This window comes from Chenopodium album, chromosome 15 (genome assembly GCF_948465745.1).
Source record: "Chenopodium album chromosome 15, dcCheAlbu1.1, whole genome shotgun sequence".
Taxonomy (NCBI): Eukaryota; Viridiplantae; Streptophyta; class Magnoliopsida; order Caryophyllales; family Amaranthaceae; genus Chenopodium; species Chenopodium album.
Genome location: NC_137848.1, coordinates 38,468,186 through 38,540,274, shown reverse-complemented (window position 1 = coordinate 38,540,274; position 72,089 = coordinate 38,468,186). Strand labels below are relative to the sequence as shown.

General features: G+C 34.1%; 2 protein-coding genes, 1 long non-coding RNA gene and 1 other non-coding gene across 4 annotated transcripts; 3 read left to right on the top strand and 1 right to left on the bottom strand.

Moving 5' to 3' along the window:
- The first annotated feature begins 20,648 nt into the window (after nt 1-20,648).
- On the top strand, nt 20,649-24,485 carry LOC145582193 (uncharacterized). Its single transcript, XR_014099827.1, has 2 exons — nt 20,649-21,947; nt 24,217-24,485. It is a non-coding gene; the product is annotated as an uncharacterized LOC145582193 (long non-coding RNA).
- Nucleotides 24,486-31,845: 7,360 nt separating this feature from the next.
- On the top strand, nt 31,846-33,427 carry LOC145583406 (protein DETOXIFICATION 55-like). Its single transcript, XM_081640650.1, has 2 exons — nt 31,846-31,890; nt 31,982-33,427. Exons 1-2 carry the CDS (start codon nt 31,846-31,848, stop codon nt 33,425-33,427), a joined length of 1,491 nt encoding a protein of 496 aa, XP_081496776.1.
- Nucleotides 33,428-35,554: 2,127 nt separating this feature from the next.
- Nucleotides 35,555-57,057, bottom strand: LOC145583132 (glutathione reductase, chloroplastic-like). The gene is made up of 16 exons (XM_081640286.1): nt 56,799-57,057; nt 56,468-56,532; nt 55,441-55,510; nt 54,907-54,978; nt 53,901-54,104; nt 51,977-52,050; nt 51,759-51,842; nt 48,777-48,864; nt 48,520-48,601; nt 46,289-46,362; nt 42,403-42,510; nt 42,218-42,282; nt 40,494-40,607; nt 38,676-38,775; nt 37,520-37,573; nt 35,555-35,953 (listed from the first exon to the last, which is right to left on the bottom strand). The coding sequence occupies exons 1-16, from the start codon at nt 56,943-56,945 to the stop codon at nt 35,858-35,860; spliced, it is 1,497 nt and encodes a 498-aa protein (XP_081496412.1). The 5' UTR covers nt 56,946-57,057; the 3' UTR covers nt 35,555-35,857.
- A 14,907-nt stretch (nt 57,058-71,964) lies between these two features.
- Nucleotides 71,965-72,070, top strand: LOC145583540 (small nucleolar RNA R71). Its single transcript, XR_014100180.1, has one exon. It is a non-coding gene; the product is annotated as a small nucleolar RNA R71 (small nucleolar RNA).
- Nucleotides 72,071-72,089: the final 19 nt, after the last annotated feature.

The following is a 72,089-nucleotide window of genomic DNA, read 5'->3' as shown; positions in this document are numbered from 1 at the left end:
CATGATTAATAACAAATTCTAGCATGTCACTAAACAATAAAGATCAAAGATTTAATCCTAACATGATACTAGTACGATAGAAGAAATAGGAAGCAACCTAAATATGATACTAGAAAACAATAACATCCTAACATGATACTAGGAATTAAAATAATCTAAGCATGCTTTCTAAAGAAATATAGCAATGAAATTACTCACTTGTTGCCTCGTATCTCTTTCTATCAAAACAGTACACACGTTAGTAACTTCAATAAAAGTATTAAATCGAACGATTAATTTAATAAATTGAAATAGGGATTTGGGACCAAACCCTCAGAAATTATCAAATTTTCATGTCTAGGGTGAAGGCAACTTCGAACTTGGCTAGGTGTGTCTAAGTCTCGTGATGGAGGAATATTGTATTAAAAAAGGCAAGACTTAGAAAGAGGGAGAAAAAACAAGCTTCTAGCTTTGAGAGAGAGAATATAATAGATGATTGTTGATGATTGAAAACGGGGAATATCGACCCTATTTATAGAGAAAAACGACCGGAAACGAACAGAATAGATCGAATTTCAATCGGAGTAAAACTACTCCCATCACGACGCGACAGGGCCATCGTGACGCGATGGCTCTGTTGCGATGCGATAGGCCTATCGCAACGCGATGGACCTGTCGCAGCGCAATGGACGTGCATGATATAAATTTTTGTAGGGAATCCTTTTTCCAACATAATTTGGTAATTAGAGTCTGTATTTATGTTTACTAAAATTCTTTATCTAATCTAAATCAAATAAAAATAAAAATATAATTATTAATCCTAATCTCTTTAGAACTTAAAATAACCTTCTAGATTATTCTAGAAAATTAAAGTAATTCCTAATGACTGTAGGAATAATAATTAACGGACCCTCCAAATGATCATTGGGTCGCCCATAAAACTCATTTAAGATCCATTTAGTATTTTGGCCATAACTTCTTCATTATTCATCGGAATTGGGCTTATAATATAACGTTGAAAAACTCTTTTCAAGCCCCATCCAACTACACAATTATTGGACCCATATCATGGACCAAACTGAACTAAACTGGACATTTTTTATAAATAAAGTACGAAAAGAAAGATTTTCGAAAACAAAAAGAAGTATTTTATTACTAAAAACATAGGGATCACGAGACTCTTTCACATTTCACCTCGTTCGATAATCAATGGCGTGTAAAGTACTCATCACTAGATTTGGTTTTTAGGGAGACATAATCAGGTGTCTACAAGTTGAGAGACAGAAAGTAAATTGCAACTCAAATTTGGAAAATTAAGTACTCTGATGAAAGTAATTTTGTCCGATAAATAGACGGATCCTACCAAAGTAGCCACCCCTTTTGCACCATTTGGCAAACCAATAGGGCATTTAAGTTATTAAGTGTCAAATAGCCAAGATCATTCTCCTATAAAATGATGAGTGGCGGCAGTATCAATAATCCAAGATGAAACATTGAACTTACCGGTCAATCTATTATCATGAATTTTAGCGTTACCAATAATCCCCTGCAATGACTTTCCACTATTCAGGCGTGAATAATTGCCCCAAGGCCGAAATAGAAGAATTTGGCATTAAAGGAGATGAAGTACCACCTGTAGCCACGTTAGCATAAACCTGTCCTCTTCCTTGCCCTGTTGTAGGTGACTTCCTATCATCAGGCCAACCCATGAGCTCATAGCAATGGCTCTCATGATGACCTTTCTTTTTACAATAATCGCACACCAAATCTGCCTAGCAAGACGAAGCCTCATGGCCTGTTTTGTGACACTTGGAGCTCACGAGCCTATCGTGAACCCTACCACGGGTTAGCCTTGTACAATCAGCCCCTACTCGAACAACAAATCCAACCGCCTTAGACGGCTTAGATTCAACCTTCTACCTCGATGTGGAAACATGTTTTTCTTGAGTTACCAACTAGTAAGCTCTATCAAGACTCGAAAGGTGGTCTTGTGATAAAATATTTGTGCGTAGAGAAGAGTAAAAATCAGAGTATAATCCCATCGGAAAGTCATGTAATCTTGATTATGCTCGACGTTCTTCATACAATCTCCCGACCAAACACGAAAGGCAGCAAGAATAAGAAATCAAGGTCTCGTAGCAATCCAACTCCTTCCATAGAGTTTTTAGCTTGTCGTAGTACACAGAAACCGACATCAATATTGTCTGCTCGCACTTAGCGATTGAAGAACACAATTGTTGAATGAGAGGACCATTCGTTTGGGCAAAGTGTTGCTTAAGGTCATCCCAAAAGAGTTTAGCCTCCCTAAAATTTGAAAGAGACAACTTTAAATTAGGGTCTATGGTATTCGTAATCTACGATATGAGTATCGCATTGATCGCTGTCCAATCAGACTTTGTACTATGCAGGGGGTGATAGTTCTGTGATTGAGCCATCTGAAAATTCAAAGTTTCTTCGAGCTTCTAATGTCGTTTGTATGTCGGACGCCCAAAATTCATAATTATCATCCGTTAGTCGTGTAGGTGTGATGAAATTTCTCGGTCAATCTTGTGAACCGAGATAGTAAGGTGAGTTGGGTTCAATTTTATTTGTAGTGGTGCTAGTGGTGGTGGTGGTGGATTATCACCGCCTTCCATGGAAAAAGTTTATTTGAAAAAAATGTTCTTTGGCCTAATACCATGTAGAATTGGTGAATATCTGCTTAGCTTCATTATCACAATCAAACAACATTTATAGTACAAGCTCTCAAATTCCTCACCCTAAATAAACATGGAAAGCTGGAGATTAGGAAACAAGATGATATATTTATCGTAATAATCAAATATAACCACTCATATTTTTCGTTTATTTTATTTAGTCATCCACAAAAATACAAAATATTAGATTTCACCATCGCTTAACAGTAAGTTCCAAATAAAATATCAATTTTTGTGTAAAAGCTTTTAATTTAGTGTCCGATTTGAGGTCAAAATTGATAAATAGTTTATGTACTTAAATTACCTCGGTGTACATGACACACACAAAATGGAGCATTTCCAATACCGCTTTAGGTGTTTTGACCTCAAATCCGATTCATGGGGTCAAAACAGTTAAGAGGTGGTTAAATCTAATTATTTATGTTTTTGTAAGTGGGTAATAAAAATAAACGGAAAAAACGGGTAGATTGTTGGATTAAAGAGAGTAAAAACCATGTTTTTTAAAGGTTGATTAGTTTACTCCACAAGAAGGTTGTGGCCTACAATATTTTCCCACAAGTGGGTTGTGGAGTAGACTTTTTATGTCTACTAAGTTAGGTCTCATGCCATGCACGGTGATTTATCGTTATATATAGTTTATAGATTATTGATAGATAAGTATTATAATCATAAATTAGTCGAGAAATAATAAAAGTATGTGATATGTTAATTTTTATTTTAGTTGTACGTAGCTTCTAATACACAACTAAAAAAAAGTAGGCAAATAAATGTGAGCAATCTTTTTTCTTGGTGTAAAACAGGTCATATATTATTATACATATATAATCTTTGGTTTATAGTTGCCAAATTTTTTTGTGAAATCTTTTTATTTTAAATATTGTATAATATTACTATATATATATTATACATATGTGTGGTGTGTGTGTGTGTATAAATGAATTGTTTCCTCAATTAATAGATTTTTTTTTTTAATAAATAATAATAAAAAATAATAAAATAATAAAAAAAAAAAACTAAAGACACACCAAGAGATGACTCGTATCATTGCTAGTGTGTCTTTTAGTATATACTAGGTTAGCCTCGAACATAAAAAATGTTATACGGAGTACACTAAAGGGAAAATGATGATGATGATAATAATAATAATAATAATAATAATAATAATAATAAAGAAAATAAAAATAAGAATTGAGTAAATGAAGCATATTGAATTGAGTAAAAATTTAAGGAAATGCGATAATGGAATTCTTTGCTATCCAAGGGAAGATGGAACGATAGTGAGAAAGATGGGATTGTATGAGGTAATTTATTATTGTGACACTTGAAATTGTTTCAATTTTGTAGGATAAGATGATAATAAAGTGGTATTCGTATTGTGCAAGCTTTATAATTTTAAGGCAATGTTAAATAGGGTAACTCAAAAAAAGAAAAAAAACATATATAAATAATCCTTGCATTTAGGTGGGAAAAAAGTTAATATGAGAGTGACACATAAATAATGATGACATCAGTAGTTATTTTTTTAGTAATACTTATAGAAGAATATTGATTTTATAAGAAAAATCAGCCTACTCTACAAGTAGGTTGTGGCCAACAACGATTGCCCACAACTGAGTTGTGGAGTAGACTTTTTTCATGTTTACATACATTCATCTTTTGGCATTCTTCCTTCATCTCTTGGATTCTCTTGTAACCCCTCATTAAAGTGGATGTTTATGGTGATTTAATCAACATATTTATTATGATTTAACCACCCTTTGATGTCTAGATTCATCCTCTTGAAACTCCATCCTTGCTTATAAAATTAGATTGGTTATTCTTCATGTTTTATGTACATCCTACACAAAATTATATAAACACATTTGTTCTTTGGGCATAAGTTTACTTTGACTCCCCCTCTTACTCTAAAGTTCCTTTGGGTGAGAGTGGTGTGTAATCTTAGGGAACGTACTAGCGATACAATGTGCACCCCGATTGCGCCAGAATTCGTTTTCAAGGTCAGTGCCAAAGTCACGCCACACCATCTTCCTTTTAATCTAACAATTTCATTATTCATTATATTATTTATAGCCTTTGAAAAACTTATTTTTACAACAGTTAAATCATAATGTGGTGCTTTAAGGTCGGGGTGGTACAATACAAAATTTCCTAACCTCTTTTACTCGCGTAAAGTAGGGGAAATAATTTAGGCACATGCTAAGCCATTGCGAGGCTACATCTTGGGGTTTTAGCCTGCGATGTTTTTTTTTAACTTATTTTCTTGTCTCGTCAATTCCTAAAATTGACTTGACGTGTTTCGATGCTCCGAGCTTGAAAATCGACGTTTGAGTTTGAAATATTTCTATTAATGTATCAGCACCTTTCGTCTAAATTTGTCGCCTTATTTTGTTTACGCAATTGGGTGTAATCCGTTGGGTTCAGTCAAGTGCAAGTTGTGAGATTAATTTTATTAATTCCACTGATCGGAAGCGACCTCCAAGCAGGCATTTCAATCAATTGACTTCACTGAATAATTAGTTTCATAAATAATTTTGAACCCTTTATCGGAATAATACGCTTGTTTGAAAGACATCATTCCATTTAATCTCCCACTAGTCCTTCTGGACAAGTGTATGATATGTGTATTGCCCTTTCCTATGTCACTTAATGCCTCTTCATGAACTATAAGGTAAAATTCATCGTCATCCTTATTATGTCTCGAAATGTTTCTCAAATTTCCGAGTTTGACTGTCAAGTACAGATGATTATCTAAAATCTATCTGAGCATGGACATGCATTTTCACAGTCTCGATCTTCGAAAGGCCTTGTAAACAACAAAAACGTATTTCCCATTGTTAATAGGAGGACGTTTTCAATCTTATATTATCAAGCTTCACTTACTATGAGACAAAGTTGCCGGAGTGTTTCCTTTATAATCCCCTTTTACGACCAAAGTTTGACAACATCAAAACCGACTAGTACTCAAACAAGCGAACAAATACTCACGATTAAGGAAAAGGTACCGAAAGCCTTAATAAGGTATATACTAGCTTATGACAATTTTAAATCTCTTAAAGCATTCTCAAAGGTCGATCTGATATAGTTCCAAACTAATACCCCGTGCAAATGATTCATGACATTCATGTCCTCGTAACAAAAGAAACGGTGCTTTAAATCATATTACACACTAATCTCTAACACTTATTAATTGTCCATCCTTTAAATGACCTCATTTAGTAATATTTTGGATATGGCATTCAACGTTCACTTAATAGGTGTTTCCATCCAAGACATTGTCTTGATACCATATTATGAATATTGTCAAATTGAATGGACTTACCATTTAATTCTAACAGCAATTAAATGATCATGAAATAATAAGCATAATTCATTCCACTACGAATTTTTCAATGTTTTATCTTATGATAAATTATTATCCCAAATGTTTAAGAGTAATACTCAGCAAAACATTTAGGGAATTTACCATTGAATTGGTACACTCTAGAGTTTAACTTTTATCTTTGATACACTTTATTAAGTTTTGATTATTAGTGGTACACCCAAACTTAATCCTAACTAACTACAATAACTACAATGATATATGTTGGGGCACCGCGTAGAAAAGTGAAATTAACAGGGTTACTATATAGAAAAACCCTATTATATATAGAAACCAACAACTAAAACCTAACAATTTGCGAAAAATTCCCAAATTAAAATCACAAATCAGCACTAACCTTTCACAATCAACAAAGTATCACTAAATCTCCAGGTTTTTTGCTTCACTCGCACGTTAGTTACGGTTTCATGAAGGAATAAGAATAGGGGATAGAGTTAATGACTGGGGGGCAATTAGTCCAGTCATGTTAAGTCAAAATTGTTGTCATTATCCCTTACTAAATGTTTGCTACATTTTAGTTACTATAGTTAATTTGCATTAAGTTAGGGTGTACCGGTAATAATCAAAACTTAATGAAGTGTATCAAAATAAAAGTCAAAACATGGAGTGTACCAACGATAAATTTCAAAACATTTATAGAAATCACACCTATATCTAATATGTTTGATTTCTTTTATGCAACTGTGAATGTCGTGTTTCACTTATTCCATAAATTTAGAAACCTTTGCTTTGCAAAGCTTAACATCTTCATTAACGAATACCTTTCATAACAAGATGATAAATTTTTTGAGTATGTTTTGGATTACATGTGATTTGGGTTTTATTGCTCAAGTGATGGCTCCCACTCATTTTCATGATTTGGGACCTTCGACTTAGCAACCTCCAATCATCAAACTTCAACAACGAACTATTCAACAAACCACTTCCCTTTATTGTTAATTAGGCAATAATGCTCTTGTTGACATATACTTGAGTAGACTTTCTAATGATGCTATGTTTGGATTTTACTCCAACAAGTTTACAATGATTTTGGAAGACCCCTTATCATTTGTGAACATAGAAATTAACCTTAATTTTTGCACATTACACATGGATGCAAGTCTATGTTACCATCCTCAAGCCACGACACATCTAAGTTGGTGCTTTTATAGGGTTTCCTTATTAAGAATCTAATCCTTGCTAAGGTTGTGCTTTCAAGATCATTACTTAAATTTTATTTGTTTCCAGGCATCAAGAACTCATCCTCTTACTTAAACAAGAATGTTCTTGTTCATAATCTAACATTCATTACTTAGATTTTAAGTCGATTGGTATATATATTATACTGGTCACGCTCTAATCATGCAAGTTATGTGACAACTCTATATTATAGCAGACATGCCAGATTTAGTTGTAGAATTGTTCCAAATTTGATCCCATTATTGTAACTTTTAGCTCATCCAATTTCAATGGATATTTCTAAACAATTCGCTATATGATATGGTCGAAAGACTCTAAGAAAGTCTCTATTAGAGTCTTTCATGTTTGAATTAGTATGTGCCTAACTTCATACTTAGTTTAAACAAATACTTAGATTCATACATATAGGTTGAAAACATTTACAAGTACTTTACATTTAACATGGTAAATCCCTTTACTCGGTCAAACATATTATTAAGTCTACCCAATAGATCTTAATTCCCACTATGTACTAAGTATCGTCTTAGTTTGGTCCATTATTGAAAAATACTTTCAAATCTAAGCATTTAGCATTTGATACTCATTTTACTATACTATTAAGAAAATGTACAACCTTCTCCGCTCCTTGGTGATTTTGAAAAAGTGAGTTGGAAAAGAGTTGTTTGTTATAATAATAAAGTAAGTCCTAAGAATATATTTATTCTATGGCTTGCAATTCAAAACAGGCTCTACACTAGAGATAAATTGGCTGCCTAGGGTATCATCACTCGTAATAGCTTTTGTTCTCTATGTAATAAGACCACAGAAACATTTCAGCATCTTTTTTTTCTTGTGAGAAAACTTCTATGATTTGGGAAGAAGTCTAAAGAGAAAGTTATTAATTTGAGAAGACCAGCAAAGTCTTGCAATGAGGAACTAGAGACTATTATCAGAAAGAGTAGGAAATCTAGTCACATGACCTAGCTATATGTTCAATGTTTCACTGAAACCCTTTATCAAGTCTAGCTATATAGGAATGCTCATGTGCATGGGAATGAGATTAAGCAACTTAGCAAAATTGTGAAAGACATGATCTTTCTTGTTCCTTGTTGTAAGGAAGCTGATACACATACAACTGTTGTATGTGGTCCCATCATACATCACCAATAAAAATTCGCCACATCAGCATTAACCAAAAAAAGAAGTGGGAAAAATAGGGGGGAAATAATTCACCCATAATGGCGCCATAAAATAAACTGAGCGGGATTCTTGTTGGGTGAAATTATTGGCGCCAGACTGAGCATTAATTACAATGTTATTTATTTTCTACAAATTTTACCCATAAATATATTGATATTCCTTCAATGTTACAGTAAGAAAAAATAAAGGTCAGAGATGATGAACAAACCGACGGAGAAGATGACAAAATTTACTAACGCTGGCAAATTTTTCAGTTCAATCCACCATGATTGATTCATTTTTAATTTTTATTTAAATTTTTCTTTCATCTGCCATATTTTTGGGGTTTTCATATTAAGATCAACTTTCCTGTACATGTCCTTAATTTTGTGAAAAAGTACTCATGTGAAAAGGGGGGTGGGTTAAAATTTCTCTCTCCTCTCCTTTCTTTGTTTCAAACTTGGATTACTACGTTGAATTCCTTTTTTGAAAAGCTTATAATTTAAGACCTAGATCTTTTTCTTTGAGTACATACTAGGTAGTTTGTATGGATTTAGTGTTAATCTTCGATATTTTTTAATCAATTTAATGGTAATTACAGAGTAGTGATACTAATGGGGATAATTTTACACTAGTGTTGCAAGCGGCGACGGTAATGTGATGCGGTGTTGAATTGGGGTGGTGGCCGATAATGAGGTATTTGGCAGTGAATAGTGACTGCTAATCTTCATGTCACAATAAACCACATGAGATTGGACATAGGCTAAATTATATACGTAAGGAAAGGATCGAACTTGAAATAATATACAATTATTATATTTTTCTGTTTATCATTGTTAACCAAATTTGCAGAATTATTAACGAATATTACAAAATTTTCCTTATAACATTTTGCAAACTTATTGTATCGGCCTTTTGTGATATATTAATAAGAGTAGTTACAAATCAATATGGTTATGTTACTAGAAAAAAATGCAAACATACTAAAATGTCTAATTTGTAGTATTAAGTACATTGTTACCAAATACTGATTTAAAATTAAATTAAAATGTGTTGGATACAAAATATGAAAAGAACTTGATGTATTATATTAATAAACAAAAGGTGTATTGTAGAAATAAAAGGTGTAATATACATATGATGACCTTATGATATATAATTAATTTAAACTCTAAAATCCCACTCGCGAATTTGAGTATTTATAATCCTACTTGAATTGGCGTCATCTACTCTCTATCATGTGTGGATCCCACGTTGTGCTTTAAAATTTTTAGATAATTATAATCCTACATGGCGTTATATCATCTCGTGAAGAAACTATCCTTCTTTTTTTTTTTTAAACCGGAAGAAACTATCCTTTATATATTTTAAATAATTCTAATCCTACATGATGCTCTATAATCTTGGGAACACACTCCCTTTCATATATCACATCATCCATTACATAATTATTTCAAGTGCAAACATTAAAACTCCCTTGTGTTTAACAATTTTGTGTTTTGCGACGTCCTTGACTCATCTAAAGTTTGATAATTTTTTTAGTAACAATCACACTTTTTTTTAGTAATGAGTGGTTAGTAAAAGCAATAAATAAATAACCCCAATTATATCGTTTTTTATTTATATTTATAATTATATATAATAACTATTTTTTTATATATTAATAGCTTATATTTGTGTAAATGTTTTGTTAGAGTGAATATCCCCTTTATATATCTAAATGGTTACTAATAAATGTTCGTTTATATAAATGGTTAATAATAAATGAACTAAGAAGAAGAACCAAATTGGGAAAGGAACAGATTATTTGATTAAGGGGGGATCTAAGTCATTTAACAGATACAAATACACTAATATAAGCTACTACTTTTATACATTGCAAAACAAGTATAAGTGTCAAACTATATTATTCGAATTACCTTACAAAATAATAACACCATTTACTTACTTAAAAAAGCCTATTCATTGATTGAACAGTGACAAGTGAATCACAAATTGATGAACAACTATTATCAGAGTCCAAACGAAATGGATTTTTTATTTTGAGTTTAAACAAAATATAATGCCACACAATTCGGTATTAAATGATGTAATTGTTATTATACAATTATTGAACAATTTCAATGTTTATATATTTTTTTTTAAATGGAAAGTAATATTTATTAATAGTATAATAATTACGTATATAAAATAAAATAATTTATCAAACAGTTTAACAATACAATATTTAGGAGTAAGCGATGCCCTAGCTCATCATAAGTTTACAAGTTTGATCTTAATTGATAATTTTGCTCATGTATGACAACTTTCTCTAAATGATTATTTCGATTGCTAATAACTTATTATTGCTACATTATCCATTTTGTTTATAATTTATGTACTAACTTCATTAACCAAGTTTGGGGAGAATGGTCATAATGATAATAATAATAGTAGTAGTAGCAGTAGTAGTAGGATTAGTAGCGGTAGCAGTAGGTAGTAGCAGTAGCAGCAGTAGTAGTAGTAGTAGTGCAGTAGCAGTAGGAGTAGGAGTAGCAGTAGCAGTAGCAGTAGTAGTAGTAGCAGCAGTAGCAGCAATAGCAGTAGAAGCAGCTGTAGCAGTAGCAGTAGCAGTAGGAGCAGCAGTACCAGCAGCAGCAGCAGCAGCAGCAGTAGCAGTAGCAGCAGCAACAGCAGTAGTAATAATAATAATAATAATAATAATAATAATAATAATAATAATAATAATAATTTTTTAGAGTGATAAAATAAGACAAGAAGAAGAAGAAGCTGAAGAATGATAAAAATAAGGCAAAATTGGCCGCTACACCCTAAAGTATGGCTTAGGTGCACTAAGTACCTTGAACTTAGCGTTGTAGCCAAAACACCACCAACTATGGTGTTGGGTGAAATGCGTGCCATAAATGAAAATTTCTGACAACTTATTTCACCGGGAGGAGGTAAATCTTCACTTTCTAGAATAGTTATGTAGTCTTCCATCCACTTAGCACACATGGATTCACCTCCTCCGATGAAATAAGTGGTCGGAAATTTTCATTTAAGGTACGGGTCGCACCTAACACCGTAGTTGGTGGTGTTTTGGCTACTACACATAGTTGAGGGTGCTGAGTGCACCTAATCCATATTTCAAGGTGTTGCGGCTAATTTTGCCTAAAAATAATAGTGACAATAACGTAATCATGATATTTCATCTTGCAATAAGCAAAACTTTTTTTTTTCAATATACTAGTTCATTATAATATTAAAACAAAAGGAATGATTATTTGTGACATTTTTCCAAAACTATCTACATGAAATTTTTATTATCTATTCATTACAAAAAAAATTCAATTTATAAGTCTATATTGTTATTTACTTGATTACCTTTACTAATTCAATTTACAAGTTTATTATATATTCAATTATTGTTATTTACTTATTGATTACCTTTACTAATTCTCCTTCTTACTTGTGAGATTATTCAATGCTTATACACATTATCTAAATTTCTAAGGACTTGATAGGGGCGACCTTTTTTTTTTTTCCTCATAACATGAAATTATTTGAAACAAATACATTTAAACAAGACCAATGTTGATTTAAAATTACAAATTCCACTTTTGTAACTATAATTAAAAAATACAATTACACAAGATCATTGTAAGGGTTACAACAAAAAGTATAAAATAGAAAAATATGCGCTAGTGAAGAATCAAAATCGGAATCATGTAACAACATGTCAATGTTTGCATATATATCAATTAATCAAAGCTAGCTTTCATCACATAGCTTCTTGTGTTACTAAAAAAAAATTTAAACATTATATTAAGAACTGTTGTGTCATTTTCAGATATGAGCTTACTAAACATAATAGCTTGTGTTACTAAAATATTATCAAACAACAATGTTTAAAATTATTGGGGGTTTTCCGCCATTGTCCACGACCTTACACCATTTTCAACCATTATAGTTGTCGGCCTTCAAATGTCTTATTTATTAATCAATAGGTTAATTATGTGCCTTTAACAATTATTGTAATTTTAACACAAAATCCAAAATCATTTGAAACCGAGAGGAAGAACAAAAAGACTCATTTAAGCAGTTCAATAGAAAAAGGGTATATTTTGCAAGTAGACCCATTTTCTTAATTGGTATATATATATATATATATATATATATATATATATATATATATATATATATATATATATATATATATATATATATATATATATATATATATATATATATTGAGATCATGTGAGAACCAAAGTGAATAATAAGAACTAGGAACCAATCTCAGCCTTTAATCCCGCTACATCCGACGGCTCACATCTCACCCGCATTCATTATTGGCATTTTCGTAATTTCGCGAATTTTTTAACTTTTTTTCTGTTTTGTAACTTTTAAGGCAATTTTATTTACTTTATGATTGATTTCATTTACTTTTACTAACTTTTCATTTACTTTTTAGAAATGAAACTAGAAATCACTTTGTAAAGTTAAAATATTACAAAAATGTCATTAATGACACGGGAAGCATGTTGACCGTCCGATTAACATGATCTAAGGGCCTAAATTAGTTTCGATATCTTATTATAGCCTTGGTTCTCATTCTAACTTGGTTTCATAAATATATATATATATATATATATATATATATATATATATATATATATGTGAGAACACATCCCTTATGTGAGAACCCAATTTATGTGAGAAAAAATCTAGACCATGGATCAAAATTGATCCAACATACAAAAAAACAGCATTAGTAATGGCATTTTTGTAAATTTCACAAAAATACACCTCTTTTTTCTTCTTCTTTCCCATATATCTTCCTCTGTGAAAATTTCTCACGTTTCACTCATTATCTCTCTAAAATTTCAACTAAGAGGCTCCACTTAAGCCTCGTTCTTTCACCTTATTTTTGCTAAACTGAAATTATTTTTACTGAAACAAAATCATATTTGCTGAACTTAAATTATTTTTACTGAACTTAAATTAATTTTACTAAACATAAATTATTTTTGCCAAACTGAAATTATTTTTACTGATTTTCTATTATAATTCTTCTTTAAGAAAACTAAATTTTACTGAACTGAACTTATTTTTACTGAACTGAAATTATTTTTACTTAATATTATTTTTTTAAGGTGAAGAGAACATGGCCTTAGAGGAAGATCAAATCAGCAATATTCATCATCAAATTAGTAAGTTCGTCAATTTCGATTTTGTAATTTTTTTTTTTGTGAAAATTTCTCAGGTTTCAGTCATTTTTTTAAATTTCGATTTTGTATTTTGAATTACGATTTTGTTTATAATCCGAATTTTGTTCGATTTCCTATGTGTTTCCTGTTCAATTTTTGTTCGACTTCCTATTCGATTTCATGATCTGAATTGTTGTTCATTTTTTGAGGGATTTTTATGCCAATTTCATCGATTTTATTTTTATTGATTTTTTTTCTGATTTTTGCGATTTCTTTGTGTTTTTTTTTTATTATTTTTGCAGATTTCTTCGTTTGATTTCATCAATTCATTTTTTCGTGATTTATCAATTTGTCATGCATGAGATTTATGTCAAATTGTTGGTTGATACTAATGATTTAGTGTCAAATACTGATCTTTCATTATAAGTGGTTAATTCCACCCTCATTTACCTATATTTGGATGGTGGCAGGGCTACAATCATAGACGATGAATTTCTTTTGTATATGAGGTTATTGGAGTTTGATAGAGGGAATTATTTGATTTCTCAAATATCTTAGAAAAACAATTTGATAGGAATACTCCATCTGTCTTAAAGTATCTTAGAAATTCTTCTTGTTCTTCTTTGACTTGATGAGGCTCTATTTGCCTTATTATGGTATTGGTGATTTATGACAAGGAGAATGGTAGGTTGTTCTCTTCAACAAGAAAACAATGTCTCTCAAATACTAGTAGATAATTATGAGGTTGTGTGGTGCAACTTGGTTCCTAACATTTTAGAGAAATGTTTACTCATTTGACAAATGAGCAACTAACTATTTGCTCATTTGACAAATGAACATCTAAGTTTTTGCTCATTTGTTAAATTAGCAACTAAGTATTTTCTCATTTGACAAATGAGCAACTAACTATTTGCTCATTTGCTAAATGAGCAAAAAATTGATAGTATTGATTTGATCTTGGTGGTGTTGATTTAGATACTTGGTGGTGTTGATTTGGCTTTCTTGGTTCAGGGAAGTAGAGAAAGAATGATTTTATCAACTTGTAAGTAGTTTAGTAGTGTTGATTTGAATCGAAATTAGATACTTAGTTTGAAACGAAATTAGATCTTTGTTAGTCTTTAAGTGATGTTAAAATGGTGGTTATATTTGAATCGAAATTGGATCTTTTGTAGTGACTTTTGATTATGGTGACTTTTGTGGTGGTTATATTATGGTGACTTTTTTTTATTATGGTGACTTTTATACCTTGCATTTTTTTGAAATATTTGCTCATTTTACAAATGAGCAACGAACTATTTGCTCATTTGACAAACGAGTAAAGAAATATTTGCTCATTTGTCAACTGGACATATAATTGATTGCTCATTTCAAAAATGAGCAAAGAAATATTTAATTATTTGCTCATTTGAAAAAGGAAAAATTGTCAAAAATAATACAAACTTTGAGCAATCCGCCAAAAATAAGTCAAACTTTTAATTATTTTTTAATAATACAAACTTTGAGGGTTATCCGCTTTAAACAAGTTAAAACTGATTAGTTACCTCATGAATAGGTTATGTGGAACACGTAACATTGTACTATTTTTTAAAAACTATTGAACAACTTTATAAGATAAATAAAAAAATTAACCAGCTAAATAAGTTGTAGGTAAAATAACTTGTTTAAAGCATATATCCCTTAAAGTTTATATTATTTAGAAATAATTAAAAGTTTGACTTGTTTTTAGCGGATCGCTCAAAGTTTGTATTATTTTTGACAATTTTTTCTTTGAAAAATGAGAACTATTTGTTGATTTAGTTAATGATTAAAGAAATGTTTTCTCATTTGAAAAATGAGCAACTAAGTATTTGCTTATTTGACAAATGAGCAACTAAGTATTTGCTCATTTGACAAATAATGAGCAATTAATTGTTTGTTCATTTGCTAAATGAGTAAAAAAATTGATTGCTCATTTACCAAATGATCAAAGAAATATTAGCTTATTTTACAAATGAGCAAAGAAATGCTTGTGGATATAATGAATGATTAAAGACATATTTGTTCATTTGACAAATGAGCAACTAACAATTTGCTCATTTGACAAATAAGCAAAAAAAATCAATGCTCCTTTGTCAAATGAGAAAACTATTTAATGCTCATTATTTGTCAAATGAACAAATGATTCTTGCTCATTTTGTCAAAAATTAAATGCTCATTTGTGAGTGTATTTGAATTCTTTAAATACATTAGCCTACTATCTCAAGGGTAGAGCATTGTGCAAATGCACAAAAGATGTAGGTTAGAATTCCACATAGGTTCATTTATGTAATGTGGAGACACAAGTTTGTATGAAAGTTTAATTGTAACAAAGTTTATATAGTTATAAATCATTTCAAACCATTTTTTTGCTCATATAATTTAGTACGAATTTGAATTATTATTTTTTAATTAATTTTGTTTATAGAGATAACCTATGTAGGAATTGAACCTACATTCCTTATGCATTTGCATAGTGCTCTACCAATTGAGCTAATAGGTTTTATCATATGCTTTAAATCATTTTCTATGTTTTAAATTTTTAATCATCTTATTTGATAAATCAACAAAGAATTGTTTGCTCATTTGATAAAATGAACAAAGAATTGTTACTCATTTGATAAATGAGTAAAGAGTTGTTTGCTCGTCTGATAAATGAGCAAAGAGTTGTTTGCTCATTTTGTATATGGACAATTAATTTTTACTCATTTGAAATAATAAACAAAGAATTGTGCTTATTTATCAAATGAGTAAAGAATTATTTGCTCGTTTGATAAATGAACAAAGAATTGTTTGCTCATTTGATAAATGAAAAAAGAATCGTTTGCTCGTTTGATAAATGAACAAAGAATTATTTGCTCATTTTGACAAAATGAACAAAGAATTATTTCTCATTTGATAAATGAACAAAGAATTGTTTGCTCATATGGTAAATGAGCAATGAATTATTTGCTCATTTAATAAATGAGTAAAGAATTGTTTGGCTCATTTGATATATGACCTAGGAATTGGTTCTTGAAGAGCTTACACCTGAAAACTACACTTAATTAGCATGTAAATAACAAAACTACAGCTAATTATTAAGGAAAACCTTAATGTACCCCTGAAAATGGAATATATCCTAGCTATCAATTAGCATGTTAGTGAGGCCAATTTATAGGAAACTCTCATATTTGCAATTGCAGAAATCAAAACCATCTTTCTTTGCTTAAATGCAAATCACACCCCAAATATGTTGAGCAACTGTTAATAAGGCCAGTTTATAAGAAACTCTCATATTCACAATTGCATAAATCAAAACCATCTTCTTAGCTTAATTGCATATCACAACCCAAATATCCTAAATCTCTGCCATTAACTTATAGTCACGACACTAGGATAGTGGTATTGAAGTATTGTATATATGGCTTCAAGAAGTTTAGTGTCATACCAAACAATAAAAAGTGTAAAATATTGAAGGTAAAATTCTTCCTACAAAGGAAGGATAGCTTTGAAGAATACACAACCAACAATTAGAAACAAAGGAAATAAAGCAAAACAGAAGCTTACATGAGCCAATGACAACAGACACAAAGAAACCCAACAAAATAGGCCCAACGAGATAGTCAGAACCCTTCTTGACAGTAGTCTCAGGAACAAAGCCTTTCTTTGTGACATTCTTCTGAAACTTTTCGTTCTTCCTGTCAGCAACACATCTTGAGGTCGTCTACATAAAAGACACACATCACACAATGAGTTAATATGTAACAGTCATACATTGCAAAAGAGTCATTAAGATGCCAAATCCTCTTAGGGTGTTCTACAATCTATACATACATATATTCCACCAACAATTCAATAACCAATATGAAATCCATTATGCTAATCTCAATGAATGCACATTCATTACAAAGCATACGATAAATGTTCAATCATAACTTTACAACTTCACATAAAACTTGATGAATGAATAGAATTGAACCTTATATACACCATAAACTAACTTTGCATAAAATGCACAATCACCAAACACTTATAAACTCATCCTCCCTAGCCATAGATAGCCAACACCATTCACACAACGCCCAAGGCCACAACAAATAAGTCTTGCTGCTTCTACCAAATATAACCCCCCACACAGTAACTCTCCACATAACCAAATAATACTCAACCTCTTCCATCAACTCAAAAGTAAATGACATAAACTCAAAAGTAAATTACATAAGCAAAAAAATATTGACATGGTTCATATTTAGTTATCACATAAGCTTAAATAACCAACATAAACATATGACTGAAGTTGTGAAATTCTTAATTTTATTTTTACTATATTACTTTGCACATTTAGATTTGCTCATTTTAATTTTTTTTTTTTTTTTGCTCATTTACATATCTTCAATTGTAAATATCAAATTTATAACATTAATTTTCGAATGACTTGACAAAAAATTACCAAAACATGAACATTCAATAGGAAATTTAACGAAAATTAACAAAGATTAACATGCAATATGAAAATGTTAACGAAAACCCTAAATCGAGAACACTCAAAGTCAAAAATCAAGGAAAAATTAGAATATTAAACTCGAATAACCAAAATTAAGAGCATTCATATTCGAAATTTCAGAACACTAAAATCGAATGTTAGAACATCAAATTCAAAACTTCACTAAATTAAATTAAGATCACTCTATTTGAAAATTTTAACGAAAATCTAAAAATAAAGAGCATGAAATTTGAAAATTATTAGCCAAAATTAAGAACAAAACTTACTTATTTATTGTTCAATGAAGCTTGTTGATTCTTGTTGTTGCTGAAATCTAACATAAATTGAACGGATTTGTGCTCAAAATCCTTGAATCTCATTAAAATTGTGATTGTAGCTCATTAGTTCTTCCGCCTAAGTTCTTCTGACGAGAAGTAAGTAGTTTTTCAATAAAGGGGGAAAAGTTTGGTTTTATTACTACTTTGCCATTATAAAGGCGCGTTTGATGTGAGTCGTTGATGATTTTTGATCCTAAGGCCTAAATTTGTTCTCATATATTAGTAGTGTTCTCTTATAAGGACCTGTTCTCACATAATTACACCAGTTTACATTGTTAATTAAAAATTCAAATTCTTAATAATCTCATGAGGTTTAATTTGTCCAATTAAATTCGATTAATTTGTCCAATTACATCGATAATCTGACTGGAGGATGTATGTTCAAGATTCTATAACGATAATGAAGCAGCTTCAAAGTTTTTTTCCCATCTTCCATGGTCACCCTTTCGCTATTTCTCTAGAACGTTGTTCATAAAGAAATGAATAATTTTTTAAAAAAATAAAAATAAAAATATATTATTTTAGTAGCTTTGGAAAGGACAAAATATATGAATTTTAAACATTAGGTTAAATCCGAAATTTCAATTCAAATTTGAATGAAAATTCATAATTAGTGGAGTTTGGGGTCCATATTAACTACCAATAAAATGCTGCCATGCAATAATGTATGTGGCTCCCACATACATTGGTTGTATGTGTAGTTTTTTCTCTTGTTGTAAAGATGTTGTTAGGGTATATTTGTTGAAGTAACTCTACTCTCTAGGCCTTGTTGTTTTTGAGGATTGTGTTGTACTGCTATAGCCCTTTTGGGTTTTCCTTTTGGTTTTTAATAAAATTTAAGCTATCAACTATTTACCAAACACTTTTATACAATCAGCTAATAAAATAAGTTAGTCAAATCAGCTAATATAATTAGCTAGTCAAAATCAGCTAACATATCAGTTTCAGTTTTCAGCTTTAAGCTATTCACCAAACACGACTATAGTAAAAAAAAAAGGTCTTATAAATTTTTTTAAATATTAGATATATTACAAAACAAAGTCCACTAAAAAAATGAGAATAGGCAACACCTAAAATTGCAACACTAAAAAAACTATTACCTTTGATAACCAAAGACAACAATTTTAAAATGTTACTTTGAACTAAAATAATAATACTAGATATGTGTGCAACATTTTAAAAAGTGTTGCTATAGACCATTAAAGACAACAATTACCTAAAGTGTTGTCTTTTTCTTGCTTAAGACAACAATTTTAGGAAATGTTGATGTAAAAGATAACAATACAATTGTTGGCAAACAATGTAACACTTATGTTATATATTGATCATCTATGCTATTATATAATTTATATGTTGCCAACTATACAATGTTTGAAACCTTTAGTTTAAAGTAAAAAAAAAAGATATTTTATTTAATTATGTATCATATACGAGTAATATTTGTAGTTATTTTTAAATTTTCCAACTATTAAGGTTGGGTTGGATAAGGGTAGCTCATCAGGGAATTGTTGATCACCTCTTGAATATTAAAAAAGAAATTATATTCTCCCGTGTGCAGGGTGCACCCAAGGTTATTTTTTGATTATTTGATTAATATCCTTAGGTGTACCGTGTATCTGGATTTATGAACAATATAACAATCTAAGTTAGAATTAGACTAGGCAAACTTGACCCATACCCAATTATTCGGCCTGAGACTCAAAGTGAATCCAAACACAACAACCTAAAGCTCAAAATGGACTTGACTCGTACTCGTCCGACATTTGATTCGATAATCAAAATGATGTGCCGATTGGGTTAGCCCGCCTTGGACCTAATATCTTAAATGACCCGTCTCGACTTGGATTTTAATCCACTTTTAACTCGATACTCTAAGTTACTCGACTCGAATTGAAGTTGGCCTGACTTTGATTTGATAATTGAAGTGACTTAAAGTCGACTTGATACCTGAAGGCTAAAGTTACCTAATATCCGAAATAACCCAACTCGAAGTTACTCAATACCCAAAGTGACTCAATCCAAGTTAATCCCAAATTAATTGACCCAGTACCCAAACAACAATTATATTTATAACTTATTGTAATAGATTATACTATGAACAACAATTATAGCTATAAATCAATAATAATATTATTGTAATAATGATGACATCTTACAATAATATTAACAATAACAAAAGGTAACAATTATAAAATTATAAAAATAAATCTCAGTTGTAAAAGAAAAATAAAAAATAAATCTCTTGATTCGAGCTTGATCGAATGTCCCAACCGAAATGACCTGAGAGCTTGACCCAATGCACGTAAAGTGACTAACCCGAACTTGACCTAAAGTATTAAACTATTAACCTACTAACACCTAAAACGACCCAATTATCTATTGACCGAATAACCGGAAAAAGGACTGAAAGATTAAAAAGTTGGAGGAAGAATAAAAAGGAAAAAGAAAAAAAGGGCGGAAGCTCTTACCATTTTCGCATTAACTAATCATCACTTACCCAATTTACTTAAGTACCCCATAGCTATGTCACGACTCACGAGTTCTCTCAAATCAAGTCATTGAGAATTGGCGAAACAGACATGGGCGGTTGAACGAACATTTCATTTCTCCATCAAGCTTCTAGAACAAGGTGCTCCCTCCACACAATTACCTCATTTCTATATTTCTATGTCAGGGTTGGTGAGTGCACAACGTAAGCAAATTAAAGATGTAGAAATTGATAAGATAATTAGAAGAAGGATAAAGGCAAGATAAGTAGTGAAAATTGGACACACAATATTTAACGTAGGAAAAATTATCAAAAACCCACGAACGACGAGCGTCGAAAAATAATCCACTTTATGAAAAATAGGAGAGTACAAGAACCCTTGAAAGGGTGGGTATTACAAGAGAACTCTCAGTATAGGAACTCTCAATGGAGTAGTATAAAATAAGGATAGTGGATTAGGTAGATTGTGTGTATATAGAAACTCCGATCTTGATAGATATCTTAGAGAGCGGTATTTGTAGGTAAATTCTCTCTAAACATAGAGGGATACTCATAGAGTGTATAAAGGTATCGGAGTATTGGAGAATGATGTAAGTGGATACATACTCCAAATGATACCCAACACCTTATGTTTATAGGTGATATAAGGAGGTGGAGGAAGTGTGTGGAACTTTCTACACGCAATCTCTTCGAATTGTCCACATAAATCTAGAACTTTCTTGATCATTCATTGCTTCTAAATTCTTCCACCATTCTCTATCAATTTCTCAATTATTTTAGAATTTTCTAGAAACCTTGACATATAATGAGTTGGGCTATGGAATTTGGACACGCTTACCCAACATTCTATTTCTCTTCAATTTTTATTCCTGATTTATTTTTTTTTTTTTAGTTTTTTATTTTTTTTGACATTTCTACATTAGGCTAAGATTGAGATTAAATTTGAAACTCTAATTTATTTTATTTTCAGAATTGATTTACAGAAAGGAATCCTTATCGAAGAAGCCTACGGTTAAAACCCTTAGAGAAGAAGCTCCTTCGCTGCCGACTGCTGCTACCAGGTTCCCCTTTACCATTCTTTTTTTTTCGTCATAACATTGTGGATTTATGATTTTTGACAGTTTAAACTTTCTTTTTGTTCTTATTTCCCTAATTCTATTTGTGAAATATTGTAATTAAGAAGGCTTTGAATTGGAAATTATTGATCTTTGTCGACAAATCTGATTAATTTTGATGTTTCAGCATAGATGTAAAATTTTGGTTTAGGACAGGTGCTTGTTTGATTGGGTAAAATTGATAATCATGGGAATTTGCAAATAAGTCATCGTTTCATTGACAATAAAAGCATAAAATGGGATAATATAAATTTCTTTTGGAAATTAAAGAATTGAAACTTGTCAATCAAAAATTAGAGAAAAAAGGGTTACAAGCTCAGCCAACCTTCTTTAATTTCTGTCATTATTTACCTTGCGTAGCTTGAATTTGCTTGTATGATACTGTAAAAATGTTAGACTTCAGAATTGCATTTACTTCATTAATATATGACATATTGACATGTTGTACATTAGATTGTCACTTTAGATTTGTAGCTAACTTATTGCCATCTCCACTTGATTACATGTGTTTATTGATGGAAATAATTCACTATAAAACATTTTGTTGGATGGAATTTTGGTACAGTAATGTTTAATTGGAATAATTTGCATGTGTTTGACTATTTTCTTTGATCAAGTCTTTAATTATGTACCAATGTTCAAGAATGTATACTTTATGTGAAAGTTTTGTGTTAGCATTACTTAATGTGGAAAAGGCTGAATTAATGTTATTGTTGACTATGCAATATTGTTGCTTGAATGTTAACACTGCTGCTATAATTTTGTTGTCCGGTTGCTATGTTATTATTTCTGCCTGCTGTTGAAATTATTGATTCCTGTAATAATGTTGCTGCTGCCGTGTTTTATTTTTGTTGCTGTAGTGTTATATTGCTGCTGCTGTTATTTTCCAGTTTCCTCGTGATTGCAGTTTCTGTTCGTCCTAAAAATTTTGGACCTGCACTCATTTTTAGCCACTAATCCCTTCATAAAAGTTACAGATCTCGAAAAGTTATCCAATCTAGGCTCATAAATTTCTCAATTTGGGATTGTGTGCTAGGAGTTATGCCTTCAGGAAATGTCTGTGGTCTGCTGCCTTGGTTCTATCACAGCGTGGTTATTACTGTTCACTTGATGCCTATGTGATTGTTGCATTGAGTTGGGTGGGTTTGCTAAAATGAATGCTCTACATTTTCTTATTTATCTTTATTTCTATTTTTCTTCTAATTTTATACAAATTATTTCTTAAATTAATATGTGGCTAGCTAGTGTTACATTTGTAATACTGTGAGAAATATGGAAGCATCTTCAAGCATTCTCAGGGTCTATACATTAGTTATAAGGAAAAATATGGTTGTTTTTTTGCATTGTAAACAATTGCTTGATTTTGGTGCTTTGCTAGACTTAAAGTGATTGGCTTTGATTGAGAAGAATTCTTGAAGTTTTAAGAAATTGGTTTGAGAGAACCATACAAGTTATAGTTTAACATAAATTGATTCATTTAACTTATCAAAAAATCACTTTGGTGTGTATTACTGTGATGCCACTAATTAACTCTAACAAAGTCCATTCCAACTATTTCATTTAAGATATTAGCAGGGTATCATGCAAAAATATATCTAAAAATCAACATTACGTTTTCATTAGAAGTACTTCCAGTTGACGTCACTTCTTGATATTAGTAAAAATGTAATCCTATTAGGGATTTGATAGGCATTTGAGAAGAATTATAGTAAGTGGTTAGGTGTAAAAATTATCAATTTCATGACTTAGCTTGCAAGTATTCAACCAATATGCCTATTAACTCTTAAATCTCTAATACTGTTCTTTTTTTTTTTTTTTTATTAGAATCTTTTTCTGATGTTGTATACTTGATCTGGTTCAAGGTTCTATCATGTTTAACAGGATTGATCAAACTATTTTTTAATGTCATCTTTTCATTCTCTTTATATCGTATCCTAGCCCTACTAGTCAACCATAGTTTTGTAGTTGTCTAATGCTTACACTTATACGATTGATTAGCATGATATTAATAAAATATTTTTTTTGCCTTATTTGCTCCATTTTTGAAACGGGGTATTACTCCTGTTATTGGCTACCTCCACCAGTGTTGTGGTTGGTTCAAAATTGGTGCAAATACCCCCATTTTAACCGCAAAACTTGGGCTTTTTTTGAATAATGTTAGTTTTTGAAAAAAAAAAAGTATTATTCTAACTTTGTTAATTGATTGGTATTACAGGGCATACAAGTACATGGAAGAAGAGATATATTGAAGACAAAGGCGAAGAGTTGATCTACTAGCACTTTAGTTACATTTCTTCCCTGTCTACTGAATTAGAAGTAAACAAATAAACAATTAGTGGTATTAGGAATGTACTAGAATGTGAATCACAAGTTATTTAGGATTTTTAAGAGTAGATACATTGTGTAATGAAATATTATTTGATATTGTTTTTCGGATTTCGATGAGTTCAGAGGAATTTTGTTATAAAATCAAATTTTCTTCTATGTTATTGTTTTGTTTCCCATCCATTGTTGACTTCACATGTTCATTCATCTTTGGTCATTCAATTTATAATTTCATATATATACTTACTTTTGCGGGGTTGTTTTAAGATATTTGGCAACACTTTTGTACTATTACTAGCAAATACAACAAGAGAAAAGGTTGTTGCATATAACGACATAAGGTTACAATTTTAAATTGTCTCCTAAGGTGGCAGCAATTTTCATTTGTTGCCTTTATACAAGTGTTGCCTTAAGTATTATTATATCTTGGCTTTAAATATTGTTGCCTTTAAACTAAAATGTGTTGCCTTATAAATAGATAATGGGGCATAAACTACGCCTCATATGTGTTGCCTTAGCTACAAGGCAACACTTTTTAAATATTAGGCAATGGTTTTTCATTGTTACCTTTGTTTTATTTTGTTGCATATAAGACTAGTAATAATTATGGAAACACATTGAAATCATAAAAAGTCATGTATGGTGAAGATAAAGATTATCAAACAAGTGCAGAAGGACAATCATGTTAGTTATGACAATAAGATGGAACGAGCAAATTAAATAATGTATTTTATTAATATTATGTGCAATATTTGTTAAAAAAAGGGCTATATATTATGTACAACAAATATAACATATTCTTTTTCAGTTGTCATTGCATTTCTCTCTATATCTCTTCTCATTACATACATCTCTTTTTTTTTTCCTCTCTTCATTTTACTCACAAAGAAATTATTTGGGTTTTTCTAAGCTATGCCCCCCAAGTTCTTCATTTTCTAAGCTGTACCCATGCTTTTTCAAAGTTATAAAGCTGTGCCCTCCAACTCACATATTTTATCAACAATACCCTTTGACAGCCATATCAGTTAACGAAAGTTAAGTTATTTTATCAACAATGGTGTCGTGGCGTTATTAATTTGACACGTGTTCCGTTCTAATTGGTTTAACACTTTAAAAAAATTTAAAAATCAGAAAATAAAATAATAATAAAAAATTGTTGTTAACGTCAAAGGTTATTGTCAATAAAAATTAGTGAGGTTGAGGGCACAATTTAGACATTTGAAAAAACATGGGCACAGCTTAGAAACTGAAGAAGTTTGGGGGCATAACTTAAAAAAACCCAAATTATTTTATATAGGAGTTCATATCATAACCTTTGCTGCACATGTATAATTATGAAATGAAGGTAGTAGATATAACAATATACCTAACAATAACACAAAACCGTGTATCCCACAGAATTGAAACTAGTACTCCTAAATTAAATGACTTTAGTGATCGAGCTGTTCTAAACCCTATTCGACTAAACATCGAAGAGAATTTATGGACGTGTAGTTTTTTTAGTCCGACCACCATGTGAGGATCAACTATTTTTGTATTCTGTATAAAGCATAATAATAGTACTACAAGTAGCATGTGACCATTATATTGACATCAACCTAACCGTGCTTGAAATCTCTTTAATTAATTAGGTCATGAAATAAAAAATACGTACTACTATGAAAATAAAAAAGCCATTGCAATTGCAACATATTTTTCACGAGAATGAAGCTCAAGGACCAATGTAACACATGCTATTATATTGCCTTCAACTTAGTAGCATCCATGAAGGATAGATCAAAACTTTATATAAACTCGAATGCATAATGCAATGCACATATAAATTTAAAATGGGCAATAAAAATATATAAAATGAACAAAAAATCCACAATTAAAAGGTTCTGATTGCTTAGGGCTCAAGCTAGTTATACCAAAATCTATGGATTTAGTCAAGATTTAAAGTTTTCTATACTACAAGTCTACAACAAATATTTTGAATTCTTGTAAAGGGACTTCTCCATATATAATAAATCATTTTCTAGAATCATTTATTGCATAGATCAAAACATTTTCTAAGGGTTAAAATTACATTTATCTTTCATGATTGAATGGGTTTTGAATGATCCAAAATAAATAAAATTTTGTTAAAAAAATGAGTCATATATGAATAAATTTTACTCCACCGTCCTAGAATAATTAACACGTTTGACTTTTTTTCACTATTTATATATACTCCCTCCGTCTCCTATTGATAGTCTCTTATGTGCATTTTTTACGGGAATTAATAAACACAAATAAGAATAGTAAAAGTACATTGAAAAAGTAAATTGACATTGGGTATGCAAAAAAGTAGAGAGAGAAAATAATAAAAGTATATGGGAAAATAAAATTTACATGGAAAATTTTAAGTTGCACAAATATTGTTGCAAATTGGAGGGAATTTTGGTAAAAAAAATTAATATTAATGGTTGTTGAAAAAAGCAAATGGGATGAACATTTTGGGACTAAAATTTGTCCATAAGGGACTATCATTTGGGGACGAAGGGAGTACTAAATTTGACCATATATTTTTGGTAACTTATTAAAAACAAAATTTATCAGGAAATGTGTTTGTAGATGATATTAATATAAAGTTAAATGATATTAATTTTATTTTTATAAGTTTTTTAGAAATGTGAAACTATATACAAGTATAATTAAGGTCAAACTAGTACATCGACATGTGTAGAGTGTCAAATATCTGTGACAGAGGGTGTATCCTTATTTAGCACCCATTTAATGATCAGTCACAGTTCATTCTATATTTTATAAGTATATATACCCATTTAATATTTTGATTTTTTGTTTTGAATAAATATGATTTGAAAGTAATTAGTAATATATATCAGTTTGATGAACGCTTTTTTTTTTTTCTCATAAAAATGAACACATTCTTCTGTTATTTATGAATGAACGTTTTTTTTTTCCATAAAAATGAATACATTCTTCTGTTATTTATGAAAATTTAGTGGTAAAAATAAGATGTCATTTTATTTACTTTCATATTAGTAAATGTAATGCGGGCCAAGCATTGGAAGTAAAAGGGAGGGTAAGGGAATCTCTATTCTAAAACTGTTAAGCACCCTCACTTGGTAGGATTCGAGGAAACTCCAAATCTCTAGAATTTGGGATAATAACCTTACAAAGTAAGCCGACTTTTGTTGGTAACACAATTTTGTAATCTATTAAGTACTACTAAATCAAACATGCTAATATTATTGATGGACACATGTCAACTTCTTAATATAAAATTTCCGCATAAACTATTTTAAACTATTTTTGACATCATCCCTCTTTTTCCCCATTTTTTTCTTCCAAAACATCAAGACTAAATAAATACTTCTTTCCCAAAAAAAAAAGAGATTATGACTACAAATTTTTTGAATAATGACTACTATTTTAAACAAATACTACTTCCGTTTCATTTGCAACTTTAGAATTATTTATATCTCACAAATTTCAAATAATACACCAAAATTGGAGATAATTTTAAACAGAGGTAGTAATAGCTATTCAAATTGTGTAACGCACGGGACTAAGGCTTGTTTACTTCAGCTTAATTTCAGTTCAGTTCAGCTCCAATCAGTTCATTTTAGCTCCTAATTTCTTTCTCTCATAAAATATTCATTTCAGTTTAGTTCAGTTCAGCTCCAATCAATTCAATTCAGTTCAGTTCAGCTAAGTTAAGTTCACTCAATTCAGTAAATATGAACAGATCCTAATTTAATTAATCAATTATTTTAGGAGGTTATAAAGGAGAGAAAAGTGGGGGAAAAAAAAAAATTCAAACTTCGTCTCACCTCAACATATATTTTGCGAATGAAGCAAAAACAAATGACAGGGGACAAAAAGTGTTTATCTCTAGGAGTCTCTGTTTTATTTTTCTTTTTCTAAATGTAAGTAAAAATATCTTATTGGCTAAATTACGGCGTGTTAACGAGTCAAACATGCTCATGAACAATTTGATATTTGCCTTGGTCAAAGCTCGGTTCAAGGCTTCAAGTAGGCTCGGCTCGAGATTGTACAAGCCAAGCCTGAGCTATCCTTGGCTTGGCTAGGCTCGAAAATTTTTTACACGCTTGAAATTTTCACATTGATTTGCTTTGATAAAATACATTGTAATTTAAACTTATCTATTAACATCAAGGCCTTGGGGGTTAATATCATTATTAGACTGAATTTTCAATTAAAATAATTTTATAAAAACAAGTAACTCTGAAGCTAGATCAACATTTGATAATCGAGCCCCGAGCCAAGCTCAAGTCGAACTAGCTCATGTCTAGGGATTTCAAGCTCAATCCGAGCTCAATTTCTCCGACCCATCGAGCTTCAAGCTCGAGAAGCTCGGCTTGTCAACACCCCCATAACCCGAATCAGTTAACCTACATGGACAATAAATAGTACCTTCATTTCATATTTGTTGCAATTTCGGGATATTACTTGTGAGATATATTATATTCTAAAATTGCAACTAATATGAAGCAGTGGTAGTAATTATTTTTTTAAGTAAAGCATAGTAGTAAATAAATTTTTAACGAAGAATGCTTGTGTCTCAAAATCAAAATTGTAGATCAAGTGGGTTGTACATGACTTTAGTTATCTTATTTCACACATAAGGCCAATGTATTAAAGTATTATACCCATCTATACTTAGTATTTAAAAACTATAACCAAAAAACTAAGAAAGACACATGTCCTCATCCATTCTATTACACTTTTCTAACCATAGTGCCACATGTCAACTTACACTATTAATTTTTTATTATAACCATTTTTTTTAATTCTTTCATTAAACTTATACTGCATCTTTCATACACACTTCATCTCTTCATCTTCATTTCTCCACTTTAATTCAACCTTTTTCTATTTTCTCTTTAATTTTAGCCCTTCCACCTTCTATTTAAGCCTCTTTTTCGATTAAAGTTCCAAAATTTTAATTTCTTTAATCATGTTTCCGATTACATGTTATACCGTATAATGACTTACTGATATTTCCTCACTTATCTCTCAATACAATTTTATATGAATAACCCGTGCATTGTACGGGCCAAAAGACTAGTTGAAGATAAAATGGGTTACATATAAAGACTTGATCAAAGAAAGAAAAACTTCAATTAGATATGCTCAAATTGTAATTAGATGATATGCAACCACAAGCGAACAAACTGGAAGCTATATACTGTACTTATTTTCATCAGTATATATGTTGCGATTTCGCCTGCAATAACGTTCTCGTCTATAATGCTTTGATTAAGAATGGAACTAATACAAGTGCAGGGCATGACAAGAGAAGAAACCAACCATTGTCAGCTCTGTCGGATGTTGGGGCTTAATACTTAAACCAGCTTTGAGATCAAGACTATTTAGATAGATATGAACTTTATTGGTGGTTAGATCCATCTTTTCTTCATAAACCAAGCCAAGAAATCTGCAAATTGAATCAATCTGCAGTACTTTGTGCTATAGAAACAATTGCCAGCTGTTCGTCCGACCCCCTGTTATAGGCAGCTTAACTTTTAATCAACCTATTTATAGGAAGAATAGCTAACACAAAGATCTTATCAACGACGTCAGACGAGAATCTACATCATTAGAATGATCAAATAGCAAATGAGAATTATAATTTTTGAGCTGAGTTAACAAAGAACTAGAAAAAGGATTCAACCAACTAAGCAATGATAATTACATGATGCACAATTGCACATGCGTTGTTATAAGCAGATGTGACAGGCATGGGTCTCTAAGTCACCCGAAATTGTTGCTTAAAAATCCCTTTTGAAGAACCATGTATTTCATATTTGTCACAAACAACTATCCTAAAAAATGTACATAGATGCTCAAGAGTAACTTCTGCAAGCAGAGGCTATACCATGAACCAGGCAGATCTGCCAGACCGGAAACTGTAGTGTACAACTCCCGTGTATAGAGCTGTGTATTTGTCACAAATAATCGTATAAAATGTAACTCCCACCACCCCCCCCCCCCCCCCCCCCCACACACACACACACACACAACAAAAGAAAAGTAAAGAAAGATAAAAACAAAATTACTAGATAATGGAAAGCCTGTAACTCCTTACTTAAAGTAGTAAAGATAAAGCAAAAGTGAAATAAACCTTAAAAGACTTGCAATGGCAAAGTTGTAGTAAATACACTTTTCAGTGAAAGAAGAGGCCTCTATTGCATCTGCAGGAGTCCAAATACAGTAGACATAGGATTGCTTGCCTGAATTTAGCAGACAAGTCATCAAAGCACAAAACATTTGCCAGTAATTACATATATCAAAGTTTTAGTCAACATTCTTCAAGATAAACTCTCCAAATTCACTCATTTATAGTCACATGTGTATTTCAAGGAACTTTTCTGATACACCACCAAAGAGTACCTTCCCATGAACATTGATCAGAAATACAAAATTCGCCTATTGTTTTTTCGTGGTCGACAAAGTATTAAGTTGCAGAGATAAGTTAAATTTTAGAAAGTTTTGTTAATCTGATATTAATCATGTTAATTAGCTTTTCCTGGGCAATAAGAATTAGAAATATCTATTACAAATATCATAAAATGATACGTGCAATTTACATATGTTCTAGAGTGTACTTGTGACGCAGACAATAGGTACCATTTTTTGCCAACTTCCCATTTGTAGTCCTTTGGTGGTACAACCACAGATTGTAAACCACCATTTTCGGCAATCGAAACGATCAGCAAGATGCTACCCCTTCCAATTTGTTTTGAAAATGAGTGCACATGGTATAGTAATAGGCTGCACATGGCATATTAACCAATTAGAAAACGTGGATAACCCAGTCAGTATGATATAACACTTCAGACCCTGCAGTACATTTTAAGGAGAAACCAACACAAATACCTTGTCAAATTGCAATATTTTTTTTTTTTTTTTTTTTTTTTTTGGAACTTTTGAAAGTAAATAAAATCAGGTTGAAGATCCTAGATTCAAAGACACTGAACTTTTCTAAAAATTATGTGCAACACAGTACAGGAATGTAGTACAATTTTAAACAAGTTCAACTAAAATAAGGTTTTATGCACATGATTCGCACTTTTCGCAGTACCCATGAGCAAGATTAGGCAATGAGGGTCCTAAATACTAGTTATATATTGCAAAATCTATGTCTTGTTAACAGTCAGTTAGCAACCATAATAGCAAATTTTGCCGTAAATAGAAGCTGAAAACTAAGGACCACCTATACAATATGACTTCAAATAGAACACCTATAGGATTGTTCAATGCATGTCTATCACAATGTTACTCCGTATTATCTAAATTAAAGTTTAATAAAAGAAAATATCTTTATTTTGTTGGAAAAAAAAAAGACAGAAAAGTAACAGTACTGACTGTGGCTTCAAGCCTTATAAATTGCTGCACATTGTTCTGAAACACAAAACGCACACACTACTTCAAACCTATCATAGAAGAAAACATTCTGATTCTCATTACTTTGCTCATCCTATTTTCAAAAGTTATAAGAGATTAGAATATGGTTGAGTCATGTATATCTACAAATCAATCAGAAACTACAGAGGTATGAGATTTAAGTCTTTTTTAATGCTGTCGAACATATTTTTTTTTATATAGCAAGTTCTTATAAAGTTTGCACTGAATTGTTTTTCTAGGTGGTAGAAGAGTTGAAGAAAATGTCAGATATAGGATTCCCAATAGCGGCCATGAGTTTGGTGGGCTACCTCAGAAATATGATTTTAGTCGTATGTATGGGGAGGCTTGGAAGTCTTGAACTTGCAGGTGGAGCACTAGCTATTGGCATCATTAATATCAGCGGCTACTCAGTGCTGTCGGGCCTAGCCATGGGAATGGAGCCTATTTGCAGCCATGCTTTTGGTTCTCGTAATATATCAGTCTTAAACATTACGTTAAGTAGAACAATAATATTGTTGTTGACTGCCTCGCTACCCATTGGGATTTTATGGTACAACCTTGAGTCCCTCATGATTATGCTTCACCAAGACATAGACATAACTCGAGTCGCAAGCTTATACTGCCGGTTTGCAATCCCTGATCTTATTTCCATTAGCTTTCTTCACCCTCTTCGTATCTATCTACGTAGTAAAGGGACAACCTGGCCATTACTATGGTGCACTCTGCTCCCTGTTATGCTAAATATCCCCATAGCCATTCTGTTATCTTTCAAACTTCATCTAGGTGTTCAGGGTTTAGCTGTTGCTACCTTCATCACCGACTTTAATGTTGTATTCCTCCTCCTAGGATACATTTCCTACACCAATAAAAACAAAGAGCCAATGCGTGTGCCGTTGCTATCACAATATTTAACAGACTTAAAACCTTCATTAGGAAAGGAATGGGGAACTCTCCTTAAACTTTCCATCCCAAGTTATCTAGGTGTCTGCCTAGAATGGTGGTGGTACGAGCTAATGACCCTTCTTGCCGGTTACCTTGAGAAACCACAAGTCACACTGGCAACCTCAGCTATAGTGATACAAACAACTTCACTCATGTACACCTTACCTGCCGCACTTAGTGCATCAGTATCAACTCGAGTTGGGCATGAGCTTGGAGCTGGTCATCCTAAAAAGGCCTGTTTAACATCAAAGTTAGCAGTAGGTTTGGCTCTATTCACCTCATTGTTCGGTCTCTTATGGACAACCCTTGGCAGAAGAGTATGGGGAAGTGTTTTTACACAAGATAACGAGGTTTTAGAACTTACAGCAGCTGTACTCCCTATAATAGGACTCTGTGAGCTGGCTAATTGCCCACAAACTACAGCATGTGGCATTCTTCGTGGGAGTGCAAGACCTAGTATTGGAGCAGGAATCAACTTCTATGCATTTTACATGGTCGGTACACCAGTCGCCATAGTTTTAGGCTTTGTTCTAAAACTTGGATTCGTCGGCCTTTGTTACGGACTCTTAGCAGCTCAAGTAGCATGTGCAGTCTCTATATTAACAGTGATATACAGGACAAACTGGGAAACAGAGTCCTTGAAGGCAATGGATCTAGTGGGGTGTACACAAGCTAGCAACATTGAAGCATACAATCCTAATGAAGAAGCTGGATATTTATGGGAGGTGGCTTGCCTCAAATAAGAAAATGTGATAGACATACAAATATCAAATTCATTATAAACAAATTAATTTGTCCTATTATGTTCCATCACAAGTGTATTAGTCAATTTTTTTTTAGGTAGGTAAGATGAATAGCTTTACAAAAGCTCTCACAAGTCAACTTGACCGATTTTGCGGACTAGACACTTTGAGAGTAAGGGGGGAGGGTAAGGGAAATCCCTGCCCTCAAGGTGCCCCTAATAAGGATTGAACCCCCAACCTTTGGAAGGCTCAATCCTTACCACTAGGCCAAAGCTTTACTTTAACCGTACAAATAATATGAAATCATTATCAATATAGAGTATATCCTTCCATTATATTTCTCCCCACATTGATTTTACCGCAAAATAAAGTCAAAACTCCATTTGTCCCTTAAACATTGCTTTATTTTATTTTATTTTATTTTTTGGGTCAAACTTGAAAAATGTTGATCATAAATTTCCACTCATAAGTTTTCTTTTGGGTAAAACATAGAAAATTGTAATCATAAATTCTCAGAAATAAAATAGCAGTGTTTGAATTCATTTTGAAGTATTTTTTAATCTCAATATAATGATTATGTATACAAATATATTGGGGGAAAATACAGGTTGATCTTCATGATAAACAACAATTGTTTATCTAGTGACAATATTGTAAGTGAACAAGTTTTTTTTACGGTTCATGAGTAAGGTTTTGCAATAAAAACACTACTTGATATAGCAATTTTAGTGCAAAACTAATAAGTGAACATGTTTTTACACTGTTCATGAGTAAGGTTTTGCAATATAACCACTACTTGATTGCCTATGATATCATGATTTTACCCACTAGATAAACAAAAATAGTTTATCAAAAAATCAATGGGGCTCCCTCATATTTTGGAGACTATAAAATAGTCAAATACAACCTTTAAAATAAGAAAAAGCAATTAAGCATGCCTATGAAAACAAAATGGTACACCTCTAGAAAGTAATTCAAAAGAGCTACTTAATTACCTTAACCATCAATAGCAATAACAACGACAACTAGTATAACTTGAGGTTGGGCCTATGATCAACATCATCAACCCTCATACCTTGATAGTTGACATTAACAGAAGGGAGACAAGCAGAGGTGTGGCCAGAAGAGGAGGCGGAGGTGCAGCATCATTGGTGGTTTAAAACGTAACCAACGGTAGCAGAGAGACGGAGCATGGGAGCCACGAGCAAACGACGAGGAAGACCAGCAGTAGCGGCCGCCGTTGCAAGTTTGGGATTTGTGTGCAAAGATTTGGGTGGCGGTTTGCTGCGCGTTACCACCGTAGCAAGAAATCATGAATCAGTTAAAGGGAAGAGAAAATGAATAGTGAAGAGTATGAAATTGTGAATAGATGAAAATAGTGTGGACATTTACAAAAAAGATGAGTGTGAGTCGGCCACAAAAATGCAATAATATATCTGCAAGTTTGTCATTATTTACCATTTCGCCATGTTGAGAAAATGTTTCTCATGTTGGAAAACTGGGGCAAGTTTTGTTTCATATGCAATTTTTCCTTTGTTTTGATCACAAACAAACTCCATGGATTATTTCCCTAGTACCAAAAACCAGAAGAACAAAAAATAAAGAGGTTAAAGTACATACTAGGAGATCGAAGGAGACCACCAAGGATAATAGGGCGTAAAAGAAGCAAGATAATGTGAAAAAATTACCTTGCTCACAAACGAGTCATTAAAAGTGATTTTACATCAAGCAACGATCTTATCGCTAACCTAAATTGAGAATTTATCAAAATTAACCTCAAACACCGACCACCAACCAACCGAAAAACCCTCCTTCCACACATACCTTCTCCCCTCATCCCAAAGAGCAACATACCAAATCCAATAACAAAGAATACCAGATCCTTGGTAGTTGACATACATCACCTCCAAAACCCAAACACTATGCTTTTGATGAGGTTAGGACTTCCATTCTCAACACTACTGCCAACTCAAAAACATTTTAGTTAAAACACAACGAAAGGTTCGATAAAAAGGGAAAAGTCTTCATATTTCACAACAGATGCATATTTTTATTTTTGTGCTAGTTCTCTACAAGCATGCAAACATGGTAGTTTATTAATTTAAGAAGCGTAAAGACAATACTATAAACAGTAAATACGGAAACTTCATACAATAAAATGTTAGTTTAACAAAAAATACATTATGGTATATACAAGCCCCCTTGTTTATTGGGCAGTTTTATCCATAGAAGTTCAATTATCTATGACTACTATGAACTCAGGTAGCAATCCCGTGCAATTGCAAATTTCCCAAGATGCCAAATTGTCCAAGCACCATCGGTAAATCCCTAGATTGGATAAAAATTAACAAGCCAAAAAGGGTTTGCAAAGCTTGACCTACAGGGCGTCTCTGTATATAATATACAGCTTGTGTATAACAAATATCACCTTCAAAGATTAGTCTTGGGCTTGCCAGCACCAGGGACACGCCGTGAAGCTTCCCTCATTGTCACAAATTCTTCTGCTGCAGAAGGATGTATTCCCACCTGAAAACAAAACATTGACATAATTTAACAGGATATTCGGGATAGGACAGAAGGATTCATAGCCCAGAGGATTCACACCTGGAACTGAAGCACATCTTTCAAGAAAAAAATTTAATAAAAAAATATAACATCAAAACTGAACAAAACAATAGTAAAACTGTCAGCCCAATTACTATACACCTCCAGTAGAGTAATTTGAAAGCCCCAGCTGCCGTAGCCCATGAAGAAGAATTTTTTTTTTTTTTTTCATCCATAATAGATTAAGTGGGACAGCAAAACCACTAAAACTGCAGCCAATCCACTCCAACCAAAAAAACAAAAAATAGCCATCATAGCGAATCTGCAACCACTCCTGTATACTCAAAGGTTCTGCAACCACTCCTGTATACTCAAAGGTTTGACCAAAGACCCAACTGCAGAGTCTTTCCCAAAGATAGCAAACCATATCACTGTGAAGAAAGATATGAACAAGACTCATTATTAGCCAGGCAAAGCAAGCAAATATAAAGCCCCCGCTTCTGGAGCTACTAGTTGTATTAAGCCTTCTCAAAGCTGTCCACACAAAAGCTTTTTTAACTTCCAAATGAGATTCACTAACAAAAAACACAGGATATATAGGGGAGAGACTCCAAGAATATATGAAAAAACCCCAAAGAATTTCCTATCCGCAATCGTAAATCCTCCACATCCTTCACCCACCTACCTGGGCTACCCCTCTCTTTGGCACTTCATCTACTAAGTCATACCAACCTCCCTCCCTCCCCCCCCACCTTTCATCTACTCCACCGCCACCACCTTCTTTAAATCAATTCATCAATTTAATCCAACAACAATGCAATGGGGTTTTAATCCATAATAACAGAAGTTCTACAAGGTATAAAAATGGAAGAAAAAACCCAGAAGTCATCGGCGATTATGGGAGTGGTCGGCAGCAAGGGAGGTATGAGAAGAGGAGTGAGATAGATCGAGAAATGGCTAGAGAATGTCGTTGATGAGGGATGGTGCTGGATGTGAGAGGAGAGACTAAGAGATAAAGTTGGATGTTGCATGGTGGTAGCCGTTATGGGGGAAGATAGGAGAGGGAGGGAGGGTTAGAGAGAAGAAAAGGATCTACTATTAGGTGGAGAGGGAAGAAAAAACGAGGGTAAAGTTGTCATTTACCACATAAATTTACCCAAAATAGGAATTTGTCAGTTAAAAAAAAATTCCCAAAAAGGAATATGTGCAGTGTCAGTTTTCTGCTTTTCATTGGGGATTGTTTATTTTCCAATTAAATGTTTGGATCCATGGTTCCTGCCTCCACTGAAGTTAAATATTGAAGTATCCTAGAAAACAGAGCCATAGTTTGAGATGGACTGTTGAATACCGAACAATTAGCTAAGAAAAGGAGAAGTATGAATTGCACACAGCACTTGAGTGACTAGGACAAAGGGCATTTTCTATATTCCAGAAGTTGGCTACAGCATTCAGAAGTTAGCAGGACATCAACATGCAACTGTGCATGAAATACACAGATTACTTTCAGCAGTCAACTCTGACACTAGATAGAAGAGAATGAAGTCTTACCGTATTATCAAATTGTGCCTTTGTTGCTCCACATTTCAGTGCTATAGCAATTCCCTGTACAAAAATATGTGAACAGATCAGCAATATATTCATGAGAATAATATTACTTTTATGAGTACTGAAGTGACAATCATACCAAATAGTTACAGGAAAACACTGCATATAAGTCAGAAAAACAGAGATGGTACACGGACAGATTCTTTTCCCTTTTTTTTGAACATTACACACATTAGCAAACACACACCATCACGCATGACAAAATAGAAGTAAAAACCCATGACTTAAAAATTGAATCATTCCAACTTTCTAGTACAATTTATGACCATTTAAAGCTCAAAATATAGTCACAATGCCACAGGCATGATTCAAAGCTTCTCCTCGTATGGCATGCATCCACACATTCCATAGCTAAAGTTATAATGGAATGATTTTGTCTATAAAATTCCACCTCATAAGTAAGATAGCATTCTACATGATGGTATTATTATCATTTCTTGTTCAGTAGTCATGGCATGATTGTTTCATTTAGCATACTCAGTAAACGATACAGCCTGACATTAACCTCTCCTACACAAATAAAAAATTTAAAATGAAAAAGAGTGAGGGAGAGGGAGAGAGAGAGAGAGAGAGGGAAAAAAAAAGCCATTAAAACAGTCAAAGTAACCCTCATCAAGAAATTAAACTCAGGCTGTCTGTCACAGATTGATCTAAAGGTAACAGGTTTCTGAGTTTCTGCTCCAAAGCATTGTTGCATAACACTGAGATATAAATATTCTCCTCTCTTACTTTAAAAACATAAAATAAAAAAATAATCATACTTCACTAATCCTACTAGTTGAATGATAATGATTCTTTTGTTACGGTTTTTTGTTTTTTTTTTTTTTTTTTTTTTTTTGTCAGGATAGTCCCTCCCAAAGTCCCAAGTAAAAATAGTGGAGAAGACCCGTATATGGGATGGATAAAATGCATAAATTGCAGCACAAAAACAGCATAAACACACCAAATAAGTTAGGAGAATTTAGTGGGGGCTTTTATGATGGGCTAATTAATGTACTACGTATATTACACCAAATAAAATGGAGAACTTATGCAAAAGGGGACTTGGTGAACAAAACTGCACACAAGTTTGAGTACACAGCATACAGAATATATGTACCTGCATTATTTCAGGTGCATCTGGGCCACACATTGATGCTCCAAGCACTTTATCTGTCTCAGCATCAACAACAAGTTTCATAATAGTCTTTTCTTGTCGCCTGTAATCATGGAATATAGAAAGATTAGACAATTTATATTAACACATACTTCCTCCATTTTTTAAAAATCCGCACAAGATTTTAAGAAAAAGTGTAAACAGTAGGGGAATGCCAAAATTGCCCATGTGATACAAACTAATGAGAGAGTGAAAAGGTGGGGTTAAAAATGGATGTTAACAAATATTTTTGTAAGGGTAGTTAGGGAATTTGGTGTGTGAACAAAAGTAAAAAGCAAATAAAGCATACCAAATAAAGAAATGATGCAATTAATTGGTGCAATAAAAAAAAGAACGGAGTATATCACAAAGCTGTAACAGTCACATAGGTACTCCTTCCTTTTCTTTTAGCTCTTCCTGGTAGCTATTTTACAGTTTTAAATTTTTAATATTAAGTATGCATTCACAAGCTTATGAAAAATTAGTATCTTGAAATAAATAATACATTAGTATTGAACTGATTTAATAAATTCACAAAACATTATATTATTCATCATACATTGCCGGCATTGGTAAAAAGTTATGCCATTTATGGCCAAGCTATGGTCAAGTGCTTCAGAAAAATTCATTCAAGACCAAACAGGAATGGAGCGAGTACATTTATTGCAACATAAATGAAAGAACATCAGCTAATATATAATATTATAATGCCATCCATGAAACAGAGTGCATGCAACAAAATAGAATAACTAAACTAATCAACCTGTCGATTTTGTAAAACTTAATCCAAAAGTTATTTCCAACTTGCAAATTCACCTTTTGATGGGGGTTATATACATTGACATGAATATCATGGCAACAAAAGGTTGTCCAGTTAAAAAAGAAAAAGGTACCCTCATTAATCAGTGTCCATGCTTAAACTAATAGTAGAGGAAATGCATAAAAATGGAAAGTGTTTAAACGGATCCCTTATCCTTTCAATGCTTGATTATAATTCAAGATCTTAGGACTTCTTTGCTTCTACACATACTTTAATATTTGTTCTTATATTTTAGCACGTGTTTATCAGATTCTTACATACCAGGCTGAAGAGGTAATAGTACAAGTTAGAAAATTATCAGGCTAAACAAACAGATGTGCAACGATCACAAGTGCACCAGCCAATGATCAGCCACCACGTGGGCTAATCACATATACCAGACGAGCAAAGGGAGCCTTGAAGGACAAGGGTAGTGGAGCAGCACAAGGAGCAGGGCAGCTGTCCTATGCAGCCAAATGGTGCATATCAGACAAATGGTTAGGTGGGATCCTTTTTTGACAGCCATTGGCTGAGTGTACATATAAAAAGGGAAGAGAGGGGTAGGGCTAGGTAGCTGATTACTGTGCAAGGAAATCCTAGAGACTCGTGGCCTCAAGTCACCCTTAGGAGAGTAGCAGCCTCAAGCTGCCCCTGTAAGAAACTTGCTTGAATGAATGAAAAATCCCACCTTTCTTCCCTCAAATTTATTTCTTCCTTTCCTAGCTGATTAATAGTAGCTGTTATTGCTAGTGGTTCGTTACAAGATGCAAAACAACATTTCATCTTTTTCCATTTTCAACTGGTGTAGGAAAGAAAAACACTCACTGTATAACAAGACATGGATGCCACCTAAATTATAATTTCAAACAATTGAATACCATTGTACGAAAGCATGAGAAGAGCAGGATCAAACAACTTTAGATATAATGGTCAGACATTAAATTAAAAGCCTTAGGCCAGTGAGAGAATGAAAAGAGACGTACTGAGAAATAGTATTTTTCATTGGGTTGAATGATGATGTGAAGACCAAAATATCACCATTGGCTTGCTCTATAGCTTGTTCTTCACTAAGACCCACCACAGCTAGAGGAGGTATGCTGCATAACAACCCAAATGAGTAATCAGACTATGCACTTATCAAAGGAAAATAAAGGAGGCATACTCAATCACAATCATGAACAGTATAAGAACGAGCATGTAGAAAATCATGGAAGTATTTTCTTCCCCAAATACAATCATCTCATTCATGAGTCTCTTCCTTCCCTTCTGTAAAGAAGCAAAAGCAGATTTTCTAATTGAGTAGCTCCATAATTGTTTTAAAAAGACTATCTCAAAAGTAACCAAAGCCAGTACATCTACCTAAAATACTTTATCAGTTCATTTAGCCACAAAACACATAGAATGCCTAAGCATGATGACCTTAAAGGAGATTCTTTCACTAATTCTACCAATTCTCACATGTATGATATATCATCCACATGCCATAGCAGAGGCTGATAAAACCTATCCTTACACCCACATTCCAAAACAAAGGATTCCAAGCATGTGCAACCAGCTTAAAGCAAGAAAAAGGGGTAGCTTGACTCAGAATTCCATAGAAAAAGGTATAAAATGGGGCAAAATCACTTCTTTTAATAGAAGATTATCTTTAGTATAAATCTAAACTCTAGCCAAACTCATGAAAGCTTTAACCTTCTCAGCGACCTAAGGACCTTAGCTTTAAATAGATAAGGCTACTAAGAAAATATTCTATGAGAGCCATTTTGCAAATGATATAGATTAGTTGTACAAGAGATAAATACCATATATATGCACCCATATTCTAATACGTAAAGAGAATCACTATTTAAAAATTTCTGTAAGCAAAAAATTCATGCGTTCTAAATTTAACTGTGAACACTGGAGGGTCATGTAAAGTGGAAAAAAAATATTACTGTTGTGCGATTTTTCATGTGTGCATATCTTGATGATTCGATGCCTCTAGGTGAAAAGAGATTCAAAAGAATATGCCTTCATCAAAAGCTCCTCACTAAATATGATTCTAACACTATTATAAGTTTGAAAGCTATACTAGACTAATCAGAGCATCCACAAATTATTTACCATACAACATTGACTGCTATTTGCTCTTACAAATTTATGCCCTTTCCTGCCCAATTATATGAATACAAGTCATTTTTGTACCAACATAGCCCCATAGGTTAGGTCAAATGTAAATGTTAACAGATAGCCAAAGACAATGTAGAGAATTAAGTTGAATAAATATTTTTTTTATATTTTTCCCAGCTACTATCATGTCACATTACGTAACTCTAATCATGTCACCTTACGAGTAACATCAATATTGATATAATTGTTTTTGGGGGGGCATTGAGATATAAAGATATTAGGTGTGATAATGGAAACAATGGTATATTCGTGATTTGTAAGTTATGTTTGAAACATTAGTTGCTCTTCTATGAGCTATACAATGAAGTAAAATATGCAATAGAAGAATTCCATATGTTCTATACAAAAAGTCAAATTATAAAAGTTGCTTAACGAATAGGCATGGAAAGGTTGCTGCAGAAATAAAAGGAACATATACCTTGGAGTAATATATGAAAAAATTGACAACATAGTTAGCATGAAAGTATTATTGAAGACACAAGTTGCCCCACTGAAGTACACAAAATTCTACAGCACGCAGAATTGAAAATTAGGATACCTGAACACAGCGCATGCTATATAATTGTAGTCCGGTTTGATATTTTGGCCCCCAAAAACCGTTTTCTGAAACCAGGAAACAGCTAATCAATACTTGAATTTGGAGAATACAATTTTCAATTACTCAGAGAGAATTACAGCCAATTGAAAGCATATACTACTGATAAATAAAATGAAGAACCATACAGCAAAACAAGTTCCTTCCATCAAAGCCACAGGAGTAAGGTTCATCCGATTGGTAACATCGCCAATTGCCCATATGGTCGGTACACTTGTTCTAGAATACTCGTCAACCTAAAAAATGAGAAACATTATCAAAAATATGAATGTTATTGAAAATTCATGGACAAATATGTCACCCTTGCCAGCAACACAATCATTTATATAAATCAATTGGAACATCTAAAAAAATGTTAATAGCATGATTGGTTTTGCCTGCTATCATCATGGTTGAGGCCACATAAACAGCTTAGGGTATTATCTTCCCCTAGTAAAAGTTTCACGTTCATATTTTTTTTATGAGACTTGTGTATAGCCTAAATTAAATTTAGCATCTAAGTGATACTTGATGTTTCTTAATTTGCATATAAATTGCTTCATGACAGCTTGAGGGCATGATCATGGAATTAAAACTTGGTCGTTCCGTTCTATAACAGCCGCTTTGTAACGGGTTTGGAACTTACCATTCCGCAAAAAGCCGTTATATAACGGCGCATTGAAAATCACACCCAACTCGCCACAACGGCCGTTACGTAACAGTAGAATGGTGTTATATAACCGTTTTATAATTGCAACGGCCGTTAAATGTAGAAAATTGCTAGAGATTAGCTTGGTTACAGCACTAGTAATGGCAAAAATTAAGATGAAGAAGATGATTATAGCATTAAGATGAAAATTACAACTAATTGAATGATAATTCCACTTTCGAGAGGTGGATGCTCTCCTAATATGAGCTTTCAAGAGGCTCACTCTCTCCCAATAACATAACCTCAACAATATTTAACATGATGATTATTTCTCCTAATGAGGCCTATTTATAGAAAAACTCTCATAACAAACTCTAACTTATTCCCCAAGCTACTACTAATAGGCTATGACTAACATACCCTTCCCCTAAATATTGATTCCTTGCATTACCCGCCGCTCAAACTTTCACCTTGTCCTCAAGGTGGATAGTAGTTGGCACTTGATTCTCGGCACTGGCAGCAACGAAGATAATCTCTGTCACACTTGCTTAGCTTGCTATAAGGCTCCCCAGCAGTGAGGTTTTGTTTAATCTTCAATGGCTGAGCTATGGTAAAAGAATTCTAGGATTTGTCATGGAAGAGTGTCAGGAATAGGATGGAAGAGTTGGAGTAATAGATTGGTTTGTGGCCTACAGGATGGACCATAGACATGGGCTGGGCGGAGTGTTTAGTGTAGGAGTTGGAATAATGTGGGCTAGAAGAATGGGTGAGAAGGTTAGGGCTAATAGATGAATTATGAGAAAGGGTGTTGTGTTGGGTCATAAAAAGAAAGTTAGGATAAAGGAGGCTGATATTTTGGGGCTGAGAAGTGGGCCTTGCCTTTAACATCCCGTACCAATTTTAATTGGATTTGCCTGCTGACTCCCTTCTTTTTGAGCTGAGCGTGACTCCAGCAGTAGAGCTGTCATCTTATTGTTACTACCCTTGTCAACCTTTTGTTCATTTACTATATTGCCCTTACTAGCATCTTCTAAGATTATCTTCTTTCCCAAGTCGGTAAAGCTTCTACCATACTCACCCTCTTCTAGTGTTTTCTGCAGCAAGTCACACGAAAAATCACTACCACCAGCATGCTCGATGTTACCACCGCCACCGAATTTGCCGTCGCCGGAATTATCTGATCTAAATCCACTCACCATGATTCTCGGCCCCTGATTTGAGCTCTTCTTCGTCCGAAAGCCAAACATCCCACCACCACTACAATTTTCGACACAACCCCCTGGACCACCACCCGAGCCACAGCATCCAGCGCCACCTCTCTCAAATATTACACCATACAACCCACCAACAAAACCACCTGTCTTATATCTCAACCTACTACTCTCAAAATCACCGTTAACACCACTCGCAAAAGGCACACCACCAGTTTCGCTAGTGCAATCACCTTGACCTCCTTCGGTAAATCCACCTGCAAACTCACCGCGGCTTCCACCAGCACCTTCACGAGATTCTCCACCAAATTTCTCCACCATCGCGCCACCGGAGAAGCTGCTAATGACAGAGCAAAAGTTTTGCTCACATTTGGGAATTTCCTCGCCTATGGAAATGGTGGCTGGCTGCAACTCCTCGCCGGCGTGGATGTCCTCTGGCACTTCCTCCTCCTCCATTAAATCTGCCTGGTTTTCTTCTTCGTCAAGCTTGTCTTCCATTTCCTTCAACTCCAATTTAATGGAAGAGAAAATCGGAGAAAAAACATCATCAATATATTTCTCCATATTTCTTTGAAGGTTATCAACAATTCTCTTCGTAGATTCCTCCATCCTTTCGGAGAATTATTGCTCAAGTGATTGTGACCAAATCGGGAGCTCCGACAACCTCCATTCTCTTTTTTCTTTTTTTTTTTTTTTTTGAAAACAAAATTTCAGTAGCTTAATCCACCAGGGCAGAAATTAAGATGAAGAAGATGATTATAGCATTAAGATGAAAATTACAACTAATTGAATGATAATTCCACTTCCGAGAGGTGGATGCTCTCCTAATATAAGTTTTTGAGAGGCTCACTCTCTCCCAATAACATAACCTCAACAATATTCAACATGATGATTATTTCTCCTAATGAGGCCTATTTATAGAAAAACTCTCATAACAAACTCTAACTTATTCCCCAAGCTACTACTAATAGGCTATGACTAACATACCCTTCCCCTAAATATTGAATCCTTGCAAAAATCAATCTTCACTGTTTGCGAAGAATAGAAAGCCAAAAGAAGAAGATAGGTTTTGGGGGAGGGGGGGTGGAATAACATATTCAACATAGGTTCAAAAATAAAACCCTAGATCTGTAAATTATCAACTAAACTAGCTATAAAAGGAAGAAAGATATTGGGGCTTTAAGTCGTGGGAATCAGGTGAGTTGAAAGCAATTTACACTCCGGCCAAATTTCGTTCCCGGTGATGGCTATTTGCAGGTCTTATTTTCTCTCTCCTCCCTGATGCGGCTGGCAGCTGGCTTCCTTGCTTGTATCCTCTTTTAACTAAACTAACCTTTTAACTTTTGTTATCACGTGACCTTCTCTCAATTCTTTCTTTCATTTTCTTTTGCTTTTTATTTTATTTGTGGTTTGAAGGGTTAGGTTTTTTTTTTTTCATTAAAATCTGTTTGGAGTACTATACTATGCTCAATCTAGCTCTTATTTTATTTGAGTGTAGCAAAAATTAAAGCTCAAATAATGTTAAAATAATTTATAAATTCCATATCTCATATATTGGGCTGTATTAAAGTAGTTTTGTCAATAATATTCTATAAATTAAAATAAAAGAATTTAAACAGCTCAAAAAATGACTTATGTGAAGTTTTTGAAAAAAATCACATCGCGAAATCCGCGATCTGTTCTATTTGACCGTTACACGCCACTTCCGCGACAACGCGTCCGTTACCGCAAACACGACCGCGACCGCGATTTTTTTCCATGGGCATGATATACTGCCATTAAACATTTCATACACAGGCGACACCCATTTGGAGTCTTTCTAATATAATACTAAAAATAATTTAGGTACAAATTCTTCCCCGTATGAGGCATACTCTCCTTGATGTGACAAAGGTCTTAATAGAAGTAGCACTACAAGTTTTTAGCAGCAGGAGCACCAGCAACATATATATTATCAGAAGACAAGACCCATACTGTAATTCTTGTTAATATTATTAGAAGACAAGATCCACACTGTAATTCTAGCTGAATTGTACAAAAGTGGAACAGCAAGACATTTTTTGTTAAGGCCAACAGTTCAAACCACCCTTGTTATTTCATAACACGATCAGTAAACAATAAGTTAGCATATATAGAGCTTGTTAAGGTCAGAGGCAAGTATAAGCAAAGAAATACCTTAACAGCTCCTGTTTGGTCAAGCTCTACACCTACAGCTTCCAGATTCAGCCTTTTTGTGTTTGGAGAACGGCCTGTGCGACAAAACACAATACAATGAATGTATGTCATCATTACCTGGTCAGAATGGTGACACGGAACCTATCTAGCAGCATTGATATGATCAAAAGATATAGGTCTTTACAGAAGTATCATGCACTTGTGTGAAAACAAAATAAAGTCCTCATCCTTAAAAAAAAAACTGAAGCATACCATGAATTTCATGACCGTTATCTAATAACAACCAACAAAACGAGAAACAAAGAGACCGGTTTCCTTTCAATTTATTTCTGTTCAACCTAACTTAAATATTACTGATGAGAAAACGCCATTTAAACTTTGTTCAAAGTGAAAAAAAAAAACCAGATACTACAAGACATTAAAATTCCTGCAGAACCTCCTCAGTCCACACCTTTCAACCCCATTATTGATGCTACCCATAGCTGATGCATGAGCTACTCTATTTCCGACCCTCCTTGCAAACGAGAAACTACATGAAACAGGTTAAGGCTAGATTTAGGATGACCACACTGGCAGTACCAAAAAGGCAAAAACTAAACTCTCATATTTCCTAGCTCAAACTCTCTGACTATCTTTAACAATATTACTATATTGTCACAACCCACAACCCAACTTCCCTTGCATTGTAAACGGCATGTCTCAAGGCTAAGGCCTCAGAAGCATCAAATTTGCCATAATAGCATTTGACCACAACATCTCCTTTGCCCTTCAAAAGCCCACAAAACAGACTTGTACAAATTCATAACAGTACGCTGGATAGCCGAATACAACCTATGCACAGCAAAAACCAAGCCATCTCACAATGAAGGAAGCCATGTGAGCACATCTCACTATGGTAGCAAATTAATTTTTCTAAAATAATCCTTGAGTTTAAAGAGACTAAGCTGAATTTTGACAATTTTAATTAATTTCACTAATCGTAACTCGTTTATGCTAAACTCGACTTATTGTTTCTTTACTTGATCCCTTTTTTGAAAGTTGAGAGAACATAGCCAAAGAGAAAAATCCCAATGCAGTATAACATGCATGTTATACTGGGTATTAATTCCAAGAGCATTAGGCATTGTCATCTAATACTTGGACTTCACTCCATATTGCTTCACTTTTTTCTAGTTCCATACCAGCCACCCCTCACCAACCACAACCCCTCACTAACCTCAACCTACCACTAACTTGGACTCAAAATTTTACCCCTAAAACCTACAACCACTTTAACGTAACCATGGATGAACCACCACCAACCCTTCATTCCTTCTGCCACACTTACAACCAACACATCACTCATCATGATCATCACCAAAAAGTGATAGCAAAGGGAAAGTCTCTAGCACCAATAACATGAAGATGCTCGCATTCTTTAAGTATTAATCTATGAGACAGATACAGCAATTCAACAAAAGTTATGTAGGGTTTGGTTCAATATTAAAACTATTGGTTCACAGAAAATTAGATAAAGTTTCAAGTAATCTAGACATGGGCAGTAAATAAAGCACTATATTGCAAGAGAACATGAAATAATGATACCGCGTCAAATTTAGCTCCTGGCAATATAGTTCCTCTGTTACTTAAATATTGCAACATGACGGGTAACTATACATCCCAAAGCTCAATCTAAACTTTTAATATCTTTAACTACATAATGGTAAATTCTTTGTGAGAATATATATCGAGATGAATCTTACAAGACCCACTTGACTATATTTTTCCTAATGTATAATCATAATAAGGCTAAAGAAAAATGTGTGGAAACTGACAAAAACAGTAAATGTTGCAATATTTGAATATCAAAAGAAATATAATCATAGAAAGAACCGCCTACTAACACTATACAACATTAGAAACTATGCATGTGAAAATTGGAGTATAAACGAATTATTTTGTAGTTTTTTGCTTATTGATAATCAAATATATTAATGGTTAGAGATATAAATTGCAAGCGAGGCAAAAGAAACATGGCAACTAATTTATTAAAAAAATTTAAAAAAAAAAAAAAAAAAAAAAACAGAGGAAATATGAAACAGTAACATAATTACTAAGGTCTAATTACGGTAGTTGGCCTAGACATTTGCTACAATCACAACAAGAATTTCATTAATATTCAGGCAATTCAGTTTAAGCTTTGGATTTAAATATGTTTCAATCACATCTGTAAAAGGGTACAAAAAACTTACCAGTAGCAAAGAGCACAACATCAGCTTCAATTTCTTCACCATGATCAGTACGAGCCATTACACCTCTATCAGTTTTCACCAGCTGCACAGCCCAAAAAATTATATTAATAAGATTAAGAAAATATTGGAGCTTCTTTGTCAGAGGCTAGACATATTTATCATATATCACATAATTAGTTGAGAAGATGTGTTGTGATAAGTTACATTCTGAAAGAAAAATGAACATAGAACTATAAACTACTTAAAAGCATAACAACCTCTGTCAGAGTTGTCCTTGGATGCACTTGAACTCCCCTACCTTCCAGGTTTCTAGCAACAGCAGCCCTCATTTCATCATCAAAGCCTCTGCAATTCCATTAAAACAGAAGACTACCAAATTCAAGAAAGTTTATATTGTAAAATAAGTCTAAAAGAAACAGCAAAATAAGAGTTTTTAATCTTTTGACATAACCCCAATCTGCAGATGCCTTGAAAGGACCACTTTTTATGAGGTTTTTTTTTTTTTGAAGACACCACTTTTTTATGAGTGGTTACTAAATATTAGAGTAAAATAAGATTGTTCAGTATTATAGTTAATTTAATATGAACATTCTTGCTATTAAAAATTGACCCCGCCATACATGTATTTTGGATCCGCCACTGTTACAGTTACCTTTGTCCCCTTACTTCCCTCTTTCCCCATGAATCATTTTCCCTCTTTATGACTTTCCCTAGTTCCCTACAAAATAAATTTCAGACGAGAAGCCCTAACATCTCTCTTTTTGTACCAAAAGTTGATCTCCTTTCCCTTTTTTTTAAAAGCAAGCATCAACAACAGTCCACAGACACCAAAGCACTAAGGGCAAAAGGAGAGAGATTGCCAGCAACAGTGTGACAATCCCTGGGAAAATCTTTGCTCTAGTGACATCAATCACATCATCTGTTTTATTAAAAAAAATAAATAAATAAAATAAAATAAACAAAAAAACACAAAAAACAAAAACAAAAACAAGAACAAAAAAATTCATAAGATTGGAATGTAAAAATATACTTTAACTAGCTATTGGCTCGGGCGATGCTCCGAATCATTATAAATTTATGATCATGTGAATTTGATCAAACTTAAATTTAAACGGGTTAATTTTCAACGATATTAATAAGTGAATTTAAAAAAAATTAACTTCTTAACTTTGCATCAATAGAATGAATCACATCTTTGTTATTTTGATATCCATACTACTAATATTATATCTCGTACTCTATAACTACAGTTTTATCATTAAATGACCAAGTTGTTTACACATTAATAGATAGTCGTTTAAATTTAAAGATTAAATTAAATATATGAAGAGTTTTTCTTGTAGAATAAATTTTATTAATGCTTATTGTCAATTATTGCTAAGTAGTAAGATATTTATTATTAGAGTAATTGAATAGACACAATACAATATAGCTAATATGAAAGGTTTTATGAGGGTTTCCATGTCATTACTTATGTGGCGCCAATTTATGATGAGAGAAGGCGACACATGTCGATATGATGTTGTCCCTTTGAGTTTTAATTATATTATAGATTTGGTAACGGGTGTTTCTAGCAAATCTTGTTTGTCCTTCCCATCATTTCTAAGCATTCAATTTCCGACAAGCAACCCTCCATTGTGCGCTAACATGGACTCGGAAAACTTCTGAGCATACCTATGTGGACAGGACACGACCGGTAAGGAATCCACATCAGACCAATTACCCTTGGATACAGCTACTTCAAATCTTTAATTATTGAAACCCTAGATCTACAAATTGGCATATCTATACTACTATTTTAAAACCGGAAGTTTAAAGGACACTTATCCTATTCTGGCTTTTCTAATATTTTTTTTTTTTCAACTTAAGTGTAAATATTAAAAATAAAAAAATAAAAAAAAAAGTATCTCTTCATTGCTCCAAAAGTATCCAATCACTTCAAAAATACAATGATCAATTTTCATTTGGGTCACTTGGTTCCTCTAATTTCATTATACTTCGTATTATTTTTCAATTACACAAAAATTCAATAGATTATCTTCCCTTTCTCTCATTTTGTTACTCTTTCTCTATCTTCCCTCCCTCCGCTATTCCTCTCTTTCACCCTAAATCTATCATTTATCTATATAAACTTCAAGAACAATAGTGACATTGAATTTAAGGGAGCAATCAAAGGTAAATTTACGTAGTATTTTATTTTACTAATAAAATGCAATTTATATTTAGCATGTATTAATTTTACAAAAATCTAAGAACAATCCAAATACACAATAATACAATTCTTAAATTTAAAAAAAAAAACAAAAAACAAAAACAAAAATTAATCTGTGCATCTCGCCGGCTACATACTAGTTTATTAATGAAAAACAAATGTAATATATTGGGGATTTTGTAAGCCCTTGTGAAGCGACTGCAAAAAGGTGTTTGATTCATAGTCGATGGTCAAAAAGTGATTGAAGAGAATGCCTGACCAAAAAAAAAAACCTATTTTGAGTGGGTGGGCAAAGAGAGAGGTAAAGCATGTGGTAGTAATTTTTTTTTTTTTTTTTTGTGTTTCCAAATGTGTACCCTTTTGGCTAATCTAGATTTGGGGCTCGAGTGGTTAGGTTTCAATCCCCTCCCAATTGTTGCTGGGGGATCGAACACACATTCCTCTCTACCAAGTGCCACCCCAATCTATCAAAAGCCAATTCGTAGCATGTGTTAGCAAGTAAAAGTAAAAAATTGAGAAGATCAAAAAACATTGTCTCTTTGTGAATATTATCAAGTGGTTAAGCAGGTGTGCAAATTTCTTTACCCCTCTTATTACTTTTACTAAAAATTAAACAACTAATCTGTATTTTTTTTTTTCTTTAAAAAAAAAAAAAAAAAAAAAAAAAAAAAAAAAAGCTAATTAATTTTCAAAAATTTTAAAGGACTAATTATTTTTTTATCTTCTGGTTTTTAAGCAAAATATAATTAAAAAACAGGAAAAAAAAAAAAAAATTATATATATACTATTTCTCTTGGAAAAAGTCCCCGTTTCCTAAAAAATTGAGTTTCGATGTACCAAGTATCCGATCTTTCTATCCGAGTCCATGTAACATATAGGCTTTCATACAAAATTGTCTCCTTTTTACATTGGTAAGACTCAGTAATATCTCTTCAAAGAGGGAATTGTTTAGCGTTACCACCAGACATGTCATCCTCAAGTATAAAACCTGAAGCGAAGTAATCTTTTCAATTTAAATTTCAAGTACCTCAAGGGAAGTTCCTTTCTGAAGCAAAGATCTACATTGGCACCCATCCCACGCCATATAGATGCAAATTCAACAGATATGTACCTATAGCAAATATTCAGAACATAAAACTATATTACGACAATGTAATACACATACAAGAAAATAAACCATCAAGAAACAAGAAGAGATCACAGCACCTTCTATCAAACACTAGATTATTAAGCAAATTTACTTACCCTCCTCCGAGTATAACAACGTGCTTGGGGAATTCCTCCAAACTTAAAGCCTCGTCAGAAGTTATTGCCAATTCCTAGGAGATCAAAATAAATCATGTAAACAGCAGATTATATAGCTTTCAAAATTAGCAGATTAACCAAAAAAAAAACAAAAAAAAACAAAAAAAAAAACCAACAATATTTATTCAAGTTAAGACTACCATGATAATTTTCATTCAAGTTTGGACTATCATGATTCATGATAAATAACCTTTTATCCTTACTTGAACTACTCCCTCTGTTGTCTTTTGATGTACCCATTTGCAATTTCACATATTTCAATGCACTTCTTTAATCATCAATATCATTAATTCCGTATTATCAACTACTCCCTCTGTTGTCTTTTGATGTACCCATTTGCAATTTCACATATTTCAATGCACTTCTTTAATCATCAATATCATTAATTCCGTATTATCAAAAAGTTAACAAAGTTACCTTTTGGAAACTATATTTCAAGACAGTTTAAAAAGGAAAATATCACCAATGTACAATTCCAAAACTAGTAATATATAATTTAATATTTTGAGCACCAATCCAAAGGCAGATTTGTAGCACTAAAAGGGAGGGACATTAAGTAATTCCAGACAAAAGAAAAAAGATAAACCCGAAAAATAAATGAGTTGGATAATACTTTTACTGTACATTGTCATAAGTAAAAAATTTACAAGTAGTTTTCATGTGGTAAAATTGATAAGCATATGAAAGGTTAATCACATACTTAAAAAATGTCTTCGCCAAAAATATTGAATGGAATTTGCCAAAAATGTTAGTACTAAATCATTCCCTTTCAATCAATTCATCTCCTTCTACTCTTCAAATTTCCAGTCCCTCTGCGTAATTTTACATTTTTACGTTCTATTAGTCAATCAATTTCTTTTTCATTTTCTTTTATTTTACACATGTAGTTTTGAAAGATGTAACCTCTAGTATTCCTTCACCTCATAATAATCAACCACACCTCAAGATAAAAATTTATGACAAGGATCAAATGTAGCGAAGAACCAGCCATTAAGGTCGACATCCTTCCGCATTGGCGGCGAGTGGAGTGCAACAATCCCATTCATCACAGTTCCTTACCAATTTGAGAGGCTGAACTCTTGAAGTTCTAAAATCAAGTTTTATAGGCCATGGAAATAATAAGCTAGCTTAAAGTGAAGCTAGCAGCCCTTCCATCTAGGTGCATGGGCTCCCAGTGGAAGTTAATAGTTACCATAACTACATAATTTTTGCATCCTAGTGAAAGTCATAAAATTACCAACTGTTGATGAAATGAAGTTGGGTTGGTCATACTTGGTTTGAGTCTTTGAGAGCAAAAAACCCACAATATATAACTAGGATTTGCTTTGTGACACAAAAACCTTGCTAAATCTTACATAGCTTTTATTTAACATTAAAGAGGACCAAAGAGCACTTGAATATCATACTTCCACACTAAGAATCATATCAGTTATATGTTTCTTAACTCCAAATTATGATAGATAAGAAAGTATCTTCAGCACAAATTAATCAAAATGAAAATATTTTGTTACTCCTATTATCCCCATATTATTACCATCCTTAATCTTCCTCCTCCGTAAATAGCTGTACAGCATGAATGCATACAGGTCATACAATGAAAAGAACAGAACTTGCCACTTAGGCCGTATTTAGCTAATATTAGTTAGCACTAACAAAGTAACAAGTTAATCAACAATAAATAATCAGTATATTTTGTGTTCATGCAACTAATATAGCTAGTTCATCCCCAACTACTGAACATTCAACAATTGAAAAGATAGAGACAAACTGGTTAAAAAGATAAGATAAAAATATATCACAAGCAAATCAATGGTAGATCCTAACAAAGATACAAAATTTAAAACAACAAAAGAAAGTGGAGAACCTGCCCAGGAATATTAGGACGTTGCGCCCGGCTACCAGTTGCAATCAATATATGTTTTGCCGAGTATGACAACTTTGTGCCATCTATTTGTGTCACTTGGACTTCATTAGGACCAACTATCCTGCCCTCACCTTCGTATAGTTTCACCCCAGCATTAGACAGCAGTCGTTTGTAAATGTTATTGAGCCTGATAATCTCATCTGTCTACATTGTACAAAAGAGTGCAACTTAAATAAGAAGCAAAGAATATATTATATGTATGCAAATGCATGTAAGATTCTAAGGCATCGGAGAGGATTAACAACCAAACAGAAACCTAAGGCCTGGACAAATCATAGCCAATTTTTTCAAAATAAAAAACGTCGAAGAAAATCAAACCAATTATGCCTCAGACCTTAATAAAAGAGTCGTGTTTTTAATTTACCAAAAAAGAAAAAAGGATTGTGTTTTTCATATTAAAGTATTAAACACAACCTATTCTATGTAAACTGCAGCCATACATTGTGAAGTCCATGTAAAATCCATTAATATCCCATGAAGAATGCTTTTAAAATGGGCATACAAAAAAAAATAAAAAATAAAAAAAATATGTCTATTTATTAGTCTCGTCACCGGATCTCATTGGCCCTGTTTGGTGAAAAGCTGAAAGCTGATTGTGTTAGCTGATTTTGACTAGCTGATTGTATTAACTGATTTGACTAACTTATTTTATTAGCTGATTGTATAAAAATGTTTGGTAAATAGCTGGTTATTTAAAGCTTAACACCATGTATCTAAGACAATTTTGTGACCTTGTACAGCATAATTTGCTAAAGTTCTACTAAATAATTAATATTTTTAAGGAGATTCTAGATTGTAATCTCTGGTTTTGCAAAATTCATGATGGTGGAATTTTTATTTTATTTAATAAAAAAATAAAACATCTCTTCATCAATAGCAAGAATTGAATGTGGCATATAGTGTTGCCAACCAAGTTCAGTCAACAAAGACTTCAAAACCTACTCACCTTCTTCTGCAACAATTTTTTCCAGTTGAAGTCGATCTTCTCATTCAACTCCCAACCAAAGCTTTTTGCATCCTACATACCAAAATTACAACAATGAACATATCAATATATATATACAAAAGCTTGCAAGGCTATACAATTCCAATTTCTAAAGTAAGGCGTCATTGGCCACAAGATACTATGGACACTAACAAAAAGAATCTGCAAGATGTTAAATCATTTAAATCCAGAAAAAAAAAAATTAAGGGGTGAAAAAACCTTGAGGTGGAGAATATGCCACTAAATATATGCACTAAAGAATATCACAATATTCAAGGGGGCATGTGTAGCCTTATATGTACCATCTCTTGCAAGTTGCAACAAAAAAATAATTGTTGGTGAATCTGATACATAAAAATTTTAAATGCACAAAAAATCTAAATAAACATCTAAATATATTTTTAAAACCCCTTAAAAAACCACCATATACTGTACATGTATCAGCAATTTCCAAAATTACAAACTAATTAGCGATACTGGTTGAGAGAAACTCACCTCAAGTTCACCTCCAAAAGCACCTCCATACACCAATATTTTTTTGGGAACACAACCACGAATTACACATCTGAAGACAACAAAAGATACAAGAAATAAAACCCCTAATTAGATTCAGAAAGAAAACAATTGCAATAACAACAATATTAACAATGGCAACAAGCCAACTTCAGCAATAATCAAATGATCTAGTATCCATCTCAGTAATCTAGTTAACTCTAACATGTGTATAAGGTCTATCAAAATAAATACTCTGTATGATATAGCCCCAAACAGGCAAGGGTACAAGTAACAAATAAATAAAATAATAATAATAGTATTTAAGGGGTCAAGCATTTGAATACTCTAAATCATAATAAAAATAAGGCCTACCAAGATAATATGTCTCCTAATGAATATGCATAGGGTAAGAGACAAAGATACTCAGCAAGTCAGCAAGGCAAATTGAGACACAAATCTGCAATAAAAATACAACTTTTGAATTTTCGACAAAATAATACCCAAGTTCGTGACATATCATTCTTGTTGATAACAACCTAGAACAAGAGAAAGTTGAAAAGGATTTCATTGGAAAGAGGCTTACGGGCCTAGGGGCAACTCACTAAAGTTACCATCCTAATATTCATAGCCTTGCACTCAAAATCTCAAACTACGCCAAATTATACACCAAAGCGAACGGAAATAGCAAGTAAACTTGCTATCCAAGCAACAATCCATCAGTCTTTCCATTACAAAAAAAAACAATTAAAATCATTTTGATTCGTAATGTGTAACATATTTTCAATACTCAAGTTACTAACTTCTATCAAATCCATCCTTTCACTACAAATACCACAATACAAACAAAAATGATAGTAATCAAACAAGCACTTCCAAATCGAAACACCAAAAGTATTACAATTTCAACAAACAAGATCACAGTTGCACCAAATCAAAAGCTAAACAAAAAGCAACAATAATCTAAATCATATCAGATATCACATATTTGTAAATGAAATTACATCAAAAAGGTTAAATAAAAACTTACGTTCCACCAACTCCTCCAATAACCTCCGAACTAATTGGATGAAATGGAAGCTCGCAAATTCCAACCTTAAAACATCAATCATTCAATAAATCAACAAATACTCAATTATAATAACAACAATAAAAATAAAAAATCAAAATAAAAAAAAAATCAAAATCTAATAATAATTCAATCCTTTACGAAAATCAATCTGAAATAAAATTAACATGAGCAGTAAATTATAACCTTAACACCAAAATTACCAGAAAATTAATCACAAAAAAAAAAATGAAAATCCAATAAAAATTCAATCATTTATGATAATCAATCTGAAATGAAATTAATATGTAACCTTAGCACCGAAATTTGCAGAAAATCGAGCAGCACGAACACCTCCACTTCCGGCACCGATAACGAACAAATCGAAATCGTAATGAGCTTCGTCTTCGACATTAGACTGGTTTTCGTCTCCGCCAATAAGCATTTTTCTGCCCGCCATTGTTGATTTCTTCACGAGTATGGAAAACGAATAGGAAAATGAAGATGAAATTGAAGATCTTTTAGGAGAGAGAAAATGAGGGGGCTGCTATTAATAGCGAGTGCAACACTTGAATAATGAATAAAGCAATTTTTAAAGTTCCATTCAGAATCAGATGCGGTGTTTGATTTTGGTTCTTGAAAACATTAAAGGGGTGTTTGGTATAAACATTGTAAATAAAACGGAAAGGATTTAAATAATTAAGGGAAAGGGTAACGATAAACGTTATCTTAATTACTTTCTCTGTTTTTAAATATTTGCTCTACTTTTCTTTTTGGTCGTTTTAAAATACTTACGCTATTTCGTTATTTGAAAAGTTTTTAAAATATTTAATTAATTTCACTTACCAAGTGAACCCAACAATATTAATTTCATATTCTCTCTCCTTCAATTTGCTCCACTACTTCTAGTTTTTTATAATTTTTTATTCTTCCACCAACCCCACTACCTTCATATTTTATTACTTTCTCAAATTTCTCCTAAAACTCGCGCATGGAGTAATGGAGCAAGTATATAAAAACGGAGGGAGTATATGTTTGGTATCCTAAAGGAATGGAAACAATTTGAAGAGATTGTAATTGAGTAAAGGAACGTCTTTTGTTTCCACTTTGAATTCGTTTCCTACATCTAAAATTATTGTACAAAACTAAATTGGAAAAAACTACGGAGTATTTTTTGTAATAATCACAACAATTGAAAATTATTTATTATTTGGGTACTGATGTAGAATGTAGCCCTTAAGGTAAGAGCTATGTTTACGGTTTAGGTTAATGTTATTTGTAGAATAAGCATTTAATACCTTTTCAAATTTGGTATTAATTTAGAAATGCATGACAATTTGACACACAATCAGTCTAAATAACTAGTATAGCACCCGTGCGATGCACACCTTATAAATCTTGATACTCATATTTATTTCACAAAAATTTTAATAAAATAAAAATATTTAATGAGTAATAATGAATTTACTTATAAATATGTCTTAATCATATGTTTTTAACCCTCAAGATAATGATATACGAAGTACTACTTTAAAACAACCTTTTTTTTATTTTAAATTGTATGGAAAGATTTGAAAAATAATTCAACTCGATGAACTAACAATCAATACCCACATTAAGTGATATTTTTTCCCTCATTTCTACTTACGCCACTGGGCACCTCATTTTTAAATGGGAGGATTTTTCTGTGTGGCTAGTCACACCGTGTGGTCCGGATTACTCGAGTTACTCGGTCAAGGGTTACTCGAGTTACTTGTGACCGAGTAACCTGTAATACCCCTCATGATTGCTTTAAAGGAGTTTGATATACTACTCATATCAACAAGATGCATCTTCCTTTTAGGAAGCTCATATGTTAAGAATACTCCATAGTTAAGCCTGCTTGGCTGGGAGTAGTCTTAGGATGGGTGACCTCCTGGGAAGTTTTCCCGGGATGCGCATGAGTGAGGACAAAATGCGCCGAAAGGACTTGTGTTGGTCTGTGGGGACAGTTGTTGGCCCTCGATGCGCATTTCGTGACAATAGGCCCCTCCCTAATTTGTTTGGGGTCGGGGTGTTACAAATGGTATCAGCGCAACCCTACGACCGCGTGCTGACCGTGGATAATTAATCCTATGTCAGTCGCTTAGCGGGGGAGAATTCTGGGGCCATATGGCCATAGCCAGACTGGATGTAACACTTTGGCTACCCAGTTTGCCGTTAGGCGTAATACTGGAGTCCTCAGGCTTCCAAGCGCAACGGGGGCGTTGCCGTTCTCAAGTGGGGGTGTATGTAATACCCCTCATGATTGCTTTAAAGGAGTTTGATATACTACTCATATCAACAAGATGCATCTTCCTTTTAGGAAGCTCATATGCTAAGAATACTCCATAGTTAAGCGTGTTTGGCTGGGAGTAGTCTTGGGATGGGTGACCTCCTGGGAAGTTTTCCCGGGGTGCGCATGAGTGAGGACAAAATGCACCGGAAGGACTTGTGTTGGTCTGTGGGGACAGTTGTTTGCCCTCGATGCGCATTTCGTGACAATAGGGCCCTCCCTAATTTGTTTGGGGTCGGGGTGTTACATAACCCCTTAAATAACCCCTGACCGAGTAACTCGTAACCCATGACCGAACCCCTTGAGTAAACCCCTGACCGAGTAACTCGAGTAACTCATGACCGAGTAACCCCTCTAGTAATCTCTGACCGAGTAACCTCTTAAGTAACCCATGACCGAGTAACTAACCCCTGACCGAACCCCTCAAGTAACCCCTAACCGAACCCCTCAAGTAAACCCTGACCGAGTAACTCGGGTAACTCATGACCGAGTAACCCCTCGAGTAACCTCTTAAATAACTCATGACCGAGTATTTAACTAACCCCTGACCGACCCCTCAATTAACTCAAACTGAACCCCTCAAGTAACCCTTGATCAAGTAACTCGAGTAACTCCTTCCACACGGTGTGGCCAACCACATATAGAAATTTGCCTTTTAAATGACTATCTTCGTCCTCTAACTCAAAATATTTTTGGAAAAGTTTACCATTATAATAACAATATGATCATTATATATTGTACTTCGTATATCACAAATAATTTCGTATCTTTTTTCTCCTCTATGGCCTCTAAAAACACTTTAAGTTTAACATGAAACTTTTAAACATGGGATTTTTGATCCCATCACTACTTACTACCTTAATTTTATTACATGATGAATTCACTTGATCATCACAACACGCCTATTGCACCTTTTATAACCAAAAATTACCTGTCTAAAATTAAAAGCTTAGTACGAAGTATAATTTTTTTTTTCTTCTAAAATTTTAATCTTAGAATGATGCTTAGGCTTGTCAATTGTTTGATTATCTATCGTTTTTTAAAGAGATGCATATAAGAGATGCAAAAAAAATGCATATCATTCTTACATATCACCTGTGACGACATACAAAATCTACAACATATTTTCTGTGCGGTTAGTCACGCTGTATGACCGCTTGTAAAAAAGGGAGTAATTAACCCATATGACACTAACAAACTAACCCCTATTATATTGATAGAGTAACTTCTAAGCCCGATTCACTTCACCTTATAGTTGCTTAAATGAAATTATTTTTACTGAACTAAATTTATATTTGCTCCGTTCACTTCTAAGTCCTATCTTTTCAACAAATCTAGTGATTTCTAGCCACTTTGGATTGCATGTAAATGTGATAAATAGATCTTGATATCCATACCACCTTGTTGCAAATTTGGGGTTGATTGCTACTGTAGTAAGCCTTCCCCTATTTATAGTTTTTACCAAAATTAGCCACAGAGTTAGCTGAATATTTGGTGTGAGCGACTTTGAAACCCCAATCAAATTGAAGCAATGTTTCTATTGAAACACTCCATATTTAGTAATCGAGTTATTTTTTTGAATTATTTTAATATATATACCACTTATAGCTTTAATTTAGTGTAACTCAAACTAAAAATTAATTTCAGTTCAGTAAAAATAATTTAAGTTCAGTAAAAATAATTTAAGTTCAGTAAAAATAATTTCAGTTCGGTAAAAATCAGTAAGTTTAAAGAAGAAATGTAAGGCCCTATTCGCTTCACCTTAAAATAATATTATTCAGTAAAAATAACTTCAGTTCAGTAAAATTAATTTCAGTTGAGTAAAAATAAGTTCAATTTAGCAAAAATAATTTCAGTTGAGTAAAAATAATTTTAATTTAGTTAAAATTATTTAACTTAAAGAAGAAATATTATAGAATATCAATAAAAATAATTTCAGTTCAGCAAAAATAATTTCAGTTCTGTAAAATTAATTCAGTTCAGTAATATTTTAATATATATACCACTTATAGCTTTAATTTAGTTTAACTCAAACTAAAAATTAATTTAAGTTCAGTAAAAATAATTTCAGTTCAATAAAAATCAGAAAGTTTAAAGAAGAAATGTAAGGCCCTAATCGCTTCACCTTAAAATAATAATATTCAGTAAAAATATTTTCAGTTTAGTAAAATTAATTTCAGTTGAGTAAAAATAATTTCAGTTTAGCAAAAATAATTTCAGTTCAGTAAAAATAATTTTAATTTAGTTAAATGATGGGCGTTAGAACGGTCGCTCATTCCACACTCAATCAAACACATTTATTAACAAACACCTTACAAACCAAGCATAATGACAAGTAAGAGTTCGGTCCACAAGGAACGGGATATGGTTGCTAAAGATCTTAACACTTAAGTTAATTCGAAGTCAATGGTGAATTGGGTTTCGTCAAGTAGACAAACAAACTATGGTTCTAAATCAATGGATTAAAGACACTAGGGAATGGAATCCACTCAACCAAGGCAATTAGGCAAACGGGAGTAAAATAGACAAGTTATAGCAAGGACTATATGTAAAATCAACCTCATGCAATAGGAAAACAACTCACACTACTAAACTTAGATTCCTCATTAGTCTAGCAATAGATGATACATAATCAAATTACAATAAGTAATGACATACTCAATTTACACTTCCATGTCAAATTAGGCACATCATGCTATCAAATTCCTAAGTCAAGGGTAGCTAATCCTATCATGAAGAACTAACAAGCAATCTCATATAATCAATTTAATTGCAATACAAACATCAATGTTTCTCCCATATTTGCATAACTAACCCAAAAGGTTGAGCTTCACCCAACCCCTAGCAAGAAAACTACTCACAACTCATATTTATAAACATGCAATCAACAATTAGGGTTCTAACTACTTCAATAATTGGGAGAAAGTGGTTAACGATTGAAATAACTATCATCCAATAACAAATTACCAAGAACTTAAGAAGATTTAAATGACATGCAAAAGCAAATGAAATCAGAAATTAAGTAGAAAAAGGTTGGAGAAATAACTAATTGAAGCTTGAAATTGAATAACAATGGAGGAACTTGTCTTCTACAATGATTGAGATTGAGAATTCCAAACTAATAATTGAATCTAACTAATGATTTGAGAGAATTTATGTTTCTACAACTACAAACTAAAAGGAAGCTCTGAAAACTTGGATCCCCCTTTACAATAGAGTCTAAGGGGGTATTTATATGACCCTCAAATAAAAAGGACGGAGAAAACAAGAGTCGGGATTTTCTGCAGGTGCGCACGGACGTGCCAGGGGTGGCACGGACGTGCAGCCAAGGTGGCACGGACGTGCCACCCTAAGCACAGACGTGCAGATTCGGGCAGTAGCTCAGATTTGGCCAGGCTAACTGCACGGCTGTGCAGTTTATGGCACGGACGTGCTGGCTGAGATGCACGGACGTGCTGAATCCTTGCACGTCCGTGCCAAATCGGGCAGTAGCAAAGTTTGACTGAGACCGTCCTGCACGGCCGTGCAGGACATGGCACGTCCGTGCAGGGTCTTCTAGGCCCTTTTCTTCACATTCTCTTCAGTTTTGCTCCTTTGTTACGGCTTCTAAACTTGGTTTGTCATCCATATGCTTCAAATCATCGGTTTTTGGTCCTGAAAACTCAACAAAAACACTAAAAACCCGTGAAGCAAGGGATACACAAAAATTGAATGAAAATAGGATAGAAAGTGAACCAAAATGCTAACATTTCAAGTAAACAAGGTTCAAAAATCACCCTAAAATCGTATCAAATAACAAGTTATCAAATCCCCCCAAGCTAAGTTTTTGCTAGTCCTCGAGCAAAACAAACATGCCAAATTAAGAAGGAAGATTACTTGCTAATGATCAAACCAAGGAGAGAAAACTCAAACACAAATCCGCATGGCAAGAACCATAAACACTTTTAGCACAAGTGAAATCAATTTAAACCCCTAAGTCGCCTAAGAGGACGAGTTTTTATCTCGTGAGGGTTTCCCTTGAGCTTAACCCACAACTCACACAAACCACACCAACTAACATAGCACATTGTTGTTCTCAAAGTGGTCAAAACACACAAAACCAATATTTTTATTGCCCAAGTCAACTCATCGGGATACAAAACACAAGCAAGACAAGTGAGCAACTTTCAAGAATTACCGTTCATACAAATGTGCACCTAAGTTGGGGGTAGAGAGGCGAACTAAGCAAGGTTGCACTAGGATACTTCGTTATACCTTTTACTAGTTCATTAGAGCACGTCTAGATATTCCAAAGTCGCAAAGCCCTTTTTCGGTTATAAAATCTCGAAATGCAAGTCCACCTCCCAAAATGCACTCCCAAGCCCTTTCAACTACGCTCTAATTCGGGAATTTACACAAGAAACTTCAAAATAGAAAGCGTGTGGGAGGCATCCACAAATTGACCTCTAGAATAGAAAAAAGTGAAAATTTTGAGGATTTTGGAGGAGTTTTATTTATTTATTTATTTATTTTCACTTCTCCACTCTTCCCTTTTTTTTTTTTCATTCATTGCCCTCGCCTCTTTTAACTTTGAGCGGCTCTTTCTTTTATTCGAAACATGTGGCTTATTATGCCACTTATTACACAAGATATGCATAGAACTAATTCCCTAGCAGAGTTTCGTTTCGGGGAGGAAGGGAGACACACCAAGGGCACAAGGGACCGCAATTTGATTCAAACATATCCTACTTTGGGCAAATTAGACAATATCCTATGCTAGACGTGCAATTGAGCATTCATCGGTTTTCATTTCATATACACTAGTGCAATCGAGATTAATAAGCCTCTAAATGACCCCAACTCTTGCACACACCCTTCTAAAAGAACTTTACTCATCACTCAAGAGTCAAGCAAGCAAATCGTATAAGCATCGTCATTTGAGTCTCATCCAAGGGCTATTTTTCGGTTTTTTTTTTTTTTTTTTTTTTTTTTTAGAGAACGAGTTAGGAGAACTAAACTAAGCATAAAAAAAAATAGAACACAACTATACAAATAAATGAAGAGAGGAGAGAAGAAAGGTATTCACACATTAAGAGATTTGGATTTAGGGCGTTGGATTTCAAAGGGAGCAAATTTGGATGTTAGGGGAAGGAACAAACAACATGCAAGGTAATCACCAATCAAACACAAACAAGAACCAATCAACAAAACCAAAGAGAAAGACTCCCCCCCAAGCTATCATACACATTGTCCCCAATGTTAAAACAATAAAAGCACAAGAAAGGGGAAAAAGAGACTAACTCATTGGTTTGGTCCTCCTTGGGAGCTTGAGCCCCCGGGGTACCAATGTCGGTAGGCATTTCGGAACTCACCTAATTCCGACCGAAGTCCTTCGAAGCTTGTCCTCATGTTGTCGTAGGAGGACCTCATATCTTCGTGAGACTTTCTCATAGTCTCGAACTCGGTGGTCATCCGGTTGAACCCTTGGTTCATCATATGCATTTGCTGCTCGAAGGTGAGGGGTGGGTTGCCCTCACCCATGCCTTGACCTTGGTATCCTTGCTGGTACCCTTGTTGGTGATCGTGTTGTTGTTGTTGGAATTGTTGTTGTGGAGGTTGTTGTGGAGGTTGCTGCTGCTCTCCTTGCTCTTGCTCCTCTTCATCGTCTTCATCGCCGGGAGCCCAATCGTGGTCTCTCTCGAAGATCCAGTTGGTCTCGTCGTCGATGAAGGTCCGCTCCGGGTCGGGGAGGTAGGCGTAGGACCGGCCACTGACGTGCCACAGGTAGGGGTGTGGCCCCTCGACGTCCTCCACCCACCTCATTGTCCTAAGCGAATGCATATCGATCCGCGTCGCTCCTGGGCAAACCTGCTGATCTGCAAAATCAAGATTAAGAGCAGCAGCAATAACAGTGATCATACCACCTATGGTGATGTTACCGGACCTGGTGGCAACATCCTCTAGGTGGTCTACAAACCAGGACCCTACATCTAGGGCCGAACTACCCATACTCAAGTGCCATAGGAAGTGAAGCTCCCTAGTGGACACTACCCCCGAACTGTCACCTCTAGCGAACGTCGTGTTCGCTATGGTGCGCTGTGACAACCTAAATGCGGGGTGGATAATGGCCGTGGCCTTATCGGTCCTGGGGTTGTAGTTAAAGAGGCCGGTGATCTTCCTCCAAAACTCACCTGCGTTATAGCTACGGGGTGGCCTATCCTTTGCCCCAATGGTTCCGTTTGTAGGCCACCCGAACGCTTGGTTCACCCTATTGATGGTCATGGTATGGGTGGTGTTCATGAGTTGGAAGGTGATACGGCGGGGGTTCCTAGTTGTGTCCCGTTGGACTTGTAGGGTGGAGAGGAATTCAAGAGTTAATCTCTTGTAGGTCAAGGCATGTAAGTCTAGCCAACTACCTAGGCCACATCCCTCGAATAACATTCTAATGTCCTCCCCCACCCCTAGGGACTCGGCCACCTCATCACTATAGAACTTGGTCGGCCTAATTCTCCTCCTACTATTTCTCAGAAAGTTGTTTGCAAAAGTTTCGTCGTTGAAAATTATTCCCATTGTATCTACTTGTGGTGGACCAACGGGAGGAGGGGGAGAAGGGTTGCGGTACCTAGCGTCCGTGTTTCTAGGTCGATTTCTTCTAGACATGGTCGGATTTATGCAATGCAATCAAACAAACCACAACCAAATAATCAACGCAATAAACACACAATAGGCACTAGGTCCACTAAACACAACCAAAGCTCAAACAAGGCCAATAGATATTACACAATCAAGCCAAGCTCTAAGTCTCCCACCTAAAACAAGCAAATCACCAAGCCACTAAGACTTAATCCAATCACAACCACAACAATTCTAATATCAAAATTATGCACTAGAATCAACAAATCCAACACAACAATTTACTCAAACAAGCATGCTTTGTCATGTATGAAAATCAATTCCTCACCCTCACTTACAAAAGTTCAATTCTCAAAACACACCAAAATTCATTCAAACTTTATAATACTTGGCAATTATCAATTATCAATCACTCATAACCAATTTCAACAAGCTTTCATAAGCAATTTCATGCAAAAATCCAAGAATTCAAGCACAAAAATAGTTGAAGGGAGGAACGATTATACCGAGCTTATCGTGGGTGTAAAACCCGCAAATGAACCTTTCTAACCTTCCCTTTTGCTTCCTTGAACTTACTCCTTCAACCAATTGCTCCAAATTAATCTCCCAAAGAAAACCCCCAAATCAATTTTCAAGGTTAGGGTTTGAGTAGTTTGGGTGATTTTTGGGGTAAAATGTGATAGAAGGAGGTAGTAATTTGTGAAAATGGTGAAAAGGAGTGAAGATTTTTGTAAAAAGAGTTAAATTTGGGTGAAAATTTGGGTGAGAATGAAGATTTGAGTGAGTATGGAGAGGAGGAAGAGGAGTTCTAGAGAGAGAGAGAGAGGAGAAACGTGAGATTGAAATGAGAAGTGAATTTTTTTTTTTTTTTTAAAGTAAAACCCGTGGTTTTACAGCCAAAATCGAGGCTGCACGGACGTGCCAAATTTGGCACGGACGTGCAGTTTCGATCAGTTTTGAGATAAAGTTCCTGCTTGATTTGGCACGGACGTGCTGAATTTGGCACGTCCGTGCCAAATTCCGAAGCATTTTGGCACTTACTGCCTGATTCTGCACGGACGTGCGATGTTCTGCACGTCCGTGCAGACCTGATGCTGCCTTTTCTTTCTCTTTTTTTTTTATTTTTATTTTTTTATTTTAATAATAGTAAGGCATAATAATAATAATAAAATTATTATTATCACCATTATTATTATTATTATTTAAAAAAATTGCCTACTACTTCCTTTTCACAAAAACCTTTTCTTACTTCTCTTTTCATCAACACCTACAAAAGACATTGAAAGAAAAGTTAGTAATAGTAAAGTGATGGAAATTAAGTAATAGCTTATTGAGAGAGAGAGTTGAGAAACTCGGGTTGCCTCCCGGAAGCGCTCTTTTAACGTCACTAGCTTGACGACCTCCACACCTAGGAGATAAGATTACATTGAGTTGATTCTAAAACACCCACATGAGCACCCTCGTAGTAAAGCTTGAGGCAATGCCCATTCACCTTGAAAAATCTCTTGCCGTCCATATCCCAAACTTCCACGGCTCCATGAGGAAACACTTCCTTGACGACAAAAGGCCCACTCCACCTTGATAAAAGTTTCCCGGGAAACAATTTCATCCTAGAGTTGTAGAGGAGTACCTTATCGCCCTTTTGAAATGCTTTCTTTTCAATGTTCCGGTCGTGGCAATCCTTAGTGCGATTCTTATAGTTGCTGGAACACTCATAGGCTTCCAACCTTAGCTCTTCAAGCTCATGCAAATCAAGCCATCTTTGCTCTCCCGCGCTAGCCAAGTCGAAATTAATCTTCTTGATCGCCCATTGGGTTCGGTGCTCAAGCTCCACCGGTAGATGACAAGATTTTCCATACACTAGCCGGTATGGAGTTGTGCCTATTGGGGTCTTGTACGCCGTCCTATATGCCCATAGAGCGTCGTCAAGCTTTTCCGACCAATCCTTCCTATTCTTAGCAACCGTCTTCTCGAGGATTAGCTTTATTTGACGGTTAGACACTTCCGCTTGTCCACTTGTTTGTGGATGATAGGTAAGGCCGAATCTTTGGTGGACCCCGTGCTTTCTTAGCATCTTTTGAAAAGCACTATGAACAAAATGTGAACCATTATCACTCACCACCGCCCTTGGAATACCGAATCTTGGGAATATGACTTTTTTGAACATCTTCATGACAACCTTGTGGTCATTGGTTGGGGAGGCAATGGCTTCCACCCATTTTGATACATAGTCGACCGCCACAAGGATGTATTGATTTCCATGAGAATTCGGGAATGGCCCCATGAAATCTATACCCCAAACATCAAATACCTCAAGCTCAAGAATCGGTTGTTGGGGCATCTCATTGCGCTTGGATATGTTGCCGGTTCGTTGACACCGGTCACAAGTCTTCACAAATCCCCAAGCGTCCTTGAAAATGTGAGGCCACCACAACCCGCTATGCAAGATTTTCAATGCAGTTTTGTTGGCTCCCATATGCCCTCCACATGGATCGGAATGGCACATCTTGAGCACTTCTTGCACTTGTTCATCCGGGACACACCTACGGAGCAAACCATCTACTCCTCGTTTGTAGAGAATGGGATCATCCCATACATAATGTCTTGCTTCTCTTTTTAGCTTCTTCCTTTGATTCTTGGAGAAATCGGGTGGACATTCTCCACAAGCCAAGTAGTTCACCAAGTCGGCGAACCAAGGAAGCTCCTTTTCATTCAAAATGTAAAGCACATCATCTCTCAATTCATCACATATAGGGATTTCATCATCGCTAGCTTGCACATTCTCTAGTCGGGAAAGATGGTCCGCAACCACATTCTCGGCCCCCTTTTTATCACGGATTTCAACATCAAATTGTTGGAGAGATAAGACCCACCGAAGAAGACGTGGCTTGGATTCTTTCTTTGCAATAAGGTACCTAATGGCTGCGTGATCGGTATAGACAATAGTTTTGGAACCAATGAGGTAGTTCCAAAACTTCTCAAAAGCATGAACCACGGCAAGAAACTCTTTCTCCGTTGTGGTGTAGTTCCGTTGAGCTTCATTCAAGGTCTTAGACATGTAGTAAATCACGTGAAGCTTCTTCTCTACCCTTTGCCCCAATACTCCTCCAATCGCAACATCACTTGCATCGCACATAAGTTCAAATGGCAAATCCCATCTTGGCCCTTGTACAATTGGAGTTGAGATTAAGGCCTCCTTTAATTTGTTGAAAGCTTGGAGACACTTTTCATCAAAAATAAAGATGGCATCCTTTTGAAGAAGAGCATTTAGGGGTCAAGCAATTTGTGAGAAATCCTTGATGAATCTTCTGTAGAACCCGGCGTGCCCCAAAAATGACCTTACTCCTCTCACATTGATTGGTGGCGGTAGCTTCTCTATCACTTCAACTTTGGCCTTGTCAACCTCAATCCCTTTGCTCGAAATCTTGTGACCAAGGACAATTCCCTCTTCCACCATAAAGTGGCATTTTTCCCAATTCAAAACCAAATTGACCTTCTCACATCTTGCCAAGCCTTGCCCAAGTTGGACAAACAATCCTCGAATGAAAGGCCCCCTACCGAGAAGTCATCCATGAAAACTTCCATTTCGGCTTCAAGCATGTCCCCAAAAATACTCATCATGCATCTTTGGAAGGTTGCCGGTGCGTTGCAAAGCCCGAAGGGCATCCTCCTATATGCAAAAGTTCCATAGGGACAAGTAAAAGTTGTTTTCTCTTGATCATCCGGGTTTATAGGGATTTGAAAGAAACCCGAATAACCATCAAGAAAGCAATAATACTTGTGCTTGGTTAGTCTTTCAAGCATTTGGTCGATAAAAGGGAGAGGGAAATGATCCTTGTTGGTGGATGCATTTAGACGTCTATAGTCTATGCACATCCTCCAACCGGTCACCGTTCTAGTTGAAATGAGATCACCATTCTCATTTTCAACTACGGTCATTCCTCCCTTTTTAGGGACCACATGAACGGGGGAAACCCATCTAGAACTCAAAATGGGGAAGATGATGCCGGCATCAAGGAGTTTGGTGATTTCTTTCTTCACCACCTCCCCCATTTGAGGATTGAGTTTCCTTTGCCTCTCAATGGAAGGCTTAGCACCCTCCTCAAGTGTTATGTGGTGCATACATAAAGCGGGACTAATACCTTTGAGGTTATCTATGGTATAGCCTAAAGCACCTTGGTGGTCTCTCAAAACACCACATAACATTTGAGTTTGGCACTCATTCAAAGAAGAATTCACAATAACCGGAAAAGTTGAATTGGGGCCCAAAAACTCATACCTTAGGTGTGATGGTAGAGGTTTCAACTCTACCATTGGAACACCCTTACCTTCTCTTGAGGTAGCTACTTCTAGTGCATCATGGGTTGTGATTCCCATGCACACTTGCTCATTGCTTGATTCCGTACTTCCTTCAAGCATCTCCTCATACAATGCCATCTCTTTGCTTTGGTCACCTATCTTTTCCTTGTTCAAAAGGACATTCTCAAGGGCATCATTAGTAGTGAGCAAGTGCTCATGCATGGAAGTTATAATAGAATCAATAGTATCAATCATCATGCAATTATCAAGATTAGAGCTTGGATATTTCATGCTCTCATTCAAGTCAAATTCTATTACCTCATCTCCTACTTTTAGTGAAATTTTAGCACTTTTAACATCTATTAAAGCACCCGAAGTAGCAAGAAAAGGTCTTCCTAGAATTATTGGAATGTTAACATCTTCGTCCATCTCTAACACAACAAAATCCACCGGGATTACAAACTTTCCTACCCTTAGAGGAACATCCTCTACCTTACCCTTTGGGAATTTAATAGAGCGATCGGCCAATTGTAGGGTGATGTTGGTGGGTAGAAGTTCCCCTATCCCAAGTCTTTGGTATACCGAGTATGGAATTAGGATAACACTAGCCCCTAGGTCACACAAAGCATTATCAATTTGCATCTTGTATATCGCACATGGGATAGAAAAGTTACCGGGGTCTTTCAACTTAGGTGGCATCTTATTCATGATAATGGCACTACAATTCTCGGTGAGATTCACCGTTTCAACCAATTCACACTTTCTCCTTCCACTCAAAATGTCTTTTAAAAACCTAGCATAATTAGGCATTTGCTTGATAGCGTCGGTAAAAGGAATTGAAAGATGAATTTGCTTCAATGTCTCAAGAAACTTTCCAAATTGCACATCTAATTTGTTTCTAACAAATTTATGAGGATATGGTAGCCTTTGCAATTGTTTTGTTTCCCTCTCTTTTTCTCTTTTCTCTTGACTCTCTTTCTCAAAATCATTCTCTTTTTCACATTCTTTTTCTTTCTCACATTCTTTTTCTCTTTCACTCTCTTGATTTTTCTCTTTTTCTTGATCATAATCACTCTCAAAGGGAGGCTCACTCATGTTTACTCTCTCATTGCTTTTCTTAGGAACACTATCTTCCAACACCTTCCCACTCCTAGTAGATATGGCATTAACGGGCCTCTTAGGATCTAGTCCTTGGAGTGGAAGTTTGGAAGTGCTAGCCCCTTCCTTCAAAGCATTGGCCAATTGTGAAATTTGAGTTTCAAGCATTTTATTATGAGTCATCACTTCATTAAACTTCTTGTCACTCGTGGCCATGAAAGTGTTGAACATTTTAGCTTGACTTTCCATCATTTCCTCTAGATTAGACTTACTAGGTGATGCTTGGGCATAATAGTTATCTTGGGGAGCTCTATTACCTCTCACATTTGAATTGGAAGCATTTTGATTAGAAAAACCTCTATTGTTATTGTTGTTCCAATTATTCCTATTATTAGAGTTCCCCCCTTGGTGATATTGGCCTTGATTCCCATAATTCCCTTGATTATTATGGTTATGGTTACCATAACCACCTTGTTGGTTGTAGTTACCTTGGGGATTTCGGTCCCTTTGGTTCCTATTACCCCATTGGTTTTGGTTATGGTAATCATAATCATTTCCTCTTTGATTATAAGCATTTCCCCCTTGTTCCCTTCGATTAGGTGGTAAATATCTTTGATTGTCATTCCTATGTCTATTATCATAAGACAAAGCATTGACCTGTTCATTTTCATTATCATTACCCTCTTCATAATGGGATTGGGGTTGGGAATCATAATTACAAGAAGAGGTATCATGGTCATATGACCCACAATTTTCACAAAACAAACACCCATGTGGCATGTTATTAGATGTAGAAGGAGAAGAGTTAGAATTCATACCTCTCCCCTTAGATTGGGAGGGATGCTCTTGTTGTGAAGTGGAAGTCTCTAGCTTTGCCTTGATAGATGTCATCTCCTTGCCAAGATTGGCTATTTGAGATGTCAAATTATTGATGGCGTTTAGGTGATCGACGGAGTAGACCGCATTCCCTCCTTTGCTTAAAGACTCCCTCTCTCCTTCTTGCCAATCCATGTGGTGTCTCACCACATCCTCAATTATCTCGATGACTTGTTCCTCCGTTTTGTTCATAATCGGGCCACCCGCTCCCGCATCCAAGCTAGTCTTTCCTTGTGGGCTCAATCCCCCATAGAAAATTTGAAGCACTTGATATGATGGAATGCCATGATGAGGGCACTCCCTTTGATATTCTTTGTATCGTTCCCATGCCTCATATATGGTTTCACTAGCCCTTTGACGGAAGCCTTGGATCAAAGCCCTTGCTTCGGCCGTCTTCTTTTGAGA

Bases quoted from the DNA above. Each gene is read 5' to 3' on its own strand.
- LOC145583406 (XM_081640650.1), top strand. From the start codon at position 31,846: ATGGTTGAGTCATGTATATCTACAAATCAATCAGAAACTACAGAG. The intron at 31,891-31,981 runs GTATGAGATTTA...TTGTTTTTCTAG, and splicing joins ATCAATCAGAAACTACAGAG to GTGGTAGAAGAGTTGAAGAA.
- LOC145583132 (XM_081640286.1), bottom strand. From the start codon at position 56,945: ATGGCGGGCAGAAAAATGCTTATTGGCGGAGACGAAAACCAGTCTAAT. The intron at 52,051-53,900 runs GTTCTCCACTTT...TTGATCTCCTAG, and splicing joins GTCCTAATATTCCTGGGCAG to GAATTGGCAATAACTTCTGA. The intron at 46,363-48,519 runs GTAAGTTTTTTG...TTTGTCGCACAG, and splicing joins TGTTGTGCTCTTTGCTACTG to GCCGTTCTCCAAACACAAAA.